This window comes from Balaenoptera physalus (assembly GCF_965194825.1).
Source record: "Balaenoptera physalus genome assembly, chromosome: 6".
Classification (NCBI taxonomy): domain Eukaryota; kingdom Metazoa; phylum Chordata; class Mammalia; order Artiodactyla; family Balaenopteridae; genus Balaenoptera; species Balaenoptera physalus.
The window spans coordinates 117,186,131-117,258,219 of record NC_138885.1 but is presented as its reverse complement, the minus strand read 5'-3'; the positions used below and the strand labels follow the sequence as shown (position 1 = coordinate 117,258,219).

Here is a 72,089-nt window from a genome sequence, read left to right as displayed (position 1 = left end):
CCCCCAACGCGCCGGCACTTTGGGGAGCAGCCAAAACGGGGTATTGTGCAGCCTGCAGGGAGCGCGCCGCACCCCAGCCCAAGCCCGAGAGACACTTGGGGACCTGCCCCTCCAAAGCCCCGGAGGCGGACGGAGCGTGCGGGCGCCCCAGGCCGCCGGCCTGACCCCGGAGGGAGGGAACCGCCGGCCCCCATGCGGGACAAGTTGGCGTTCCCCCCCGCCCCACCCCGCGCCCGGCCAGCCGGCCGGCCGAGCCCCGCGCACTCACCTCGCCGCGAGCAGCGCAACTTGCGGCGGCGCCGCCGCCCCGAACCTCCCTCCGGCCGGCCGTCGCCGAGCCCGGGCCGTGCCGCGGCCGAGGAGGGCCCGGCACCCGGAGCAGCCGCGCGCCGCCCCCGGGCCGCCCCCGCCCCGCCGCAGCCGAGTCCCCGAGAGGCGCGGGCGCTGGAAAGTTTCGGATGCCGAATGGCGGCCGAATGGCGGCCGAATGGCGGCCGAATGGCGGCCGAATGGCGGCCGAATGGCGGCCGAATGGCGGCCGAATGGCGGCGGCGGGGCGGCGGCGGCGGCGGCGGCGGCGGCGGGGCGGCGGCGGCGGCGGCGGCGGCGGCGGGGCGGCGGCGGCGGCGGCGGCGGCGGCGGGGCGGCGGCGGCGGCGGCGGGGCGGCGGCGGCGGCGGCGGCGGCGGCGGCGGCGGGGCGGCGGCGCTGGCGCCACCTCGCTCCCGAGCGCAGAGAGTGCGGGGGGATGGGGGGGGCTGGGGCGAGAGCGGTGGCGGCGGCAGAGGGCGGGACGGCAGGAGGGACCCGCACGGGCAGTGACCTCCGGGGGGAGCGGCCGCCAGCGCGCCGACCCCGGCCGGGAGGACTGCCAGGGAGGCCGCCTCCGCCGCCGGGCCGGCCCCTCCCCCCACGGCCCCCAGCCCGCACCCTCCCCCACCGCCGGGGAACGGGAGCCCGGGTCCTCCCCCCCCCGACACACCCCCCACCCACACGCCCGGGGGGGAGGGGCGCGTCCCAAGCCGGTCCCTCCCCCACGGAGGGTGAGGCCACCAGGCCTGCCCTCCCCCACAACCAAGAGGGGGAGAGTCCGCCCCCAACACAGCCCCTCCCCCAGGGCTCCAGGGAAGACTCGCGTCCTGAGCCGCCCCGTCCCCACGGCGGGGGAACCTGCAACCCTCCCCCGTCCCTCACCCCTGACTCTGCTCTCCCCGCCGCGCCCGGGGTGGCTGAAGGGAACCCGGGTCTCCCTAGTGTATCCGAACCCCGTCCCTTCCTCGTGGCCTCCATGCGGGCGGAAGGAGACGCAGGCCTGTGCCCACCCCGTCCCAGGCCCGGACCCAGCCAGGAGGGGACAGGAGCCCGGTCACCAGCACCGCGGTTTCCAGGGGAGGGGGGAACCGGGCCACCGCTCTGTTACCCTCCCCCACCTCCAAGAAGCAGCCGCCCAGCTGCCCTAGCAGAACCCCTGCAACCTGCCTGAGGACGCCGCTCCCTCAAAATCGGCGGCCGGCAGGGCACCCCAATGGTCTCCTCCCCTCCCCGGAAAAGTGGGGGCCCAGGGGGGAGCCTCGACCTTTGCAAAATGCCTCCAGTGAAGAGCCGGCAGTGCGTGGGGAGAAAGAAACTCGGGCCCAGCGGGGTGGAGGCTCCCGGCGGGGGCAGGGGGAAGAAGCCGGGCGCTCGGGCCTTCTCACCCCCGCCCCCGCCCGGAGGCGTCGGGCCTCGGGCCCCAGCCAAGTGCTAAGGTTGCCGCAGCTCGCTCGGCCCAGCTCTGGTGAACCCGAGGCCCCAGCGCTCCTGCCTCCCCTCCTGCTTGGCGACAACTGCCCCCCACTCGAGGCCTGAGTTCACTTAAACAAACATCTGCACCCACCCGCCGGCACCTTGGGTGTCTGCTTTGCCGAATATTTTAGAATAAGTTTGCCCCTCCCTTTGGCGTATAAGGAGCTTCGCCCCAAGAGCCCAGTACACACTCAGCGTTTTACACTGGCACCTCACTTGCTCCTTGCTGGGACACCGGGCCATTTGCTGTACTGGTTGTGCAGAGAGGGGGCCCGAAGTGAGTGTTTAAGGGGCTGGTCCTCCATCAAAAAGGCAGACTAAAAATTATGCTGCCAAATATTGCTGTGAAACGTCAGTGATGTAAAACGACGGTTGCTGCACATTATTATTAGAGCACATCAATAAAAGATACACTTACACAGTCTCCATAATTGTGAATCAGCAGAATAGATTTTGCCTTATTTTGTATCAGTTGCCATTCAAGGCCCCCCAAAAGGACGTGGTGGGACCTTCCCTTGAGCTTGCCCGTCGTTGCTCCCGGGCTCCCTGGGCTTGTGAGGACTGATGCTGAGGTATTAACAGGCAATCGAAAAACCAGGGGGGCAACAGAAAACCCGAGCGAGCTCCTGATGCAACCCTGCCCGGGTTACACGTGCTTCCCTTCCCCCACCGCCTGCTGATGGGAGCGCTGCGTTTTTTCCGCCTGTAGGGTCACATTGTGGTTGATTGATTCTCCTTTCGCCTTGCTCAGTCATTCAGATTTGGAAAGTAAATAACAAGTTGACAGCATTACAGCTCTCGCCTTTACTGGGACACGGCCCCCGGCTACCGCACACTCTCGAGTAGCCGCGCAGCCAAACTGGCCCTCTGGCTTGCCAGCCGTGCTTGTCCTTAGCCGCTTGGAAATTCCGAACTGAACACCATGAAAAGGTTCCTTGGTATGTTTTGATTACTTGGCAGACGCCAATCATTTAAAGTATGAGAAAGTGGTGGAAATCCTCGCTTCCAAACTAGGACCCGGTGTGACCACTTTTTTTACAGCTGGTCTTCCGTAGCTAACAATGCGAGGGAGCTTGGAATCCATCTTGCCTGTTTGATCGTGTCCCAATAATCCCAACGATCTTCTTGCAAGTAAGCAGTCGAGCACTTTTACCACAGACTCCTAGGAGCCCCCAGGGACTCTGTAAGACCTCAGACAGGAAACGCGACCCCCTACATTTATCCTAATAACACCGAGAAATTCCACCTTCTGAATGCTAGACGGGTGGTAGGAACGTGTTAAATTAGACTATTTTATTTCATCTGTTTTGCAGATTTTTCGAATGGTGTAAGAAAAGAGGAGAAAAAGCACATTAAAGTAGAGCAGGAAAGGAGCTAGTGCGTTCTGACAAAAGTATAAAGGTTAATTTGGAGGCCGTGAGCAGCAACGATCTACACAGGTATCCACTGCACAATATCTATATTCCAAACAAGTATTTTTGGTTGCTGACTGCAGGGGGCTGGAATACAAGAATCCGCTCGCAACAAATGCTATCAGTATTCCCCCTAAACAGTAGCCAAATGTTTAATAAAAAGGCAGCAGGAACCCACACAAATATAGTCAACTAATTTTTGACAAAAGAGCAAAGGTATTTCAATGGAGAAAGAATATCCTTTTTAACAAATGGTGCTGGAACAACAGACATCCATAGACAAAACAAACAAAAAAATTAATCTAGCCCAGACCTCAAGGCTTTTCACGGAAACTAACTTAAAATTGATCATGGGCCTAAAAGTCAAAAGCAAAAACATAAAACTCCTAGAAGATAATGTAGGAGAAAATCTAGACGACCTTGGGTTTAGCAGTGAGTTTTTAGATACAACACCAAAAACATGATCCGTGAACAAAAAAAAACTGATGAATTGGACTTACTGAAATTAAAAACTTCTGCTCTGCAAAAGACACTGTTAATGAAAAGACAAACCACAGACTGGGAGATATATTTGCAAAATCCATATCTGATAAAGGATTATATCCAAAATATGCAAAGAACTCTCAAAACTCAACAATAAGAAAACAATACAGAATAAAAATGGGCAAAAGATCTGGGAAAAAAAAACTCACCAAAGAGATATACAGATGGCAAACAAGCATATGAAAAGATGCAGAATATCACATATCACAATGAAAACGCACATTAAGACAAAATATGGGGAATTCCCTGGCAATTCAGGGGTTAGGACTTGGCGCTTTCATTGCCAGGGCTGTGTTCTGTCCCTGGTCTTGGGACTAAGATCCCACAAGCCACGCAGCTCGGCAAAAAATCAAATGCTAACAGGGTGCTGAGCAACAGGAACTCTTCCGCGTTGCTGGTGGGAATGCGAAACGTAAGACCACTTTGGAAGACAGTTTGGCAGTCTCTTACAAAGCAAAACATACGATCCAGCAACCATGCTCCTAGGTGTTTACCCAACTAAGTTGAAAACTTATGTCTGCACAAAAACCCGCACAGGAATGTTCAACAGTTTTACTCACCAAACACCGAAAGCAACCAAGATGGTCCTCAGTAGGTGAATGGATAAACAAACTGTGGCACATCCACACAATAGAATATCATTCTGCAATAAAAAGAAATGAGCTATCAAGGCATGGGAAGACAAGGAGGAACTTTAAATGCCTATCACTAAGTGAAAGAGGCCAATCTGAAAAGTCTACATACTGTATGAGTCCAACTCTACGGCATTCTAGAAAAGGCAAAACTGAAAAGATCAGTGGTTGCCAGGGGTTCTGGGGATGGGAAAGAAGGGACGCATATGGGGAACACAAGGGATTTTCAGGGCAGTCAATGGATTCTGCATGATACTGTAGTGGCAGATACATGACATTTTGCATTTGTCCAAACAGGTAGACCTGTACAGAAACGGAAGTGAACTCCAATGTCAGCTGTGGATTTTATCAATATTGATTCATTCATTGTAACAAATGTACTACTGTTACACAAAAGATGTTAACACTGGAAATGGTGTGTGGGAGGAGGAAAATTGGGAACTCTCTGTACTATATGCTAAACCGTTCTGTACATCTAAAACTGCTCTTTAAAAAAAAGTCTATTATTTAAAAAAAAAAAAAAAAAGACAGTAGGAAGAGGTGTTAAACTTCTCGTGAGAATTACTGCCCAGTTTTCATGGAATCCAATATGTAATTTCATCGAGGCCCATCTAACGGCTCCTAACACATAGGCCAATATTTGTTTGCATGACTGGCCTACTCAGAAAGGCCTGCGAGTCCAGGAGTCGTGTGCTCCATGCCGCAGTGGCCTCTCGGTGATGTTTGCAGAGCATGTCTCAGCTGTGAGGAAGCATCTGCCACAAGCTTCTCGTATGAAACAAAGAAGAGGGGTATGCTCGCCAACTTCACTTACAACCCTCTGGCCGAGGTTTGCTTTGGGGCTTGCTTCTACTTTTCCTCAGGGAGACTGGAACCGAAACTACAAAGGGAGATGGTTGTATCAGGTGGTAGCACGTGGTGAACGCACTTGGAGAAGTAAAGAGGAGTGAGGACAGAGATTTCCATCACCTGCCTGCCGTGGATGTGAGATGAGGTGGGTGGTCGCCCCTTCTGCTCCCCTTGACCTGGGTAGGCATCCAGTCTTTTTTTCAAGATAGGATGAATTGTGTCTCCCGCCTCAAATTCATATGTTGAAGTCCTAACCCCCAGCACCTTAGCATGCGACTATTTTTGGAAAGACGGCCTTTAAAGTAGTAAATAAATCAAATGCAGTCATTAGGGTGACCCTTCCTTATCCAATCTGACTGGTGTCCTTATAAGAAGAGGAGACTGGGACACAGACATGCACAGAGGGAAGACCGTGTGAAGACACAGCAAGGAGGGAGGACTCGGGAGAAACCCACCCTGCCGACACCTTGACTTGAACTTCCAGCCTCCAAGACTGTGAGAAAATAAGTTCTGTTTGTTTCTCATTCTTTTTGGCTACGCCGAGTGCAGGATCTTAGCTCCCCGATCAGGGATCGACCCCGTGCCACCTGCATTGGGAGTGCAGAGTCTTAACCGCTGGACCGCCAGGGAAGTCCTAATAAATTTCTGTTATTTAAACCACCCAATCTTCGGTGCTTTGTTATGGCAGCACGAGCAGCAAATGCATGTGAGTTATTGCTGTTTCTTTTCTATTTGGAATGTCACATTCACTTCACATCCTTTGAATACTGAAAACACCTCACATTGGGCATGGGGATGTTCGTGCACAGTGTCGAATTTGATCCTCCCAGTAATACTGGAGGGCAGGGATTTTTATCTCCAATGCTCAGAGTAAAAGACTTGGCCCAAGAGGTTAAAGGATTGAGAGGAGGGGGTTTGTAAGCACTTCTACGCCCCAGACCTTCTTTGGCAAGTTACTGACTATATTGATTACCACTGCATAAATACATAAAATAATATACATAAGATTACAAGGAAACTCGATTCTGTAAAAATATAGTTAAATTAAAAAAAGAAATTCCAATGTCATAATACATGTGCTTCTTTCTCAGTACTTCCAATCATAAGCTCTAGAGGTGGTACTAATAACTTCTGTCATTTCAAAGTAGTGGTGGGTACAAATAAAATCTGCTTCGACTCTAACCTGCTCTGAAAATACATCAGACTTCTCTTGGTGACAAATTGGTAACAAATCAAAGATACAGTTAATGCTACTGTCATCTCCTCTATAGTCATAGTTGTCAGAAATGCTCCATTTGGGTTAACTGCAGAGGTTTTCCCCATCCATGTTCATGGACCCCCTGCAATCTCTCCCTGGGACCTTCCTGCCAAGGGAGGAAGTGCAAGCTGCATCCCATGACTCTCTATGGCCCTTCTGCCTACCTAGACTCATCCATGCCACCACCATGGACCCCCTCCCATGGCTCATGGGCCGGGACCCTAGAGTGAGATGACTTTAAGGGGATGCCAAAAACTTACTCATCCAGATAAGTAATACGTGCTTCCCTGGTGGCGCAGTGGTTGAGAATCTGCCTGCCAATGCAGGGGACACGGGTTCGAGCCCTGGTCTGGGAAGATCCCACATGCCGCGGAGCGACTAGGCCCGTGAGCCACAATTGCTGAGCCTGCGCGTCTGCAGCCTGTGCTCCACAACAAGAGAGGCCGCGATAGTGAGAGGCCCACGCACCGCGATGAAGAGTGTTTATTTTGACAAAATTCAACACCCATTTATGATAAAAACTCTCCAGAAAGTGGGCATAGAGGGAACCTACCTCAACATAATAAAGGCCATATATGACAAACCCACAGCAAACATCATTCTCAATGGTGAAAAACTGAAAGCATTTCCTCTAAGATCAGGAATGAGACAAGGATGTCCACTCTCACCACTATTATTCAACATAGTTCTGGAAGTCCTAGCCACGGCAATCAGAGAAGAAAAAGAAATAAAAGGAATACAAATTGGAAAAGAAGAAGTAAAACTGTCACTGTTTGCGGAAGACATGATGCTATACATAGAGAATCCTAAAACTGCCACCAGAAAACTGCTAGAGCTAATTAATGAATATGGTAACGCTGCAGGATACAAAATGAATGCACAGAAATCTCTTGCATTCCTATACACTAATGATGAAAAATCTGAAAGAGAAATTATGGAAACACTCCCATTTACCATTGCAACAAAAAGAATAAAATACCTAGGAATAAACCAAAAAAGAAAAACAAACAAAAAAAAAAACTGGTAAATGAAAACAACATTTAAAATTGTGTTGTCATTAGAGTATACACAAAGTAATTGAAGCTGTAGGTATAGAAGTGATTGCCTTGAGAAGACATGTATAATAAGGAAAGGAAGAAAGGAAGGAAGGAAAGAAGGAAGGAAGGAGGGGAAGAAGGAAAGCAAGAAGGAAGGAAGAGAAGGAAGGGAAGGAAAGAAGAGGTCTTCAAAAATAGGGAGATTTAAGTGGCATTTAAGTAAACCTGCCAAAGGGAGCAGTGGCAATCAAGGGACCTGAGTATTAATTAGGAATGACTGATCACGTGAGTCCCATGAGGGTAGGGATCACATCTGCTTCTCATTTCTGGAGCAGAGCACCTAGCACAGTACCTGGCCAGTAGATGCTCCATTCACAATTGTCCAGTGTTGTCCGTGGGGCAGGAAAGCTACAAATACCATTGGCTGCGGCAACTGGGTGACTGGGGATGTGTGCAAGCTGGATGGCAGGCAGTGAGTAAAGAAATGAATAGGGAACAGAAGTGCCCTTGACCGGTGGGGAGGGCCGCGTTGTGCACCCCTCTGCTCTCGCTGCAGGGAGATGGCTTAGCGACTTCTCCTGGGGAGGTTCCTGGCCTCCATAATCTGCAGGAAGCCCTCTCAGAGTCAGTGGGCGCCCCTTGCCTCCAGGGCCCTGCAGACCCCACAGCGCAGTCCTAATAACCTAACAGTAACACCCAGCCAAGCCCAGTCAATATACACCACCAGAGTCTGTACAATGACCTTTAACATCCAGGATGGACCAGACTTTCAAGACTGAGTTGTCAACAGTGAGACACCAGTGGTTGTGGATTTCCATGCACAGTGATGTGGTCCCTGCAAGATCCTGGGGCCAAGGTTAGAGAAGGTGGTGGCCAAGCAGCATGGAAAGGTGGTGATGGCCAAGGCGGATATTGATGACCACACAGACCTCGCCATAGAGTATGAGGTATCAGCTGTGCCCACCGTGCTGGCCATCAAGAATGGGGATGTGGTGGACAAGTTTGTGGGCATCAAGGATGAGGACCAGCTGGAGGCCTTCCTGAAGAAGCTGATTGTCTGACAAGCAGGGAAGCGTCCTGACTGCCCCTGCCCACCTGGGCCCCGTGGTCCCGGGGGACCCAGATAGAACTCATAGCCCTTCTGTGCCGGCCCTTCCTACCTCCTTCCTCTGCCTGGCCCCTGTGGGTCCGTGCTTTGGAGACCAGGCCTCCAAACACAGGAGCCTCAAGTGCTCCCAACCTGGCTGACCGCCAGGGTGGCCGCCCAAGGAGCGGTGCCGCCACCGAGCTGGGACAGCCGTCTCCTCACCCACTCTCTGCTCCTTCTAGGGCTTGTTGCCGTGCTCCCAGGATGCTGGGACAGAGTTCCGGGGCCAGCCTGCAGTAACAGCTTGGTCTCCCTGCTCCCTTCTGATCTGAACCCCGGTGCCTGGCTCATCTGCCTCCTGCATTTTTCTTTCCTGCTGCTGTTTTGTAAAAAAAAAAAACAAAAAAAAAAAACAGAAGAAGCAAAAAAGAAACCCAGGGCTTCCCTGGTGGCGCAGTGGTTGAGAATCTGCCTGCTAATGCAGGGGACACGGGTTTGAGCCCTGGTCTGGGAAGATCCCACATGCCGCGGAGCAACTGGGCCCGTGAGCCACAATTACTGAGCCTGCGCGTCTGGAGCCTGTGCTCCGCAACAAGAGAGGCCGCGATAGTGAGAGGCCCGCGCACCGCGATGAAGAGTGGCCCCCGCTCGCCGCAACTAGACAAAGCCCTCGCACAGAAACGAAGACCCAACACAGCCATAAATAAATTAATTAATTAATTACAAAACAAAAACAACCCATAGAATACAGTACCAACAGCAGACCCTAATACAATCCACGGTCGTTGGTGATAACGATGTGTCAATGTAGGTCCATTTATTGTAACAAATGTACCACTCTGGTGTGGGATGTTGATGATGGGGAAGGCTGTGCATGTGTGAGGGCAGGGGGAGTATATGAGAAGTCGCTGTACTTTCTACTCATTTTGCTAATGTTTTGTTATTTGTAATTTCTTCTTCTAAAAAAAAGAGGATATTAAAAAAAAAAAAATGAAATGAGTTATCAAGCCATGAAAAGACACGAAGGAACCTTAAGTGCATATTGCTAAATAAAAGAAGCCAATCTGAAAAGGCTGCATACTGAATGACTCCAACGATATGACATTCTGGGAAAGAAAGTAAAGAGATGTGATAGTCAGGGGTCAAGGGTCAAGGCGGGGTGAGGAAGTGATGATTAGGTGAAACACAGGAGATATTTAAGGCAGTGAAACTATTCTGTAGGATACCGTATTGATGGACACATGACATTATTTGTCAAAACCTACGGAACTGTATAACACAAAGAGCGAATCCTAATGCAAACTATGGACTTTAGTTAGTAATGGTATATGAATATTGGTTCATCAATTGTACTAAATTGTAACTGCACTAAGGCAAGAGAACTAAGAGAGAACTAAGAACCGCACTAAGGAGAAACTGTGAGTGGGAAAAGGAGAGGATATATGGAAACTCTCTGTACTATCTGCTCAATTTTCTTTTTTTAAATTTTATTTTACTTTATTTCTTTATTTCTTTATTTTTGGCTGTGTTGGGTCTTCGTTGCTGCACGCGGGCTTTCTCTAGTTGTGGTGAGCGGGGCCACTCTTTGTTATGGTGCACAGGCTTCTCATTGTGGTGGCTTCTCTTGTTGTGGAGCACAGGCTCTAGGCGCACAGGCTTCAGTAGTTGTGGCACGCGGGCTCAGTAGTTGTGGCTCACGGGCTCTAGAGCGCAAGCTCAGTAGTTGTGGCACATGGGCTTAGTTGCTCTGTGGCATGTGGGATCTTCCCAGACCAGGGATCAAACCCGTGTCCCCTGCATTGGCAGGAGGATTGTTAACCACTGCACCACCAGGGAAGCCCTATCTGCTCAATTTTCTGTAAACCTAAAACTGCTTTAAAAAATTGTTTATTAATTTTGTAAAAAGTGCAACCCATGGCTTGACCAGTTCTGTATATACCACTTTCTTAGGCAGTAAATTATCTTTGCAGAGCGCCTTTGGGCAACAAGCAATGATGCAGCATAGCCCACATAGACAGAAGGGTTTTGAAGACAACAAGCCTTCAAACTCATCCCCCCACTAGAGTGTGAGCAGGAATGACAGAAGGGGGAACAGAATGTGGTGTGTGGAACCCTGGGTCCCCCTTTTAGCTACAATCAAGGAGTCACTGAGCACATGAAGGCAGCCTCGCAGGGGTAGCACCGCTCTAAGAAACAAGCGACACTTCTGACTTGTTTTACCCAAATAACTTAAACAAGCAAATAATAACCAAGTGATTCATCCTACATGATCTTCAGTTTTCCCATTGATACAACTGACAGTATTATGCATTATAGATGCTGCTGTGTTGTTTTCAAGCCTTCCTTGAAAGCCTTCACAAAAACGTCAAAACATCCTCGCATATGATACTGATGATAAGGAAGTGGATATGAGTGATCACATATGAGATATCTTATTAAGGGAAGTGTGGGAGGGTTCTTCTTTAGAATATTTTCAAAAAGCTCTTCTAAACACTAGATATATTTTTTATTACTTTTACTGCTGTTATTCTCCTACTTGTTACCTGAAGTTTTGTCTAAGGACCGCAGGGGTTTTCTTAACCTTACAAGTAAGTTTCTGTTGAGTAGAACCTCGTCATGCTACTTGTTGCTATTGATAGAGTTTGTTAAGCCAACAGTGAAAGCAATCTGTCCTCTCAATGCATGGTAGCACTTCAATAGTGGAGATTCTGGAATGAATTTTAAAATCAGAGATGAGAAGCATTTCCCCCACCCACCTGGGATTGGAAAGAGAAAATTCAGTAAGACAAAACAGGATGCAGAGCTTAAGAAGTGGGTTAGAGCCCACGAAGTTCTAAGAATCACAACTGTTGAAGAAATATTAAGCAGACCAGAAAATTAGTGAAATGAGTCCAGGTTGAGTGAGACTGAATGCTTTCCCCAAGTCCCACATGGTAACTGCCTTTTTTCTTCTGTAGGGGGAGAAAGAATTGGGAAGAGATTTCAGATTTCTAGAGATTCCCTTGAATAGTTCCTACTGGACTGCTCACTGGGACAATATTCTTTTTCCTCCCCAAGGTGGCCATATGCAGCAGCAGTTCACCCCATCCATTCACTCTCATCACTTAGAATGGAGTTGTCCCCATGCAAACATCGAGCAATGGCACCGTGAGAATTGATAGGCTCATGAAAGCAAGGCTGATGGGAGCCCTGGGGTGCACCCCCAAACTAAAAGGACTCAGGTTGCAAGACCTGTCACTTAACAGTCACAGCAGGATATATTTTTTGGTAATTGAAGCCTAATTTGGATTGTGTTTTTGGAAAACGATAACATTAGTTTTCTAAAAACTAGAAAATTTGTTAGGGGGGAGTGGTGGCTCTCTCCAACTCCACTTTGAAGCTAAAATGGCAAACTGTTTGGAATACAAACTTTTCCTTCCCGTGGATTTATGTAGTAGATGTTTCAAAATGACTGGCAAATACATAGAATTCATACAAAGTTAGAGGCAAAAGGGTGCTCCAGAACCCTCTGGTTGAATCTCTTCACTCTATAGTTGAGGAGAATGAGGTCCAGAGAGGCTAAGTGTTATGCCCAAGGGCACACAGCTGGCTCACAAGACGAGACTTGAATCCGGATTGCCTATGTACTGGCCAATGCTCTTCCCTCTCTACTGTGCTCTACTTCCCAGCACCACAAGAGGACACCTACTGTGTCTTGCAGAATCTAGACTATTTTTTGAAAGCTTGGAACTAAACTTGTGACTAATTAGAATACAGTGTTCCACCACCTTTAAGTCACCAGCTAAAATCCACTGCTCCCCGTCGCAGCACGCCCGAGGCCTTCTGGGTAACCAAAGAAAGATTATTGTCTCAACTCAGTTCTCTGTGTCTAGGTACCCACAAAATGGAAATCACTTTACTTGGGGAAGAGCAAGAGGACAAGATGAGATGAAAAGGAAGCATGTTTAAAATGGATAAAAGGAGGCACTTTTTCCCCACTACACACAATTGAACTGGGGAACTCACTGCAGCAGGATATTAAGATCAATGGTGAAGATTTGTGTTTTAAAAGATTAGACATTTCACATGCATATCATCAACAGCGACACTCAATGGGATGAAAGTAAGATGGATGAAAGTTCTCAAGCTTCAGTGCATAAGTTGATCACCAACTGGGTCAGGTGAAAAGAAAAAAAGTTGTCTACTGGATTAAAATTTCACAGAAAGGCAGATCTGGGGGGTTCCAGTCATTGCTGCTGTGTAACAAACCACTCCAAAGTAGTGGTGTGAACCAACAGGCATTTTATTATGCACATGGATACGGTGGATCAGGAATTTGGAGAGGGCACAGCAGGGATGGCTTGTCTCTGATTCATGATATCTGGGGCCTCAGTTGGGAAGACTTGAACAACTAGGAATGACTTGAGGTTGGGGGCTGGAATCATCTGGAAGCTTCTTTACCTAACCTGGGATGACTTGAAGGCTCACTCAGCTGGGACTGTCAAGTGGAGCATCTATATGTAGGTGTCAAGAGGGAGTGTCCCAAGAAAAAGCACTTCCAAAAAACAAGTGTCCCAAGAGACCCAGGTAGAAACTACACGGCCTTTTATGACCTATCCATGGAAGTTTTAGAGCATCACTTCCAACACAGTCCATGGGTCAAAACCGTCACAAGCCCACTGAGATTCAAGAGGAGGAGACTTAGGACCGCCTACATCCCTCCCCTATGGGGAATGGCAAGATCACATTGCAGAAAAACCTGTGGGATGGGAGAGGTTTTCGCAGCCATCTTTGGAAAATGCAATCCCCCAGGGAAGTGGTGGGTGATGTGAGGTTACAAGAACACACAATCTAGTGGAAAAAACTGACATATGAACAGAGAATCACAGTACAATAAAATAAATTTCAAGGTAGTTATTTCCCCCTCTTTTACAAGAATTCTTTTTTTTTCCCTTTGATAAGAGTCATCACATTAAAATTTTTTCATTCATTGTCTGTCTTCTACTAGATTGGAATCTCCATGCATTTAGTTTCCTACTGTAACCCCTGTGCCTAAAACACTACCAAGCCCCAAATAGGCACTCAATAAATATTTGCTGAAAGAGTACATGAGTAAAGTGCTGTAATAGAGAAGTAGTGGGAGGGCTGTGGGAGTACAGGCAATAACAAAGCACTCAGCTTGACAGAAATGACATTTGAGTGGGTCTTGAATGCTCTTGAAGGATAAACAACAATTTTTCTGGTGGAAAAAAAAGGGCATAAATTTTTCTCCTTAAATCTCCTCCAGAGACTTCATTAGCCAAGTTTAAGTGGGCAGATCTCATCCTAAGTGTACAGACTGCAAGTAGTAGTTACAATGTTCTTGGTTGCAAGTGAAAGAAAACAGGGACTCAAATGTATTAAAAAATAAGCAGCGTATCGTATCACATAACAACAAGTCTGGAGGCCAACAGTTCAGGCAGCCTCAATGCCATCCTTCTTCACTGGGTCAACTTAGCTCCTTTGTGGTTGCAAGATGGTGCCCACAGTGGTAGGCATCACAGGCAGACAAAACAATACCCAGCAGGGGAGAGGACTGCTTCTCCTTTGGAGTAAGAGCTTTCCCATAAGCCCCTGACAGACTTACCTCACACTGGCCCCCACACCACGCCTTATTGGCTAGAACTGTGTCCCATGCATGTATGTAACCTAAACGCTGATAAGAAGAAGGGGAGAAACACGAGCAGTTAGACTAATCACGTGTTACTCCTTGGGGCTTGACCTGAAGCTCCTGCCTCTCCTGAAGCACAGGGCTATGCAGAAAAGGGTGGATTCCCCCACAAAACAGAACAAAACAAATAACGGGGGTTTTGTTAGGAAGGAAAAAGGGGAGATGACTCCTCGGCACATAATCAACAGTGTTTGCAACATTAGGCTTGGGGAAGGTTAATGTTCTGTTTTCTTTGTGGATGACTATTACCTAACAATTTTATTTATTCTTTTTCATGCTTTTTGCTCCTTTCCTTTCTCCTCTGCACTAGTAGTCAGTTGAATACATCAAGCGCTGTATCAATAGGAAAGAGTGTCATGTGTACAGTGTACATACGAATCTAATTAATCAAAAATATGTTGATTAGACGTGAGTGCACTTTCAGGTAAAAACCTTGATTCACATGCTTCTGATAGCATAGCCATGCCCAGCTGTTCACCACTTGAATCGTGCTCTTTCATGGCCTTGTGCCCGTTACTTGTGCTGATTCCTCTGTCTAGGAAGTCCTTCTCAGTTTCCTTACCTATAGTGGATACTAGTGATTGCCTCTCCAGCGTCCATTCTATCCTTCTAGTAATTTGCTTGAAGAGATGGCAAACTGCCAAACTACTTTTTTCAGACTCCCTTGCAGCTAGGGTCTTGATCTGAAATAAGTTCAGTCAATCAGGTGCACTTGTGTAAGATTTGGAGGCAGATGCAAGGAGAAGGCATCATTCTGTTGCTGTTGCTGTTGGCCAGCAAGGTTTGAGCAATAATGTTAAGAGGCATTTAATGCTGTTGGACTCCATGTCCTGTTTCAGTGTCTAGTCACCAGTTTCATGGGTGTGAAGCGCCCTTGCTGCAGCACCATCCCAACTTCTGGAACATAGCTACTGTGGTAGGCCCATGAACTCAATAGCCCAGGGGTACCCCCCTGACTTCTGCCCCTCCAGCTCATCAATTTTGTAAGCCTCTGTTTGATTCTCAGTATTAAATATTTCTCTGTTTGAAACACCTAGAGTGGTTTCTTCCTGTACTAAACCCTGACTCATAGATCACCTAATTCATATTCAGCCTTCCAGGCACAGCCTGGGTCTTCCCTGAGCCACCAGGTTGGGCCAGGTGCTTCCTCTGTGCTCCCACCACGTCCTGCCTGGTAAGCCCATGCCTCTTTATCTTTGCACCCCTGGCACCAGTGTTTGGCTCACAGCATGTGCAGCATCAATATTTACCGAACTGAAGCTCCCTCTGCCAAGATACCAGACAGGTCCTGAAATCTAGTCTAAAGGGTGCCCCACCTCATGCCTGGTCGGCAAAGCCCAAAGAACAAGTGGCTCTAGACTTATACTGGATTCTAGATGAATCCAGAGCCCTCAGCTTTTCCGTACTTTAGTCCCCCACACAAGAGGCCACACCAGAATTGAAAATTTGACCTGATCCCCAGGAAAAGGATGATAAGGAACAAGGGAAGTTGCTTATCTCAAGAGTTACCATCTGGTGGTTTTCAGGACCCTCTACTGCTGGGCCTACAACGAGGCCTGCAATCAATGGCAGCATAGCCTTTGGAGCGAGGAAAACCCAAGTTGGAAGGTGTGTGCCGTTGTGTAGCAAGTTACTTTCTGAACCTCAGATTCTTAATCTATAAAATGGGGTTGATAATATCAACCTCACAGGATTCTTGGGAGTAAAAGAGATTATATATGTAAAATGCTTAGCACAGTGCATGCACATTGGAAATGCCCAATACCCATCAGTTACTGTTACGGCCACCATTGTTGTTGACTGTGCCATCACTGTACCACAATTCTGTTACATATTTTTTACTTCATATACATGTACTTTCCTTCAGCCCAAACAGACGCACATGCAGTTAGACTAGAACGTACTTCTCTATACTTTCTCCCGAGGTGTTCCATTTTACATCATGATGTGATTAACCCTTTTCTGCAGAAGATCCAGCTAGGCCCAAGTTTGGGGCTGTGCTGAGGAAATAACAAAACCATCTATGTCAGTGGCTCTCGACCCTAGCTGAAAATCAGGATCACCTGGAGAGCTAAAAACAAAACGGCAACAAAAAGAAACAAATAAAACGAAACCAAGAAACAATGTCTGGGTCCGTCAGCCAGAGATTCTGATTCAGTAGGGCCCAAGCATCAGTAGATCTTAAGGCTCCCCAGGTGATTGTAATGTGCAGCTGAGAGCCATTGCTGAGGGTGGGAAAGATTAGCGCTTCCATCGCCTCTGGGAAAGAAGAAAGAAGCTCTTACTTTTCTATAATCGCCACCACAGTGGAGGAGGGGAGAGGACTAAAGATTACAGTTGAATGATTCCACTTATAATGTGAACAAGGCATTCTTATTATGAACCTGGATAAATGACTCATCATGTTAATCCTCTGATTAGTGTCTGGGTTTCTCATCTAGAGGTGTCTGATCTGACGAGAAGAGGAGTTATCAGAAATGCTCTAGGACATGGAAAAAGCTAGTCTGGAAATACCTGTGAGGGATTTCAAGTTGGCTTGTGGGTGTCTGTCCTGTGCCAGCCCTGTGCACGCTCGCACACTTGCGGGCTGGTTGCTGATGTCAGGTGTACGCACTTTGATCCAGGGCAAGTGAAATGATCCCTGCTTTGGCATAAAATCTAGCTAATATCTAAATGCTAGAGATAGCTGGTGACAGCTGGGAGTGTGCTCAGACATAAAGTACAGGCATACCTCATTTGATTGCGCTTTGCAGACTTTGCTTTTTCACAAATTGAAGGTTTGTGACAACCCTGAGTTGTCAGATGATGGTTAGCATTTTTGAGAAATAAAGTATTTTTAAATTAAAATATGTACTTTTTTTAAAGACAGAATGCTCTTGCACACTTAATAGACTGAAGAATAGTGTAAACATAAGTTTTATAGACATTACTGGAAAACCAAAAAATCCATGTGACTCACTTTATTGTGATATTTCCTTTATTGCAGTGGTCTGGAAGCAAACCCACAATATCTCTGAGGTATGCCTGTACATCTAAAAAATGTAACTTCTTCCCCATTATTAAAGTGATACACAAAAGAAAATAGAGTGGGAAAACAGAAAAATAGCATGAACCCAGTAGAAACTAATAACAGACTTAAATAGAGTTATGAGGTGCTAGACATGGTTTTAAGCTCTTCACCATATAAATTCATTTACCCCTCACTACAACTCTATGAGGGGTAACTCCACTTTACAGATGAGGAAAGAGGACCTGGAGCTGTCGTGTGACTTGTCCAAAGTGGCAGCTAGTAAAGGAAGAGCCAAGGTTTGGACTCATGCTGCATTTAACAGGGTAGGGTCAACCTCAGAGATATATATAGCTCATAAGGTAAGCTTTATCCAAGGATTCAGTGCCACTTGCTAAAGTTTAAAAAGTTAATCTCAGTTGCCATTTATTCATCCATTTATTTCACAAATATTTACCAAAGGCATCTATGGGCAGCACACTGTTCCAGGCTTGATTATCAAGATACTGAAGAGTATACAGAGGCTACCTGTCCAGTCATTCCTATAGCATTGAACTCTCAAGTGTCTCAATATGTATAATCAATACAAGTATAGTAAGATTAGAAATGCAATAACTATTCTCTGATTACAAAATCCAAAACCAATACTTCAAAACTTTCAAAATGTCACAGTCTTACTGGATGGAATGTTTGGCATGATCCTCCGTATTTTCATCAATTAATAAGTACACCTTGGACAATAATTTAAGTTGAACCTCATGAATTCCACTTTATAGCAACACGTTTAATATAACAGTAGTGTCTTCAAGTCAGAAATTTGGTGTTTTTGGATGGATGGATGGATGGCTGGCTAGATGGAAGGATAGATGAGTGAATTAATAGCTAAGAATGCCTGGCAATGTTCTAGTTGCTTAAAAATTGCATCTTTAAAAATAATTCAGTGTTTTCCAGTTTGTTAAACAATAACTATGACTCAGAAGAAAATTGTGATTTCTGTCCTTTCCATGGACTAAACATGCAACTTCAAGGAAGCCATTATGATGCCAGTTCCATCTGATTGTTGTGAGGATCAAATGAGCTAACTGAAATGAATTATGTAGCACCCTGCCTAATACATGTTAAACAGCATATTTTAAACTGCCTTTAAAGTGAAATACTATGTGCAGAAAAGCAAAAATTCAAATGATACAAAAAGCTATACAATGCAAAATACGTTTCTTTTGGCCAAGTTTTCCCGCTATTATTACTACTATTATTAGAGATCTCCAAGCAAAAATAACATCTCCCTGTTGATTAAGAAGGGAGAGGTTTACAGACTAGGAGATAACATCCTTTGAGTCAGAACCAAGTGAAATAACACATGTATTCTGGTTCAATTCCAGCATGAGTGATTAACATTCTCCAACTTCAAATAATTTTTATTATTAGCCAACACTTGTCCATCCCCAATAATACACATGTTGCATACAGGCCACAGAATGAGGCAGCCTCTCTTGGCATGTTCACAATCTGTGCATACTTTCCACTGAGGGTTTCCCTTTCTTTTTGATTGCTATTCCATAGCTTTTCAACTCCCACTACTTTCAACCCTGGGATGTTTGCCGACACTGAGTGCCAAGTAGTTCCCAAAAAACCAAAAAAATATAAGCACCTGTAGACTCCCAGGGAAGGAAAGAGGTAAAGTACATTTTAAACATATTTATTAACGGTTTTAATGTTTGTGAAGAGATTTATATTTATTTCTTTTAACTTTGAGGCTGCGATTAATACACGTATTCCTCATTATTTCTCACAAAGTCTTGTTGATAAGCAGGAGGAAGAGGGCTATTCTGCAATTTTGTCTCCCAGTCTGTGTAAGTGGGATCCAGGACACAAGAACGACTCAGCCCTAAAGTGCAGTCCTGAGTCCCTCAAGAACTCAGGCCCTCCTGCCTTTTTGCCGCCTTCTTCCAGTAGAAGGAAGGGGTGGGGGGAGCGGGAAACAATTCAAACCCTCTGTAAGGGGCGGGGCCGGGGCGGAGCCTCCCGGCGGGCATTAGAAGCAGGTGACCCAGGCTGGGCGGGAGAGGCCAGTCAGCCCGAGGCCGTGACTCCACTACAGCCAGCGCCGCCGCCGCCGCCGCGCGCAGTTCAATACCCGCCGGAGGTGGGCCAAAGGGTGCTAGGGCGCGGGGGAGGAGCGGAGCCCGGCGCGTCCCGGGAGAACCGCCACCGCCCCCAGGAGTCCGCTGGAGCGCGGATACCCCTGCAGGGGAGGAGAAGAGCGGCGGGCGGGACGCGGCGGCGGGCGCGCACCATGCAGTCCTGTGAATACACACTGGCAGCGATGGGGGAAAATAAGTGTCCCTGGACTTTGGACTAGATTACAGCCAGATATTCCAAAAGCATCGAGACACTGCCCTCTGCGGCCTCTGAAAACAAATGAGACCCATAACACCCTTGCATAAGCTTTTAAAACATGGATCAGTGTAGCAAAAGGAAAGCTGTTTCCCCCCCGCCTCACCTCAATATATTTTTCTCTTCCTCCTCTTCTGAGAAAGCCTATATAGTGATGAGCACACACTTTACTGTTAGAGAATTCTGTTTGCTTTTCTAATCTGTTGAACCATTCCCTCATTTATATATTAAAGTCTATGTATTGATGAATACACACGTACACACACCACGCATACATACTTTACTGTTAAAAATTCTGTTTGCTTTCCTAATCTATTTAACCATTCATTCAAGAAGAGTGTGAGGCCATTACTGGGGAAGGGGGTGACAGTGCATTGGCCAGCAGAATACCAGTGACCAGGACTGAGTGGGGACTAAATTTAAGAAGCTAAAATGGCAAAAACAATTAAAATTTGAGGATGTCTCCCTAGAAAAACAGCAAGTGTAGGGATTTGCGCTTCATTTATACCAAAGTTGGAAAAGTCAGATTTAAGCCCAGGTCAGTTTTTACATTATGGATATTAAGTAAACAAGTGTATAGTTTCCATAGTGTATTTAAGCACTTTGCTGGTGGAAAGAAGCCTGGTGTTATAGTTTTCATGGACTTTCAGAAGCTATTCACGTTTATAAAAATGCACTGCTCTTACACACTCATCCTCTGAATCAAAATTTCAGTATATTCGACAAAACCTTGTACACAGAGCTACAGAACTTTTTGCACATCTAATTCCTCTACTTGTTCAGAAGCTTCTTAGAACCTTGAAATAGATCCCCTGCCTGAGGGCCAGTTCCTCTCTTGTTTTTCAAATGAGGAACTTTTCTGATCACCTTGACCTCTTCCCTCAGTTAACATTTCTTCCCAGAAAGTACAAAGATTATTCTGCTGCCTTAGGTCATTGTGCCTAATTTGGGGTTTTCCTCTTCCTTTTTTTTTTTTTTTTTGTGGAGGAGTGTAAAGATGATGCAGAATGTATCTAAAAGTTGTGGGATGATGTGGTTGAAGTGATTTAATTCTTCCTGTTAAAACAACTATTTTTCATTTTGGCAACATACCAAACCTAAAAAGAACAACCAATTTACTTTAAAAAAAAAAAAAAAAGACAGTTAAGACAAAGGATACTAAGCCAAGGAAAGGCAATACAGGTAATGCATTTGGAGGTCTAGGTCCAGGCCAACTCTCAGAGCTGCCTCTGTTTTCAGCCTCTGTTCTCACCGCTGCTCTCCCCCTCCCTTCCCTCAAAGATGAAGCCCACCTGCTTCCCTCAAGTCTTACCTCAGCCACCCCTCCCGCTACCCAGGGCAGAGAAGCCCATCTATTTATGGTCGCCCCCTATTTCCATCTCATATGCTGTTTTCTTCTGATTTTTATTTTTATTAGGCAAACAATCCACACTCATGAAAACAATTATAAACTGGAAGGTTGTGGGGTGATTTAGCAGCTTCTTCACAGCCAGCTCTGTGATTTTAGTGAGGATTTAAGGCCCAGTTTAGTTTCACATGTACAGCTTTTGGGCTGTCCCTTTCATGGTTCAATTGTAAGCAACGTCTCCCATCACAGATTAGGGGGTAAAGATTTAGAAGGAACTAATATGTGACCTCTCAGTAAATCAGTTGATAAGACTTAGGAAGTCATTTTAATTTATATTATTAACCTCACACTTTGAAGTTGTCTAAATTGGCTGAAAATAAGTATTCTTGGTGCCTTATTGGTTTATCCTTGCAAACCTTTGTCATGTTTTCTCGTAGTCATTTCCAGTGATAAGCCTGTGTGTGTATTGTGTGTAATTGTGAGCAATGTACAAGCTTAAATAACGTGCTGACACCACTGTTTCCAAGTTGGTATTCATTAGGCCGTTTCCTCCTGGGCTAGGACTGCACTAATCCCGACACCGGCTGCCAGGAGAAAACCTCATGGAGCCCACACCGCACCTTAATAACAGCATCCGCGACCTGCAGTCTCAAGTACAGAATGGGAACCCCAGAGCTAGGAAATGTAGTTGTATATTTTAATGAACTGCTACCCCTGCTAAAGAGGCTTCTTTCACTTTTGTGCTCTACAGAAAGACCAAGGGGGGTAGGAGGGACAAAGCCTTGAATAACTGCTTTCTAACACCGAATGTGGCCAACAGGACAGAGAACATCACAAATCTAGGCAGGTGTGAGGTACAGTGGCTGAGGATTTCCTGCTCCCCCTGCATGCCCTCTCTTGCCTCCAAAGTCCGATCAAGGGATCCTGGGAAAGAAATACGCCTGGGTCGAGGAGGGTGGTTTTGAAAGAAAAAGCTACCAAGACATTAAAGCAGGGTGAATGAAGGGTAGGCAGGATGAAAGTAACTAAGTAACCTGGCTCAGAACTCTCAAAAGCTTCTAGCAGCTTGATGACAATTACAGGATTTATTTCAGTCTGTGGTACATCATTTGAAGACAATATTACTTCATGTTGTTACAAACTGTATGTATAGTGTGTATGTGTTGTGGGTGTGTATATAAATAATATATATTATATATATGAGAGATTTAGTGACTTTTGATACGGGTTTGGTGCAGGTGAATTTATTACTGAGCCAAGTGAGGCACATACTGAGTCAGTAGTTCGAGTCCAGGGCATTCAGTACTTTTCCTGATTTCCATGTGTGTATAGTGCCTGTCCCATGCGGTATTGTCAGTGTCCTGTCAAATCCAGAACTCACAAAGCAGAGCCAGCGATATTTTATTTGTAGACAATCAACTAGAATCTATAAAATTATTACTGGCAGATGATTATAATTCCGGATCCCTAACACTAGCAAAAGGAAACCCAGAGCATCTTGATAAGAAGTTTTCTGTTTTTGTTTTGTTCCTGGAAGTCAGTAGAATAGCAGTTGTATGTGGTTATATTAGTGCCAAGATACTTAATTTGCTGACCTTATTATTTCAGAAAAAAAAAATTGTATGTATTATACTTGTGGGAAGTTAAAATAATGCTTTGAGATTTTTATCAAATATGGAGAGTAGTTATTTATGAAAAACAAAGAAATGTCTATTTTTGTTTCTTTGTTCCCAATTAATGTAGCTAAATTTTAAAGTGCATTAAAGCAATGGTAAAGCAAATAAGATGCTGTACAAGTAGTTTTCTCATGCTTTCATGGAGAGACACTGTTTTCTAAGAGTATCTGAAGGAGGTATGTGCATTCTAACTTCATGATCAGATTTCTCGGATGTACTTTGAATATAAGTGGCAACGTTTTTATTGATAATAAAATCAAAGAAATTCCAATCACCAGAAGGAGAACTAATGAAAACATGTTTTACCTGAATGAATATACTTCATAGGTTTCTCCTGCTGATCCTGTGATTGTTTCATGATTCACTTGAAGAAATGAAGGAAAATACACATAAGAACAGAGACATTACCTGAGATTGTGTTCTATTTTATCAACCCTCCATCTATACTCTGTACTGAAGCAATTTGGATAGAAGTGCTGCTGTTGTTGTGTGTGTCTGGTTTGCAGTCAGAAACTCCCAAAACTTCATCATTCAGCAGTTAGATCCACAACTTTGTATTAAGGTCTAAATACAAGTCAGGGAACCCAGCTAAGATAAGAGGATATATGGTTCTCCCTCTGTATTTGTGGGTCATTGGTTCCAGTAGTCTCCCTCCCCCCCGTGCCACCCCATACCAAAATCCATGGATGCTCAAGTCCCTTATAGAAAACGGTGCAGTATTTACATATAACCTACGCACAATCCTCCCATCTTCCCCCGCACCCTCCTTTATACTTTAAGTCATGTCTAGATTACTTATAACACCAAATACAAATCCTAAGTAAGTAGTTGTAAATATAATGCAAATGGTTGGTGGTGTGCAGCAAATTCAAGTTTTGCTTTCTGTAACTTTCTGAAATTTTTTTCCCTAAGTATTTTCAGTCCATGGTTGGTTGAATCCACTGATGCAGAACCTGTGGATACGGAGGGCCAACTGTCAATTGATTTAGAGTTGGCACTTCCCTGACAATCTGGACAGATGCTTAGTAAACCTGAGATAATTAATTTAGCATCAAAGTGAGTACTATGAGCATTATTAGATTGGTACATGTTAGGGCATTTGGGAGAACAGAGAATACAGCAGTTGAGCTGGATCCTGGTGCAAGAGCCACTGTGCCTTACCCGTCCAGGTCTCTAGTTGGCACATCTTCCCAATGCTTTCTCATTGTTCATTCCCCCCAGTGGAAAAGGGGGGCACTGTTGGACTTAGGAAGTTGGAGAAATAGGTAATAATGCTTCTTTTAGTGATTTAGTTACAGAGCTCTTACGTGCAACAGAATGAGAGGAAGTAGAATGGTTCTGTGCATAGATTTGGGAGCTAGACTGATTAGGGATTCAACTCCCAGCTCCATCATTCATGGGCTGTTGATCCTGAACAAATTACTTAAGCTCTTAGTACTTCGTTTGTGTACTGCATCTTATACTTTCTCATCTGTGAAAGGGGGATAATGATAGTACTTATATTTTAGGGTTGAGAGGATCTAAAAGATGAAATCAGGTTAAGGTAAGTAAAACAAGGAGGAAGCAGCCATTCAGGCATGGAATGGAAAGGGAATTGAAAGACTAGTTTTCAAATTTGTGTCTGCATAAGAATCATTTGGGCTTCCTATTAGAAATGTAGATTCCCAGGCTTCAGCTCCAGGAATTGAGATGAATTTGGGATCCAAGAATTAGGTCTTTTTGTTCTGTTTTAGTAAACTTTTAGAATGATTTTAGGTTTACAGACAAGTTGCAAAGATATATCCGTTTTGCCCTAATATTAACATATTATCATAGCACATTTGTTAAACTAAGAAGTCAACATTAACGCACTACTGTTAACTCCAGACTTCATTTGGATTTCACCAGATTTTCCACTGATGTTCTTTATCTGTTCTAGGATTCCGCGTTGCATTTAGAGAAGCTTCATTTCTTACAGGGACTTTCAGCCCATGAGAGGCAGGTGGTCTGGAGACCACATCTTGAGAAACACTAGGACATGTCAAGGGCTGAGGAAGGTCAAATTGCCCCATCCTCACCACCATCCTGGTGGTGGGGGTGTTGGATATAGAAATTTGATTTGAAGAGTTGGGATGGAATCCTCTCCCTTAGATGAGAGGGGTTACCTTAAGAAGTGAGGCATCTATTCCTAATGCCAGATGAAATGAGTTTTGGAGTTTGGAAGGTGGGGTTGCTGCCTAGCCTGAGGAGATACATCTAGGGATGTGGGCAGATCAGGGGAGTGAGTGCAGCAAATTGGGAACAACTACTTTGTGGGAACACAGGAGGGCTCAAGTAGTTGATTAAAGGGGATTACAAGGGGCCAGTTAGCCCGTGAGCCATAGAAATCCTGTATTTCCTGGAACCTGGTGATAGTGTTTTAGAAATGGCTCATAGTAGTAACCAACATCAAGCACTGCCACATTGGACACGAGCAGAGAGTCAAAGGGTGAAGCTGAGATGACCTTGTTGAGAGAGGGCAGTGGGAGGTGGACAAAACACTGATGCCCTGCGTTTGGAAGAGTCGGTTCCCACAGTGAGGAGATAAAGGGCCACCATCTGGGGAGCTAGAAGTAAAGGTCAGTAGAATTGAGAACGGTAAGATGAAGGAATAGATGTTGTAAGAAAAAGCTAGCAGAGTAATTTGAGGTCTTGAAGTAGAGATCGACATATTCTTGAGGACCTTAGGTTCTGAGGCTGTCACTGACTTTCTCTAATCACATTCAAATTATTTAGCTGCCCTCACAGCAGTTAAGTAATCACCTAACCTGTTCCTTTTTTTTTTTTTTTTTTTTCTTTAAAGAACATTCACCTCTTTTCATTTGACTCTGGATTTCTCTTAATTTCTATACTACTTCACTTTCCTGGTTCTTTCTGCATGTTAGCGATCCTAAACCATAAACTGGTATTCATAACATTTCTTTCACATGAAGTACATGTTATCTCATCTGCCAAACCCATTTAAAACGGACTAGTGGAAATTGCCTCAGAAGCCAAACAGATTGCACCTGTGTACAAGGGACCAGGTGTCTCTGAAGGGCTCCTAGATCTTTTGTATTCTTGCTGGCACGGTGTCAGGCTGGCCAGGCTGGTGAGTGGCTAACAGTTAAGATTTTAGGTGATCTAATCCTTAACTTGATAGATGCTGGGTGTAATCTACAGATTCTGCATAGAAATTAGCACTTACCCCTGGGAGAGCCCCTACCAGCTGTCAAGTGCTTTACCAAATAGCTCTATACTCAAGAATGCGGCTTCTGGGTGAGGGAACAGTCGTAGTCATTTTACATGTGGTTAGAGAGAAGTCTTGGGTGATGAAAGATTTTAGCTAACCTACACGCTATAGGTAAACATTTCCAAAAACATTGCATAACCTGAATACAGAGTGAATTGTTTTCCAGTAAATACTGGCTTCAGCATTTTTCAAAAATCAAGGAATGGTATATTTTATAGAATGGGAAAACTAAGAAATGAAATTTGACCTGTTGTAAAACTAGGATTTAGTGCTGTTGAATTTCAAGAATGGGCATACAGGGTACATTAGGAGTAAATGTGAAAGCATAGGGTCATGATGGAATCTGATACAGGGTGGAAAAAATTTCTCTTAACCAGAAACACTGGGCCCTAAGAAGTTGTCTTAGGGTCAACCACATGAATTTAACATACAAAAATGGCAATTTAATTTGGTTCAAACATACATTTCAAACTTTTGTCTTTTCCTTGTAAAGAATAAAGTTCAGTTCACGGTATACCAGAGTTAAAATTGCACAGATGTCAGTATTCCAATAGAGAAAAATAATTTTTCTTAAAAAGCGAAAAAATAAAATTTGAGTTCAGGTAGTCAGATATTCTTTTATAGTCTTACTACTTTAGGGAACAAACCCTTCCTCGGTATAAAAATCTGGAAAAACATGCCATAGTTGCCACCCTATTAATAACTAGTTTCCAAGCCCCATATTTGTTGGAGAACCTACTTTGTGATGTTTAAATTTTTACCTTAAGTTGCCTCAATTTCCCATTTATTAAAATGGCTGTATTGCCTCTAGAATTAAAGCTGAAGGGGAAAAGCAATTTTTAGCGATTCCCCTTATTCTACCAACTTGTTCTTGAAGCTACAGTCATGCCCAATGTTCCTACCCCCAATTTTTTTTTTTTCAAACCTTCGACCACTCGAGATATGTCAGCATTTCTGCTTAGTAACTGGCATATTACTACGCGGTGCAAACTATTGATATAAACAGTGACTTGTGATCGATTTTTTTTCCCTTCTGTACTAAATCAGATCATTTCTCCTCATCAGCAACTTAACAAGAACAAAGTTAAAGATGTGACCTTAGGAAGGTAACTAAGGTGGAGGAAATACTACGGCAATACTATCAGGACTGATGGAATATTGCTCAAGTGCAGTGGCTAGGGTCTAAAAGAAACTTGAGAGATCTGGTATATTTCCAACTGAATGTTAAGTGAAATAGCATGTTAAAGTCAAATTACGTGGCTTGTTTAAAAGTCACCCTCTTAACAGCAACCACAATTCTACTGCTTCCTGTTCTTCCATTTTCTTTCCTGTTCAATTGCTTGAAACCCTCAAACAACAAGTTCTGATTCTACAGTATTCCTGTAATTCCTTTCTCTGTGGATTTACCTACTTTTATCTTTCAATGTGCATTTCCATCTTGGCACCATAACAAACAATTCAAAAATGCCATCTAATGCATTATGCCACTGAGCACTGTAGCCAGTGATTTTAAGTGGACTAGATTATCTTCAGGTTGAAAAGAGCGTAAGCTGAAGAAATAAATGTCTACATCTTAACTAAAGGCAGGGGTCAAAACAACTTATGAATGGTTAGTTGGAAAATGCTTTAAGGCCCGACTATCAGAGCTGACTGAAAACATTTGAGTTAGGCAGAGTTGTAATGTTATGTGAACAGTGAGAAGTGTTACAAACACAGTAGCCATATATTTTAATTAAAACAGAGTTTATTAGCTTTTCTTTTAATATAAACATGAGGAAGAAAAACCACATAAGTTGTAGCATTCTTTTCAAAATAAAACTGCAATCAGTACTTGAATTTCCAAGCTCCAAACTCCATAAACAATATTTTTTGAGGTGGTAGATTGTAGTATTTTATATACCATAATTTATCATTTATGTCTCTGTCCCTTAAAAATGATGGAACCTGCAGCACTCAGTATAATGTGAAGCCTTGCTATAAAGAGAGAAAGTACTTCTGGCCCAGAAATGCTTTGTTTACAGGCAAAATTCCTAGGATTACATTTGAGAAGGTAGGAGGAGAAAGATTTCACATAGTTGAGAACACTTTTTTTTTTTTTTTTTTTTTAATATTTCAAGTTTAGGTGACATCGTTACCAATCTCCAAAAAGACTGATTACTGGACCTCCCTGCCTTTTAAAGCCTGAGGTAAGGGTTCCTAAGGTTTATATGTTTCCTCTTACATAGAACTTGAAGTGAGACACCTACAGCCAGGTTAACACACAGGATAGAAAAGCTGTTTCGTATCACTTACTCTCCTGTCACTACTACTAGGGTCCAGTTCTTTTCAATTTATTACATGTGAATTAACACTGTTGTTCATAATTCCTTCACCAAATCTAGAAAAAAGAAACTTAGGTGATCAAGCAGGTAAGCAGCCCAGCCTTGCAAAGGACTATTTTAAAAAGAGGAGGGGAGGTATCCCCTCAAGTCTTAGTGCAATTTTAAGCTTTGATACTTGTAGAAGTATAAATGCCACAAACTTACGAAACATCATTTGAAAGTTTAATCGAATTTCTTCTAAACTCATTTAGTTTTGTAAATTTTAAACGTTAAGCGTTTATTGTTTTATTTTTTATTTTTTAAAATTTATGTATTTATTTATTTATGGCTGTGTTGGGTCTTCGTTTCTGTGCGAGGGCTTTCTCTAGTTGTGGCAAGTGGGGGCCACTCTTCATCGCGGTGCGCGGGCCTCTCATTATCGCGGCCTCTCTTGTTGCGGAGCACAGGCTCCAGACGCGCAGGCTCAGTAATTGTGGCTCACGGGCCTTCCCAAGCCAGGGCTCGAACCTGTGTCCCCAACAAGAGAGCCTGCGACAGTGAGAGGCCCGCGCACCGCGATGAAGAGTGGCCCCCGCTTGCCACAACTAGAGAAAGCCCTCACACAGAAACGACCCAACACGCCATTAAATAAATTAATTCATTTAAAAAAATAAAAAATAAAAAAATAAAAGCTTAATGTTTAAAATGTACAAAAGTAAATGAGTTTAGAAGAAATTCGATTAAAGTTTCAAGTGATGTTTTGCCAGTCTAGCATTTATACTTCTGCGACACTGTTCTGGAGTATCCAAGCACACTATATTAAAGCTTAAAATTGTTCTAAGACTTTTGGGACACCTTCTATTTCATCACCGGCTTGTTAATTACTGGACCACCATGTTGGCTGGAATTATGAAAATATCCTTTAACACAAGTACATAACAAAGAGGAAAATCATCACAAAATCAGAAGCACCATTATAGTTAACAAGAAATGCAGCACGGACCCAATAGAAGGAAATAACCTACTTTCTCTGTTTATGATCGCAAACATGCTAATATGCTAATAAGTACTGCCTGCAAAGAATTTGGATGACATGTGTTATTCAGCAGCTTTTTGGTTTAAATTGATTGCCAATAATGACTAGCAGCTTCAATGATATAGTAGGGAGGAAGAACCCTGCAAAACCTAACGATGCTACAACAGTCTGTTCCGAAGTTTGGCTTTATGAGTTGTTAGGAGTCCCATGTTTTTTTTTTGTTTTTTTTTTTGTGTTTTTTTTCTTTTTTGTTTTTTTTTGTTTTTTTTTCTTTTTTGTTTTTTTGTTTTTTTTTCTTTTTTTGTTTTTTTACTTTTTTTTTTTTTTGGAGTCCCATTTTTTGATGGTAATACTGCACTGATTCTAAAGGAATATGCAGCAGTATGGGACAGTGAGGTAAGAAAAACATAGAAGTTATATAGCTAGTGTCTTTAAAGTCTAAAAATTTAAACTATTAATTAAAAAACCTCACATAGCTCACAGCTATCAGATATCTGTGCGTGGATTGGGAGCAGATATCTGTGCGTGGATTGGGAGCTTTTAGCTTTGGAGTGGTTTTTGTAACTCTGTTTACAATAAAAAGGACAGAAGAGCGTGTTACATTGACGAGGTCCCGTTCTTTCCTATGAGCATAATCTTCGCTTGTCCATGAGTCTCTTGAATTCAATGTCTTTCTTTAAGGTGAAAATACTAACTTTGCTGGTTTCTGAGCAGGAGAGGTGATATTTCTCCAGTCTTTGTTTCGAGGGGTTTATGATGTTACAACCCCTCACTTCTCCCTTAAGAGAGGATGGCATTGGAGCGCCGAATACCAATGAAATGATCAGCGCTGAAAGACCTTCTCATAGCAGCTCTACACACGTCTTTGTATTTGTCGTCACACAATCTGGAAATGGCCTAGGAAAGTCAATCAGGTAGAACATAGGTATAATTAGGGGGGAAAAAAATGTTCGGACCTTAAAAAAACAAAAAAAGCATCATTGATAAGCCACACATCTCCATTCGTTTAGATAAGTTCATAGTTACTGCTACTTTGGATAGCTGATATCTACACTAACTGACAGTTCCCTAAGGTAATAACCTTTAAGGGCTATGATTAGATTGCTGGGGCAAGGGGTAACTTGCCCTAATAACTTAGAGTTACTTAAAAATTGGGTTCCTAATGATAGGCTCCTAATAGCAATATCATCTGTTACCTACACACGTGATCCTTAAACGTAATGGACATACACTTGGGCAAAATCAGTGTTTACTCAGCTATTCAACTTCTCTTCAGTTTTCATTAGTTATTACATACTCTAAGAAAATTTTAATCAGGTAGGTATGTGCTGAAGGTAGGAGAGGTCTAATGACAAGCGCTGAAAGGTGCTATTTCACTTGCACATAAATTATGGTAGAAAAACATCTTATTCTAAAGTACCACCAAGGTACCACAGAAAGTATCAATTTTAAATGTGTTCATTTCAGTTGTGAATTTTGCTGTATACCCACCAAAAATCATAAGCCATAAGTATTACGTTGTTCCATGTACGTTACCATTTATATTAAAAACTCATGTACTTTCTACATCCAGTATCTGAATCCACATTATACCTTCCAAGTATAGGTCTCTCAGGTTAGCCACGGATGCTTTGTCTAATAAACTCATGGGACTGAACTGTGATACACACACACACACACACACACACACATACACACACACACACACACACGAACTGCAAGCTGAGTAAAAAACAGTTAAGAGGGAATTCCCTGCTGGCGCAGTGGTTAAGAATCCGCCTGCCAATGCAGGGGACACGGATTTGGGCCCTGGTCCGGGAAGATCCCACATGCCGAGGAGCAACTAAGCCCGTGCGCCACAACTACTGACCCTGCGCTCTAGAGCCCGTGCTCTGCAACAAGGGCAGCCACTGCAATGAGAAGCCTGCGCACCGCAATGAAGAGCAGCCCCCGCCCGCCGCAGCTAGAGAAAGCCCGCGTGCAGCAGCGAAGACCCAATGCAGCCATAAATAAATAAATACATTTATTTATTTATTAAAAATATCAAGACAGTAGAAATAGTCCAAAACATCAATTATTAAAAAAAAAACAGACAGTTAAGAGTGGTAAGTAGATTCTGTAGGTACATCTGATTAGGGATACAATTTTAAGAAATTATTCATGTATGGTTATATGTAAGTGTAGAGGTTCAAATGGAAAACCATTAAGAACAGATTAAATATGATTGAAAGTATTCTGAATTATGGTTACAGAAGAGACAATTTTTTTTTTTATAATGTGGGATCCCTGTATAAACCATAAAAGACACAGGAAATATGATGCCAACGGGTCAATAAGCTCTTCAAACTGTTAACAGCTTTCCATTTTCCTAATCACTGCTTAATATAATTTAGCTACAGGTGTGGCTTCGGTGGCTGACAGAAAACCCCAGTTAGTGATTTCACAGCCTTACCTCTAAGTTCTGTGCTCTTTCTTTGCTAAGAGGAGTGAATAGAACATTCAGGTTGTTGTCATCTGCTAAGGAGCGAAGGTCAAAGTAGTATTTGGCATACACACTGAAAGGAACATTAATATTAAACTGAAGTAGCTCCACGAAGTGCCTTTCCATCTCATTCCTGGGGGAGGAGGAGAAGACAAAACCAACACAGGACAATTTTAGTCAACTGGGCTATCTTCAAAAATACCATTCTGAGCTACTAGGATGGCTCTAAATACTGTTTTGAAACCAATAATGGCTACCCAGCTGGATTAATACCCTAATGTGCAAACAAGGTACAGCTATTTGTGGTCCTTTCTGCGTCCCAGCACTTTGAGTCTGGGACAAGGGGGAAGAGGTCATGGCCCTCTTATGCACTCATGCTGCTGACTCAGGGGCTCATTCTTCAGAGTTCCATTAGTGCAGCTGTACGATTCATGCTCCACACTCACTCACGAGGCCCCGCTCTAGTGATCAGTTGAAAGGAATGATGTATGCTGTTTATTAGCTCTGAAGAACTTGCAGACATTTTCACCGGGCTGATGACAGGAAGGGGCTTACTGAAGTAGAGACGAGCCAACAAAAGGAGTGGGCACATCACCACGGCAACAAATGGATCCATCGAGAGCCACTGCTATTATCTCTGAGGGGGGAAAACTCTTGAGGCAACAAGGATTCATCTCAAGTAAATAAATAAATAAGCTACATTCGATGGGAAAGGGAATCCCCCCACCCCCACCCCCACCCCGTGCATGGGGCTGTGTCAAAGGGCATAATGCAAGTTTCTGTTCACCTTAAAACCTTACTAGGGTGAGTTGTCGTCACCATGACAGGACAGGATGCACTTTTTAAGCTTAGGAAGGCAGTAAGATTATGTCTCAGCTAGACTAAACCCACTTTACGATACGACCTCTGATAGAGCAGTTGTTGCCCCCGGTGTTAGGAGAGCAGCCCAGAATGTTCAGACCTACCGCCCCTTGCCAGGACAGACTGCACACGCCCACAGAGGGCGAATTCAATGAAGTGGGAAAGTAGAGTGCTGGGAGCAGGCTTCTGCTATATGACCATATCCAGCCATTTGCTTGCCAAATGTTTAAGTAAATAAATATAAAGTTAGAGTAAATCTTACCACTTTTCACAGCAATCACTTTAGAGAGTTGATTAGATAAAAATGATAAATACCCAAACAAACATGCAAGTGGCTTATTTTACAATACATTTGGTTTCTTGGTTTTCAAGTGTTAATATTTTATCCATTGGATAAATCAACAAATGCTCCATGTTCTCCTGTATGGAGAGCAGAGTATGAGCAGAAATGAGGTTTCTCATTTGTTGAACTTTAAACCTAACTGAACCTACTTCCAAAATTAATTTCCTGTTCATACGGCCAGAAGTCTATAGAAATGTAAATCAGATAATGTTTTGATAATCAGCTAATCAGGACTTAATTTACTACAGGAATAAATGCACTTCACTATCCCTTTTATATTTTCTCCACTAATACATTTTAATTGTGTGGAAATACAGTACTTCATAGGATTAACATGTCTATTAATAGAGCTTTAATCACTGAAGAAAAGCATTATGCCTACAGAATATGCATCTTCTGTGTTTTTTGCTGTTTGTAAATGGCTAGGTGGCTGAAGAGCCTACCACTTACAGGCGCAGCAAACTGTCTGAACAGCAGCTGCTCAGTTTAACTTACTCTTTTGAAGGGAAATATATATTTAACAAGACACAGAGATGTTAGAAAGTTTTAAGGAAAAGCTGATAGACAGCAATTTTTCAATTCAGACTCAAAATGAGACCATTACAAATAGTAGTCAACAGCAGAGGGATGAAACAAATGTGTATTAAACACTTTGTTGTAATGCTTTCCAACTCCCAAAGATCATAAACAAAAGCAGCCTATTATAAACATAACTCCTGGTGATTCTCCGTTCTACACAGAAAAGCGTTGTTTAGAATTAGTTTCTTCATAGCTGGACAGTGCCGCCAATGCTCCTGGGCTCAATGTCTATGAACACCCACACGTTTCCCTGCATGTTCTCGGATGTTGTACCTGGAACCAGAGCCCCAGTCAGCTCAGCTGCAGATTCTGAGAAAATTTCAGCTGCCATCATGGCAGGGATGGTGTTCACGATTACAAATTTTCCTTCCTTCAAGGGACCAGTTCAAAGACTGATGATAGTGTTGGTCAACGTCACTTTAGTTTCTGCAACTTCCAAAAGTACTTCTATTCATTTCAAATTCATTATCTGCTGTTCCACTGTTTGCTAAGATTGCTACCAGCAATATCACCACGACCACCTGGTTTACATGATCACCAAAGTGGGCATTTTCACCAAAAGCCACTTTGACAGCTACTGACAGTCACTGGTCCCTTCTCTTAGTCACAGCTTTCCTCGCTTCAGCTGTAAATATGCACTTTGGTAATTGTGAATTATCTAGGGTAAGGGGCAAAGGTAACAAAAACAAACTCTTGCCCCTGCCTGCCATCTTGATCGGCCGCTGCTGTCCAATATAATCAAGAGGTGTCCTTTCACATTTTCCTGAATGCCACCCACAAAGACAGGTTCACTGTCAAGCGGGCACTTCGAGAGTCTGCTGGAATTACCTCTCTGGCTCATCCTGCTTCCCACCCTTGGGGCCCTTCACCAGAGCCAGATTGGAAGCCTGGCGTTTCATGCCAATGTGAGCGTGCCATCTGTGAGGAGAACCTGCCTAGTTAACTCAAGGCCCCACAAAGTGCCGCTGTGTTTGCTGAGTGCCCTGGGTGAGGCCCCAGGGACGCTTCCCGGACGACCTGAGAGGTAGGTGTTTCCTAGCTCAGCAGACTTTAGGGGAGGAGACAGGAACACAGGGATCTGAAACCTTTATATGTGGCTACCTGTACATCATAGTTTCTGTAACAACAGAACCTCAGATAAAAAGGAGAAAAAGACCAGCAAAAGCAAATACACAATGTGTGACTCAGGTTGAAATTATAACCTGTCAGTAGTCTAGAGGCCCTAAGACCTTAACAGTGGCCACTTGCTTCAAAGACCAGGCATGTGCCCCTTAAAAATGGACTGGACCTGGTAGACAGCTTTAAGAAAGCTGTCAAGTTACTTACTGTACCATGTTGCTCTGGTAGTGAGCTTGTAAAATGTTTGGCAAAAACCACCAGAAAAATAATTTCAATTTCTCAAGCAGAATATTACAACAATAACACATCAAGACCTACCAATGAATGAGGGGAAATACAAATTGTTATACTACAGCTAGATAGAAAGAAGGCTGTAATTTTATGTCTATTTCAGCTCTCTGCACAAGGTAACCTTTCTTAAAATGTAACATTTCTTAAAAATGTAAACTTTATGAGAGCAAATGAGGTATTGGAAAATGGTTAGAAAGTTCACGGTAACCTTACAAACTCACATGTCCTCAACTGTAACGTCCTTGAGGATCTGGCAGTCGTCCACATTCCATACAGCCCGATCGTCCCAAAACTCGGAGGCAAGAAGAATGGCTCCCAAAACAATTCTTTTCCAGTTAGTGGGGCAAATGTCGATCTCAGCATAAGTTAAAAGCCTTTCTAAGTAAACCTGCAAAAGTAGAGCACTGATCTTTGATTTTCGTTCAGTTTAAGTGCTGTGATAAGAATTGTTAGGAATGACAGATTTCATCTCTTTTTGACACCCCTTTTATTCCTAGGTTCTACAAAGACTTTGCTCAGCCAAGCCAAGGCCAGAGGCCAGGTCACAGTTGTAAGTCAGATATTTCTGTGAGTCTGATATTTCTACTCTGCCCGTGTGAATTTCCAACCCAATTTTGGTCACAGGAATGAAAGGACATCTCAGCAAAGGGCATTCTAAAGACACGCATTGTATTATTACCTTCCCACTTGTCAAGGGCAGCACATACAGCCCAGTGTCGACTTCAACTGTTCAGTAAATGCTTGAGTGCCTATCACGTGCAATGTTAACTACAAGACTGGTGGTGGTTGCATGGCGATTTTACATAACGCTTGAGTGTGTAAAATTCTGGTAAGACTGAGCACATCTTTACCTTCTCTTCAGAGTCAGTCACCAGTCCTTTTGTGGCATGAACTTGAAGATAAAAACTGGTGGTCAAGAGAGCCTCCCAGTGGCTGCTGCGTGGCACAGCAGGACAGGCAGTACAAAGGGGCTTTACAACTGTCAAGTATTCCCATATTTTAGTGCCTTTTGAAGGAACACACATGCATACAAAGGGTAGTCCTTTTCATAGCCCCAATTTTTCACATCTCCATTATCATTTCATTATTCATTTCTGTCTTACATAATCTGCAGCTTAGTCAATTCTTTTGGTTTTAAGGTGGGAAGACCTGCCTGTGTCTGTATCCCTGGGGCTCCTCTAAACCTGCCGGTTTGTGAGATGATTTCACGGTTTCTTTTACATGTATCAAATGTCTACCCTACAAAGAACTGGATGGAGTTAACAGCTGAGCAAAGATTAGAGAGGTAAGCTGTGATTTGTTGTTACCTCTGTAGAAGAGTGTATATGCCATTTGACAAAAAGAAAAATGTCCAGTTTGAAAGAGTCTGTTTACTCTCTGAAGGGTTATCAGATTGACAGCTCAGATTCGCCCATGCCCTCCAAACTCTACTGTGTTTTCAAAGACGGGTATTGAGATTATATGTTCTTAGTGAAATTCGGCTCCCATTCCCCAAAGAACTCAGCACTCTCTAGTACCCTAAGAACGACTCTCCCCGCAAGGTTCAACTCTCTACTTTATGGGACTCATCAGAGGCACTGAAACGACACTGGCAATCTCTCAACTTCCTCTCACCTTTGTACTGGCAAACTTGGTACACGTGCTGATATTCATTTATCCCACTTGCCCTCCTGTCTCGGAGGAAGCGAGATTTCTTTCTTTTCACTGAAGCTAACTCTCCTATGAATGAAGTTGATCCCACCTCACTTCTGCAGAGCACTGTGCCCACAGTTAGTCTCCTTTTGAACAACTTCTCCCTGTCAGAGGCTTCCTCCAGTGTGAATGCTTCCATGTCCCCAGCCTGTCCCCCACTGCCCCTAGACGGCGTCCTCAGGCCTGAGGCCAGCTCCTCATCTCCCATCCTCTCCTTAACCCACTTCAGTCAGCCTCCTGCTGCTACCACTCTACAGAGACTACTCTTGCCGTGGTCACCGGTGCCTTCACACAAACAACCCAGAGCTCTTCGTCCCAGAGCTCCACTCCCCAGGCCTTCCCTCATAAATGAAAGAGCACTGCCACACGCCCAGTCGCTGAGACCAAAAACCTGCACTTGAGTGTATCCTGCTCCAATCTGTTAGGACTTCTTGTTATCTCTACCTTCACTGGTACCCTGACCGCTTTTCTGTCTGTCACTTCTGACTTGTATCGCTGCCACTGCCTAACTTCTCTGCCTCCCAACAGACTACAGTCTGTTCTCCCCAAAGCAGCCAGGAGAGCCTCTTCAATTAAGAGTACTTTATGCGCCTGCTCCAGATCTGCCAGAGGCTTCCCATCAAACAAATACCTTCTTCCCGTGGCCTGCAAGTTACGAGGCCCTGTGCGGTACGGCCTTGTCCTTCCGTGACCTCATCACCTATGCTCTTTCCCTCATTCCCCGCTCGGATCACAATGGCCACCTTGCTTTTCCTTGAACACACAGAACAAGTTCCTGTCTCAGAGCCTTGCACTTGTCCCCTCTGCCCGTAATGCCAGCGTACCTGATCTTCCTCAGTTCAGCCAGGTCCTGGGTTCAAACATTACCTCTTTAAAGAGGCTCTTCCTGAGCTTTCTAGTAAGCCCCTCTAATCACTTTATCCCTTTACCTTGCTTTCTCTTCATGGTTTTTACCACCACTTGAAATAGTCATCTTTTAAAAAACACTCATTAAAAAAAAACACTTATACTTTGCTATACACCTGAAACTAACACAACACTGTAAATCAACTGTACTGTGATAAAAAAAAAAAAAAAAAAAAAATTTACGTCTTCCACACTTGCTCCATAAAGGCGAGAACTTTATTTATCCAACTTGTTCTCTCCTCCACCCCCCACATGTAGAAAAGTGACACAGAGTAGGTATTCAGTGACATGGTATTTATGACATGAGCAACTTCTTGGTAGCATTTAGCGTTTGGACCATACTCTCCTTCTTGAACCTCTCCTGGTGTCTCTTAGGGTTCTCTGCTGGGTTTCCTACCACTGTAGCCACTCCTCTGGGGATCTGTCCCTTAAGTGCTGACAGTCCCTAGTAGGATCTATCTTCTACCCACTTTTTATTTTACATACTTTCTCTGCATTTTAACAGCTACACTTAATTCCCTCCCTCTAGCTCAGATTCATGCTCCAATCCCATATATTCAAATGATTACTAGACACTGCCATTCTGCTGTCTCGCAGGTACATCAAGCTTAACTTGGCTACAAAGAAATGCCCCTCTTCCAACCCAAATACTCTCCTTCCTGCATTTCCTAGCTCTCCATATGCAAGCACCATTCCTGCCTCTCTCAAGCATGTGCTAAGCACTCCAAGTGGCCTGTAGCGCCAAGAAAAGGCCTGTGTCTGATCCAGTACCCACTGAGGGGTCTCTTTTCAAAAGGACAAGCCTCCTGTCCTAAATTCTGCCTTGATAGGAGCAGGCAGTGAGTGGCCTAAGTATTCCTTCCCTGCAGACCACGCAGCTGACTTTCCCCCCTACAGGTTTGCTATAGGGAGGAGTAAAACAATCCCAACTACCTCTCACTTGAATATGATTTATTATTCAAATGATAAAATCTTACCATAGGAATTAGGAATGGATGACAAAAAGGTCCTTACACAGCTGTAGCTTAGCAGGCTAACTAGAGTAAAGCCTTCTGAAGTCCTACTGGCACCCTAGTCCTGGGCAACTTCACATGCAGGCAATAAGAGGACAGCAGGGATGGTTAACACCATTATCCATTATCCAAGGAACAGAGAACTGAGGGCAGTAGTTCTCAGTCAGGACACACATCAGAACTGCCTAGGCAGTGCAGTCTGGGACTCAGCTTCAAACTGCCCGGAACCTGTTTCTGCCTGTGGACCAGAGCGCTCAGTGATTGCCCCGCCCCACCACCACCACACGCGTCGTCTGTGTGTGCGTGTGTGCACTGTGCGTGCGTGTGTCCCCTCAGGTGTGGAAGGAGAAACCAGAAATCTCTCCTGCTGCCTTTAATAGCAATTGTTTTGTGATGAGAAAAACAATGGCAACGTTTTAAATCATAATGATGATTAAAGCTCAAATGTGTATACTTTACTTTCTTTTGATAGGTTTCTCTTAATAAAGTTCTAATGATCGTTTCAGGAACCTACTTTCATTTGGGAAAAACAGGACCATACCATGTGTACAAGACAGAAATTTCTACAGATGCTTTATGAAAGAAAAAATATCTTACCAAAGTTACTACTGCACCTTCAGCAGTTAGCTGTGCGGCACTAGAAAGAGTATGAACAAATCCGTAAATGAATTTGTGTTCAGGATCATGCTCGAAGTATTCCTCTGGAATCTTTTCTCGCTGAAGGGAGAAAAAATGCAATTTAAGTATCCACGGAAGAAAAATACTTAAAAGTACCCTTAAGATAGCAGTCTTCACACTTGGGCCCACGTGCCCCTTAAAATAATTCTGATTGGGTGACATGTCTTGTAGTCTTTTAAATCTAAACAATGGGATCCTAAAATACCACAGTGATCCAGTACTCACCACCATTCATTAAAGAAAAATACAGGCACAACCGCAGAAAATTTATGTATTTCCACGTTCCTCCCCACAGAATTCTAACCAAATGTAAACTATTGGGTTGGCCAAAAAGTTCATTTGGTTTTAAGTAAAAATAAAAGACACAGTTTTCATTTTCACCAAGCATTTTATTGAACAATATATTCACTAACCAAACAAACTTTTTGGCCAACCCAATACTTTTAGGCTCAAAAGTCTTGCTGATCACCATATGTCATACTTTTCTGTAGTCAACTTTGAAAACACATTTCCAGTGTCCTGTAACCATAAGGCTCTAAGAATGTGCTGTCCTGTACAGCAGTCGCCAGCCACGTGTGGCCACAGAGCACCCGGAGAAGTGAATTTTAAAACTTTGTCATTTTAATTCGTTTAAAATGTAAACAGTTTTCTAATTTTCTTCTTAGAGGCCTTATCATATTAGGTTTATTTACAAATATTTATATTGTTTGATGCTATGGAACATCATCCTTTAAAAAGATACATTTTCTGTTACTTGGGTATGTTTACTTACCTGCTCACTATTCACACAAAGTGCAACTCGGTTCATATCCATCAACCCCTTATACAACACGCCTTCGGGAAAATGACTAGACACAACATGGCGTGGGGAAGAAGACTTAAAGGAAGATGAATTTGACTTCGAGCTGGAGGAAGTAATTTTCTTCTAGTAATTAATTTCAAAGCAAATCAGCATGAAATAAACACAACTGTATAAGAGAAAAATACCACTTCAATAAAACTGACACTTACTGTGAGTGGATGTAATCTCTCATCAAAAATATCCAAGGATCTATCTGCAACTCTATAAAATAAGAATGTGCATTTAAAAAATTAATTCAGGACTTACTATCTTAGTAAAATATCGGCTAGGAGTAGAGAGAGGGGTAGAGGAAGCTTAACCGTCAACGAAGCAAACAGTTTTATAAATTCTTCTCCTGGATTCCACCCTTAGAAAGGTTTCCTGACCTATTTTTACTCAGCACATCAAGTTCTGTGAAACCTTTTCTACAACAACCAGCCAGAGTTGCCTCTATAAGCACTGACCCTCCCTAACAGGCAATGCTAGTAAACCAATATATTTTCACCCCTCTAACCTCACACTGGAATATGCAAGAACATTTTATGAAGCAGTGGTGGTGGGCAATAAATTCTTCTCACTTCAATCAATGTGAATATGAGATTCATGGTTTTTTCCCGTTTTTTTCTCTTTAGTTCTTTATATCCTTATTGTGTATTTCTTCTTGTCTCTTTTAAATAGTTTGAGTTAAAAATGTAATTGTCTTTTTATTTTAAAAGAAACCAGGCTTTTTAATTTAAAATTTCACCACACTAATACACTGCGCTCATTTGAACAGCGGTTCTCTAAATGTGGTCTGCAGGCCTCTGGGATTCTCCCCTATCCCCTCCTTCAGGAGGCCCAAGAGGTCAAAACTGCTTTTATAAGAATACTAAGACACTACCTGCCCTTCACATTGTGTGACATTTGCTATGGATGTATAAAAGCAAAAGTGGGTAAAACTGCTGGTTTCTGAGCATGAATCAAGGCAGTGGTACCAAACTGAATTAGAAGTCATTCAATTATTCACTGCCACTTGCAGTTAAAAAATCTGCTTGAAGAACATCCTTGATAAAAGAGTAAAAATTAATAGTGTTCTTAAACCTTGGTCCTTCTTTTTAATATTCTGAATAAGTGGAAAGTATGCATTAAGCACTTTTACATACTGAAATATGGCTGTGTTAAGGAAAAGCACTTGTGACTTGGCGGTAAGTCATTTTTTTCATAGAACACCATCTTTATTTGAAACACTTTTTTCATCGAACACCATCGTTATTTGAATGTACAACTGACACAGTCATTCTTTCAAAAATGAACAAAGTGAGCCTGTCACTTCAAGGAAAATAACTCTAAAGTTATTTGTTGCCAATGATAAAATTCAAGCCATCAAGCTAAAAATATCAGGAGTTTTGGAAAACTTCTACCTTCGATTGTGAACTTGACAACTTCTCAACACTTAAAAGACTTTTCTGGTAAGACTGGTGGTGATACTAACAAAAGTGAGTTTTTGACACTGTCTAAAGAAATGTGAACCAATACTTTCCAAATGACCAATGTATAATATTATAAAGTCAGGTACAGGTAAAAAGATCTACTCAGTATGCATGACAGATCAATGGGTATTAATTTAACATAGTATTTATTACAAGTTCATTGATATGATTTAGAATTCCATTTTAACTAATTTAAGAAACTAGCACATGCAGACTTTTGGTACAGTATCAAAGAATATACCAAATTATCTGAAGGCTTTAAAAATACACCTTTTTCCAACTATATATCTGCAAGCGGCTGGATCTTCTTCATATTGTTTCTTCAAAACAAATGACTGAAGACAGAATAGATATGAGAATCAGCTGTCTTCTATTGAGGAGATACTTTTCTCTCAATATTTTTTGTTGTGGAAAATAGTTATTTTTCATTAAAAAAAATGATTTATGTTGAACACTGGGGTTCCCAATCAGGGGTGATTTCGTCCCCCAGGGGACTTCTGGCCATGGCTGGAGACAGTTTTGGTTGTCGTAATGTGGAGGGAAGAAGGTGCTACTGGCATCTAGTGAGTAGAGGCCAAGGGTGCTGCTATATATCCTATAACACACAGGACGACACCCCACAACAAAGCATTATCTAGCTCAAAATTTCAGTAGTGCTAAGGCACACCCTGTTTTAATATACAATGAATTTAATTTTTTAAATTCTCAATTTCAATTTCTAATACAGTAAATTATCAATATAACCCATATAAACAAATACTCTTTGGGATGCTCAGTAACCTAAGAATTAAGGGTCCTAAGAGAAAAATAAATGATTCACTTCTATATTGTAATAAAAGCACTCTAATAATAAAAGCTTATGCCAGTAACATCTATAGTTATTACCTAACACTAAACTTGATACCTTGTAAATTAATTAGCTGGAATAACAAGATAGGTTTCAAAAGAGCTCACCTGTTCTTGATGTGGTAATATATTGCTAAGGTCATACTGTGGAGGAAAAAAAATACATTGTCATTACTGATTTTTATCATATCAGGCCTGAAGACATTTTTAAAAAGGGGTTAGCAAGGAGGGAAGACCTTCCAGAGGCCCAGTGGCCCCGAAATCCTCGAATTCAGAACAGTACCACATGGGTGCTTTCCCCCTTGTTTTAGGTTCTTCAGCTTTTAGCAAAATTAGGAGACCCAAAATGCTAGATATGCTGTTAGAAGGCATGTTTTGGTTGATTATTATAATATATAAATTATTACATATGTCCCCTGTCATTTGTCCTTCTACCCACAAAACCTTCTGTCCTGTACAAGTTATATCTATCTATACACATGCTTAAATTTAAGCCATATAGTAGTTTGTGTGTGGGGGTGTGTGTGGGGGTGTGGTTTTTTTGTTAGCCCCTGCATTTCAGTTGATTTAGTTTGCTATCCACCTACCCATCCGTTTTCCATTATTTCCCTAAAAGTAAATAATAAAAGTGCTCTATACCAAAATGATTTCAAATCACTTTTACATAATTATTAGAAAATTTAATAGCAAAATTTTATAGCCACAAAACTGATGATAGGTCTAGCTATCCTGAAATAAGCAGTGCTAATAAGACAGCATAATACTACACAGTATCCTATTAATGACAGGTATTTCCAAATTATTTTAAATAAAGTATTAACGAACAGATAGATACAAGTCCTTAGGTAGTCTTTTTTAAGTTACTATATTCCTAAGTTATTCACAGATGTTGTATATTAGGCAACAAAGGGGTTCTCTGGTTAAGTTATATGCTCCCCTTTGTTCTCAGTGTCTAAAATGAAACTCAAAATAATTGAGGGAAGGCAAATCTGAATTTTAGAATAGGTCTATAGAATCTTAGCACTTGTATAAAGGCCTGTAACACCGTTAGCATCAAAGATGGATACTTCTATAGTGCTTCCAAGTTTCATCTTCAAATTGATTTTAAAATCACAGCATTAGAAGTTTTATGATGGAAAGGACCACTGAACCGTAGATGACATTTAATTAAACCACCCATTTTACAGATAAGGGAACCAAGGCTTAAAACTGACTTACCTAAGGTCCCACTAATTATCAGAAGCAGTTCTCTTTCTCCTGCCCTCTAACCAAATAGTGGCTCCCAAGCTCAGCTGCACACTGGGATCATCTGAGAAGCTTTAAAAACTGCCTGGCTTCTGCTTCAAGATGTTCTGATTTAACCGGCACTGGGTATGACTTGGGCATCAGGACTGTTTTTAAAGATCCCCAGATGACTGCAGCGTGCAGCAAAGTTTAGGGATGAATGAGTTAGGGTTAAGATCGGAGAATCACTCGGGATGCTTTTGTCCATATAATCATGCTTCACATCATTCCCCATCTTGTCAACAGGTGTGTGTGCGTGGGTGAGAGAGAGAGAGACAGACAGACAGACACACAGACACTGTGTCTTGGAGGCGGGGGCAGGCGGGTGGACTTTGTGCATCCAGAAACATATATCTTGAAAAGTTGCATAAGTGATTCTAATAAGGCTCACCTACCCCACTGAGAACAGCTACCCCACTGAAAACTAACCCCATGATAAACATTTTCAAAATCATTCCTAAAAGCCAATTGGCCCTATTAATTTTCTCAGTAAACCTTTATTTCACCAATAATGAATGTGATGAATGATCATTTCTAAAACTTCATGAGAGCAAATTAAAATTTACTGTACTTCCAAAAATTAGACTAGGTCGGGAAAAAAAAGGATGAAACCTTCTTGTCTGAGCAAGGTAAATCTTTTTTTTTTTTTTTAATTTTATTTAATTTTACTTAATTTGGGATGCATGGGATCTTTGTTACTGCGCGCGGGCTTTCTCTAGTTGCCAAGAGCGGGGGCTGCTCTTTGTCGTGGTGCGCGGCCTTCTCACTGTGGTGGCTTCTCTTGTTGCACGGCACGGGCTCTAGGTGCGTGGGCTTCAGTAGTTGCACACGGGCTCAGTAGTTGTGGCTCGCGGGCTCTACGGCACAGGCTCAGTAGTTGTGGCGCACGGGTTTAATTGCTCTGCGGCATGTGGGATCTTCCCAGACCAGGGCTCGAACCTGTGTCACCTGCGTTGGCAGGCAGATTCTTAAACCACTACACCACCAGGGAAGTCCCTGAGCAAGGTTTACTTTCAAAGTACTTTTGAATTATATACTGGACATCAGACTCTTTTGAATTCAAAAGAAGCTGCGACTCTAGCCAAAGTAGAGTGGTTTTTGTACCCACAGATTCAGTGTCTTGGCTGAAGAAAAACATTGAGTGATTATGTGATAAGTGCCCAAACTCAGGACTTTAGAGATGGGGCTCAGTTTTTGCTGAAACATGACTTGACTGCAACTATTATTGTAAGCAAGAGAGGAAAGTTACATTATTATGACTGTGAACTTGCTGTCTTTAATTAAAGTAGAAGTTACTGAGAATTTAAATAGCTAAAAAAAAAGCTGGCACATTAAAAACCAATTAAAAATACAATTAGCTTATAAAATTAAGACAACAAATAAAATTAAGGATAAGGACATTAATATTTTCAAATAGCATTTCCCAAACTGTGTTCTGGAAAATCAACATTCATATCCTAAGGAGATGTTAATGTTTCGTGGACAACCGCGAGGGAGGAGGCAAGAAGCTCTGCATCCCGTTTGGTTTTTTTCTCTTAAATAAGCTTGAAAGGTTCATCATTAGGGTGTTTTGAAAGTGCATCTCCAATTGTGGACTATGAGGTGCTCCCAGAAATTAAAGAATAGTTTCCATCATCATGACACTGTTCGTGTCTCCTTAAGTATAAGCCTGACCACAGCCATGTTTCCGAAACCTCACCTCTTTTATTGTTCTCTGCTGTGAGTGATACAGTGTGTTGGAGATATATATATATAAACAAAACTTAAATGTGTCTATTAAGTTAAAACCTCAGTTGAACAAATTTCATCTACAAAGAAATTAAGCTTGAGTGTGTATTTCTTAAGACTGGTTTGATATATTCTCCCCCTCTTTGGGGGACAGGAAGGAGAAGTAAAATTTCATACAGAAAGAGTGCAGGAAAAAAAAAAAAGCACAGTGGGATAAATCTGACAAACTCCAATTAAATTTAAATGCAGATTCGCTTTGGTGCCAGTAGGGGACAAGCTGTTCCTTCTTCTAAGAGCAGCTTCCAAAGTAGTGCACGTTGTTTGAGGACTACAACTCATACAGTAATAATTGTCTCTAGAAACAGCCAATCAAAAGCACCTCTCTTTCTCACTGTGTTCAACAATGGCTTAGCAACAGAAACGCGTCAAATAAAGATTTATACTTTTTCTGGGATTTCTTATTTGCTAACTGACTTTCCCTTCTATCATGCGCTCTAAGATTAAAATGGAAACTGAAAATTCATATTTAGGTCCTTGAAATCAATCTATAGTTGACACCAGTTTTTTAACCTGATCACTGAAAAGGACAATTCAAATGAATGAACTTATGTATGGCTAGGATGCTTTTAGCGATAAGGGGGTCTGTCACTCAGCCCTTGGCAACCTACTTGTACTCACCATTTTACTGTGGTTCTAAGATTAGGCTGGCTGACCGTGCTGTCATCTAGAAATATTGTTGAGCATGAGCTATACTTTTTAGTAAGCTGCCCTGGAGATACCTGAAGGGGAAGGGAAATAGAAGAAAATGTCACAGTAAGTTAAACCTATCAAGTGTGTGTTTTTCCTCGGTTAAAATGTCAAACGATAAAGCATTAAGATTTTTCTTACACTCCATGAACTGCCTGAGTGTGATATCATGTGCAGCTCTATGGGAAACCTCTATACTCTGACTTCCACAGACGAGCTTTGAGAAATGGGTTATAAAATGCTGCCTTGATATAGTACCTATAATCAAACCTGGCAAGCACCTATTATAAATTACCTTTATAATAATGTAAAAAGTTTAGAATAAGATTTCAGGGTTTTTTCCTTAAGCAATGAAATGCAGCTGAGATTTCCTATTTCTATTCATTTACTACAATAAAACGTAATGCTTTATATAATACCGATGTAGGAGCATTTCACTGCAGTAAATGAACACCAATAATAAATGTTCAGGAGACAGTGTGACGAAACAAACGTTTTCCAATCAGAGGCTGGGCATGCCAGGGCTGCTCTATCACTAAAAAGCTGGGGGCCATAAGTCTCTCTGGGCCTCAATTTCCTTATCTGGAGGACAAAAAGGTACTGCTTAAAGATTCTCTCGCATCCAAAAAAAACGGATAAAACAACTCTGAGAATTTAACTTCTCACTTCATGTTTAAGTAAGACTGCCATTACATTACTCAAGTGAGAACCTCAGAGAATACTTGCCATTCATTTCAAAATTGTACTAATTCTGTTCTACGTGTTATTTGACACTCCTGCCTCACCCATGCTGCTCTCTGCCTGCAATGCCTTTTTCTTCCTCCTGTCCCAGCAAGCTTGACCCCATCTGCCTCTAGGATCCCTTTGCCAGCAGGCACACCACAAAACTTCTCACTTTCTGCACACTCACACATCTAATTTACCAACTGTTCCATGGTCTCAGCTGCTTGCATAGTACCACCCTCTTAAGTAAACAAGCTTCTCCAGGTTAGGAAGATTCTTCTCCTACCTCCAGCTACTGAGCACAGAATCTGGGACAAATTAGGATTCGACAAGTGTTTGAGAAATTATTTAAGATCAGTTACAACTGGAGGTAAATCTTACTAAAGGTACAAATTCGTGAGAATTTATCTACAGTGGTGTTGGATAGGTGACAAAGAACTTTTTGAGACCCTCTAGAGAATGAACTATCTTTAAAACACTTTAGAAGTATCCATTTATTTGTGAAGAGCCCATGAACACGGCAATAGTCAAATACTAAAATGGCCTAAACTATGTTAGGACAACTCTGTTCCTTAAAGTAAGGCCAATAACCAAATCCCAATCACTGAAAGCCACTGGAAGGAAGAGTAGCATTCTTTAATACCACAGAATACGAACAATTTTAAAGCTGGGTTTTGGTTTTGGTTTTTGTTTGTTTACTAATTCAGATGAGCCTTCCTTCCTCCTATTAATATAAAATAGTTTTCACCATGCTGTCACACTCTCCCATCAATGTCCTGCACAAATACATGAAAGGTGAGGCAGGGAGAAAATCTAGTTGATGCTTTTTAAAATACAGAGCATTTAAATAAAAATTGCCAGTATCCAATAATCAGAAATATCCAAATGGCATATATAAAACACCATTTTGCTTGTTTCAGATGCTTTATGCAAAGCCACTTATTCCTTATTAACAAAAAGTTCTAGATGTAACATATTTGAAACAGTATCACTATTTGGAAGACTAATTTCTCCTTCAAGCTAGAAATGTTTTAAACTAAAACTCTGATATGGTCCTTAAGCTATTTGGTTAATGTGTAATTTTAGAATCTCAAAAAACAGATACAGCATGAAAAATGAAAATTCACTCATTCAAATACTTTGATTCTAAACGAAGCAGGTTATCTTTTAAGGTCACTACTATTAGGGTATAATATGACATACACTACACGTAATAAAAGTCAATTCTGACCAAAAATCTATATATATGAGGGGAATAAAAATAGTAAGGAAATGTACCAAAATATAGACTAGTTGGTAGAGCTTTGGGTGCTATTTATCCTGTTTTCCTCTATTAAAAACTTTTTTTTCTATTATGAATGTATATTGATTTGTCTTTGGAAATATTACTGCTAAAACATTTAAAATTTTTAATTAGATGTGCTCTATAATCCTATGGGGGCTCATTTAAGTTGTATCAGCAACTTACAGTCTACTGGCTCGATCCTACAAAAGAAACACTTCCACAGGCCTACTCCTGAAACTATTCAAACTTTCCAGCATCTAGTGTTCACTAAAGGATGGCAGAATTGAAGCCTCTGAGCAAAGCCTAGATATGTTAGCTGCCAGCAGATTACTTTCCTCTCATCTTGCTTGAAAATTTAAGATAACTGTCCCTTATGATTAAAGCTTTACCATTGCTGGCTCACAACCTCAATAAACTGCACTGACACACATAAGGGTATAAAATGCAAATACAAAAAAAAAAAAAAAAACAAGTAGCAAAAAACACTACTGACAGTTTAATGTTCATAGGTATTATTTCAATTGGTCACTGAAGAAGAGTATTTATCTTCATTCAGCACTAAGGACAAAATACATGGACTTTTACAATCTTTATAAGGGGAAAGGTTGCTTAGTAGACTGCAGGTTTAATGGTGAAGACTAGAAAATAATCATACCTAGGAGGCTAGTAAGTAACAACCCTCAAAGCTTATCATTAAAGGTCAAGTACCTGTTGAAATCCTGCCCCCACCCAATGACTCTTCCCATTGTGCCTACTGCCTCTGATTTTAACCCATTAAAAGAATAAAGCTGGAGAGAGCGAGAGTACGAAGTGCGGCAACCCGAGTCATGGCAGGACAGGCATTTAGAAAGTTTCTTCCCCTCTTTGACCGAGTATTAGTTGAAAGAAGTGCACCCGAAGTTGTAACCAAAGGAGGCATTATGCTTCCAGAAAAATCGCAAGGAAAAGTATTGCAAGCAATGGTAGTAGCTGTTGGATCAGGCTCTAAAGGAAAGGGTGGAGAGATTCAACCAGTTAGTGTGAAAGTTGGAGATAAAGTTCTTCTCCCAGAATATGGAGGCACCAAAGTAGTTCTAGATGACAAGGATTATTTCTTATTTAGAGATGGTGACATTCTTGGAAAATATGTCGACTAAAATAAGTCACTATTGAAATGGCATCACGTGAAGCTGCCCGTTCCCCCAATGGCATCACGTGAAGCTGCCACTGAAGTTCTGAAATCTTTCATCCTGTAAATAATTTCCGTGTTTCTTTTATAATAAAGTAATGATATCCAAACTAATGATATTCATTGTCTCTGAAATTTCGTTTTCTCTGTATTGATTTAAACATTCCCAAATAAAAGTATATAAATGAAAAAAAAAAAAAAAGAGAGAGAATAAAGCTGAAGTTCACTTTTTTCTTCCCCCTTTTCACAAGTTTTGGATACGTTTATTAAGAATCAATGACTTTCACTGAAAAGTCTGTAATACTCCATCTATGTTGCACATTAATGGACAATATGGTAGGGTGAGTGGTTTGAATAGAATTCATACTCAAGGCCTTAGTAGAAAAGTATAATATTCTAATTATAGGTATAATCAAAAATATTGTCTGAATTAATATCGTTAATTATATTGCATTAAACTTCAAACTCAGAACCTATATTCGAAGAATAAATCTAAGTTTGAGTAGACTGACCACAAATCTATTTCCTCTCCCCCTTCTTTCAGATATCATCTCATTAGAATTAAAGGCATTTTTTAAAAAAGCTATACATAAGACAGGATAAACAGCAGATGATTTTTAATGTTTGAAAGGTGAAAAGACTAGATAAAGGAGTGGTAACTGACATGGCAGAACAGAGGAAGCACAACCTTGGTACCTACAGAGGCTGACTAGGACAGGAACAAGAAAACCAGTTTGTCTTACAGAACCCAAGGCAGGCTCAGAGTTCAGAGGCGTGGTCCCCAAATCCTTGCAGTGAGGCCCATCAGTTAACGAGTTGTCCAAGTGATGCTTCCAATTAGATCTTAACAGACAGCCAAGGACCATCACACGTTTGAGGGAAGCCCCCAACAAGTAAGAGATCAAAACAGGAAGAAGGAATGGGACTTCCCTGGTGGCGCAGTGGTTAAGAATCCGCCTGCCAATGCAGGGGACACGGGTTCGAGCCCTGGCCCAGAAAGATCCCACATACCACAGAGCAACTGAGCCCATGCGCCACAACTACTGAGCCTGCGCTCTAGAGCCCATGAGCCGCAACTACTGAAGCCCGCACGCCCTAGAGCCTGTGCTCCGCAACAAGAGAAGCCACTGCAATGAGAAGCCCACGCACCCAACAAAGAGTAGGCCCAGCTCACCGCAACCAGAGAAAGCCCACGTGCAGAAACCAAGACCCAATGCAGCCAAAAAATAAATAAATAAAATAAAATATAAGGACGCTTTAAAAAAAAACAAAACAAAACGGGAAGAAGGAATTGATGGGAGTGATAAAAACTCAGGAGCAAATGAAAACTTGAAATTGCATCAGTGAAAAAAAGAATGACAGGATATAAGAGAACTCTATAAATTGAAAATAAGGTAGACAAAACAATATATTCAATAGAAGGATTAGAGCACAGTCAAGGAAATCTCCAGGAAGCAGGACAAAAAGACAAAATGCAAAGCAGGAGGGGAAAAAAGTTAGCGATCTGGTAAGTCTAAGACTTCCAACATCTGAATAATAGGAACCTGGAAGAAAAAAACAGAATATCAAAGAAACACACCAAAAAGGTCTATACCAAACCAAATTATGAAATTTCAAAATCCCAGGGAGAGGGAAGGTACTAAAAGGTTCCCGAGAAGGAAGGGATGGGGGAAAATGACTAAAATCGGTCATGTACAATGTACCATACAATGTCAACAGGTTTAAGAGCAACAGTGTAAATGAGAAGATGAGAGGGAAATGTCTTTAGAACGGCAAAAATTAGTTTCAACTGAGAATTCTATACTTTATCAAATAGAAGGAGTTTCAGAGAGGCTAGATCTCTCTAAACTTTCTGCCCATGTGCCCTTTTCCCAGGAAAATGTGCTCCAGTAAAACAAGGAAGTATAACAAGACAAGAGGGAAACAGAATCTAGGACATAGGGGATCCAACATAAGAGAGCAGAGTTATGTGAGATCCCAGATGACTTCACACAGATATCCCAGGAAAAGAGGCATAGAGCAGGCCTAGGGGAACACTAGTCTATATGGGAGTAGGAAGACAAAAGATTGGGGCAAAGTGTCTCCAAGAAAAAAATGGAACAGATGTGGCTTAGTAGACGGAAAATAGTTTTCATAGGCATGTGACAAATGTTAAAACATTTGGGGAAAAAAATAGCTGTTAGAAAACAGGCAAGTGAATATAGTCAGGAAATTAATTCCACAGAAAAAATGAAGAATGTGAAAGCAGGGAGACCGGGCAGGGAGCTACTTACTGCATTTGGCTGTGTGAGATCACGTTGGCTAGGAAAAGGGGGATTGGGTTATCCTAGAGAAGTGCAGAAGTGCTCCAATTTCATTAATATTTAAGAAAAAGAATGAAGGGTGTACAAGGAGGAGGCACAGTCAGAGAACTATATGGCTCAGCAATGCACAATATTTGCAGAGTCGTAGTAATGTAAACATTGATTCTGATTTAATAAAAACTGATACATGTTGAGGGAACACAGGGAGGGAAATAACGTCATGGTGGAGCGAAGAAGCTCAGCTTTCACCTGCTATGACAAGAAGTCAATGGACAGTGCTAAAAATTAACTTACCTGTTATACTTTTATTACTTTGGTTAAAAAATAAGATCAAAAAAATAAGGCAAAAGAATTTAAGGCAGATCTTTATACTACAACCGTATTAGTGAAATTTAACGTAAATGTCAGAACCCTTAAAAAATGGGCACTACTAAGTCAAAGACTTTCCTGAATACATTTGATAATTAGGAAAATAGAGATTTAGAAAATCTACAAAAAAGAGGTCCATGCTAACAGTATTGGATCCATCATATTTTTAGGAATCATGGCAGACATATTTTTAATTCAAACTATTAATTTCTTAACTTTTCAACTGTTTACTTACATGGTTGAAATGGTTGCTCCTCCTCTTTTCCCGCACTAAGAATAAAAAAAATTAACTGATGAATTCTGATACAAATGCCATAGAAAAATAAAAGTAGTCACTAATTATCTGATGGATTACCAATAACACAATGAGATAGAATTCCATTCTATTTTTTAAAATAATTTCCAACAAAATATATAATTTAAATCACCCAGCAAGATGAGTCCTATAAATAAAATCTAAAAACTTAGTTTCACTTTTTTGACCTAATAGATATTCTGTATTAGGCACAAATGAAAGACTCCCCATTTACAAAAGAAAAGGACAAAGCAAATCAGGCCAGGTGAGAAACTTAGCTAATAAAAAAATGTACCTGCTGCATAGCTGAACTACTAGCCAGGAGTATTTTCTCAGTCTTCATTTACACACAGCTTACTTTAATTACCACAATCCACAGATGACGACTCTAAGAACCAGTTTCTGGCCAGGCACTCGTCTCCGAACGCACCAGGATCTCTGGAAGCATCCTGAACCACTTAATGGTAACCTACTCAAATACCTTACTGAAAAAATACACAACTGGAAAGTAACCTATGTTAAACGTAAATTTTAAAATGAGTGTGCTGACCTAAATGAACATATCTACAGCACACAAAACGGTTTTGCTCCAACAAAGGCCAGAAGAATAAAAGCCTGAAGAGGGTCTTAGGCCACACTCTTGCTCACATTGCCTCCTTTAACTCCAGACAGGCATCACAGGCACGGATTCCTTAAGGCTGAAGAGAGAGACAGGCATGGGACAGCTTTTCTTTTACTGTCTCCAGAGCCCCTCTACATGTGAGCAGCTCATGGCTCTGGAAGAAACTGAGAAATAGAGCAATCCTAACCAGAAATGAGTGGCTCAAGTACACACACTAGAAAAATGCAAGTTAGAAACCCCAGGAGCTTCCAGGTTGGTGAGCATGTAGTACCCTTGCAGAGGGCATCAAAGCTCTGTGCCCTGTCCCCATGCCTGGCCCTATGCATCTCTTCCATCTGGCTGTTCCTGAGTTATATCCTTTTATAAAAACCAGTGATCTAACGGAAAAAAACCAAAAGCAAAACAACAACAACAAAAAACCAAACCTCCGTTTTTTATTGTGCTGCATCACTTTAAATATTATGGAATGTTCACTTCTTGTATTCCTGCTCTCGTAATCAACTGAAAAACTTGGTCACGTATGGCTTTTTAGCAAATAAACTAGGATTTAACATAACATTCAGGAAGACAAGCAGGCAAGCAGGAGTGCAAAAAATTCTACGGTTCTGATTCTCATCTTAAAACAAGGAGGACACAGGAAATGTATATGAGTTTCACATGCTGAGGATAATCTTCTGGAAAACCCCATATGGCATGTTGCTCTTATTACCCTGGCACAGCACTACATTAGGATGAGAAAGTTTTGAATAGCTTAAAAGTTCTGAGTAGCATAAATCTGGATGTGAGATAGGCTCGTCTGGTTGAACACTGTGTAAAACAGGGCCAAAATCACAAGGCTCAATTCCCACATATAACAACTGATTTTTCTGATTTGACCAAATGAAAACCTAACTGTGACCTAAACCCTATCATTTGTCTTTAACATATGTGCTCTTCGGAGCAAGGGGAAAAGGACAAAGTAGCATGGAGAAATAGACCACATCTAAATCATGTGGCCAGTTGACTATGTTGATAAAGAGGTGGCAAAATGTATAAACAGATAGTCTAAGTGTTCTCCTCCCTAAAACACTGACAACTAAAGGAAACTGTATCATCAACATATTAAAATAAGACAAGTGAATACATAAAAAAGTGAAACATTTAAACCACTGTAAGAGTTTTTCTAAATACCTCCTATAATACACAAAACAAAAACAGTTTTCACTCTTTTTCTCAGGGAAAAAAAAGCATTGCCTTACCATCTGTTTGAGATTTGCTCGGAAAAATGGTGCTTGCCCTTGGGTGGTCAGAAGGGTTTGGTTCCAAAGCTAAGTCTGTATAGGAAGAAGAGAAAAAGGTGTGGTGATTTAGTTGAGTAGAAAAATACATGATTTTAAAGATAGCTACACATTGATTGAAACCACTTATTAATAGTCTTGAGAAGAGCTTTTAGTAATGACAAAAAGGCAATTTTAGTAAAGGCACAATATAAAAATTCTATTGGGAAACAGCAAAATTGTAGAAACTCTCCATACATGTGGAGTAAAACCATGGCTATGTCTTAGACTTCTTTAACTTGCACCTAAATAATCTATGCCATTTTTAGATGAATCATATATGTGACTCCCCTCCTATTTATCAATTAAAAATTCAGTCACCCTCTTTTAAAGCTGATATTACTAGCACATTCCAGGAACAGTCTCAAGAAGCAAGTTATGCTGTGGCCAACTACTGTCAGATACCAGCTCAATATATCAAATATGCCAAAACGAAGTGAGTTGCTTTTGGCAAATGTTCTTCAGACAATCAAATGGCTAATTCTAACTCCATTCAACAAATGAACTCATTTCATTGGCTGTGGTTTATCTGGGGGCTATTCATCATGGCAGATTTAAGAGGACTACATAAAAGTTCAATGTTCTAATCTAGAGGAACACTTCCATGAGAGTGATTTTTAACTTTGCCCTCTATTTCCAAAGCTAAACTCACTTCTTCATTCCACGCTGCATGATTAATTTGGGGCTTCAATAAGAGTACTTTCTGGAGCAGATCATAGGGCTACTAGAAAAAAATTTTGGCCATACCTACACGAAAAGGTGGGTCTGCCTGTAGCCCACCTTGCACCAAGGTGGGATAGCGTCTTCTATTTAGGCAGAAATACAAAACAAGCACAAGCTACCACACAGGATAGTAAGGTTGTTGTTTCAAACAAACAAACAAACATAAAAGCCCTATGATACTTCCTCAGCAAAGTCCATCTCAAACCATTTAACCAATCTTTTAAGAAACTGGACCAAGATTCAGATAAAGAGTAATGGTTAAGGCAATTATTTCCCAAACCACATAATAACTGATCTGTTTTTGAAAGATGGCTTTGATGGTCAAAGTGAAATACAAATATATCCCTGCCTCTTAGAGAATCCAAAGAATACACACATTGATATATTAAAAACTAATTAGTCTAGTAGTGAATTCTGTCTAACCCAGCATTTCACAAATGTATCTACCTAGAATCCCCTTTTCCTACCCAGAAAGAATGTGGCACGAACAGTAATTTTGGACTTCCCGTTTTAACAGGAATCTGAGCCATCCATTTTAATGTCATTGCCAGCACTAGTAATTTACAGAGCTAAACCAACTGCTTTGTTCTTCATGAAAATTCCTTCACTGAATTTGAAGTTTATCAAGCTGCTTTTGGAGAAAATATTCTATTCAACATTTTTATGTAAAAGACCCATACAATTATTTTAAAGTTTTTTTCTCCTACATATTTGAAAAATTAAGACAATGGGAAAATAAATTATTTCAGCTGTACACAAAATGGCAGGCAGAGACTTTCACAGCTGCCTCTAACCTATAGCTTCCGAAAGAATTCATGACTACTTACCTATACCAAAAAGAAAGTAAATAGACTACATTTGAATCTAAAAAATAAGCAGAAATGTTTGCAAAGTAGCTGTCTTATTTATCAGTGTCTATGGCATGGTAAAACTTAACAATTTTCAATGGAAGTCCAGGAAAATTAAGTGCCAGAATCAAAGAGAAGCAAGCTTTAACACACACACACACACACACACACACACACACACACACAGCCGCCAAACCAAGATGTGCTACTACAGATCTAAATACAAAAGTCAAGAAGGCTGGGATAAAAGAAATGACAACATGCAAAAAAAAAAAAAGTAAACTTAGCCCAAGTGACCAGAAAAAAGCTGGCACTCTCCCTACTCTATCCTAGGGGGTTCAAAGGTAGGCACAGGATCCAGGAACGGCCAATCAATCACAGCTGTCCTGGGGCTTGCCAAGAAAAGAGAACGGCAGAACTGTACTCTAGGATCCTTAGCTAGTCTTGAGCTGCTGGACACTCCCCTTGCTATCATGAGGGGAAAGGCTTTTCAGGAGACATCAACAGAGGAGAGCAGAACTGAGGAGATCATTTAACTCCTGGGTCAAGTAGTGCTTAACTCTGTGATGTTCTTTTAACTTGCAACTGAAGGAGACCTGGTTAATCAGCAGTACTGATGATCACACTAAAGGTGGGGAAAGGTAAAAGTCACTTGCTCATTCCTTTATCAAATATCATGAACAAAAATCTGCATGAGACAAAACGATGCTCTGTTTAAAAGTTACACACAACCATTCACAATCATTAACACACAATGATTCACAACTGTTACTTTTAGTTGCTTTTCTTATACGTTAAAAAAAGCTCTAATTAGTGTACAATTTATGTCTTCTTGTTACTAACAAGCGCTCTCCACCCCACTGTTGCATATTTATTGTTTAATGAATACACACTGGCCCATCAAGTGTTATTCCTATACTGGACTTAGCCAATCCCCTATTGCTGGGGATTGGTGCTTACAAAGTTCTATTCTTAAAATATTATGAGGAAAATCTTTATGTACATAGTTTTTTAAAATAATGGTTTTATCTCCTTAGCAAAGATCTTCGGAAGTGGAATGACTAAGCCAAAAGGTTAGATCACTTTCACGGCTCCATGTACAATGCTAAATTGCTTCCTAAAGAAGGTGGGGGGCACATTAGGGTATAATGCTACCAATCATGACATTTTGAGTTCCTACCCTTGCTTTGGATACTTGAAAAAAAAAAAAAAAATTCCTACTGATATGAATGAGGAACCTCACTGTAGATCTAATTTGTATTTCTTCTGATTACACAGTTTGACCATTTTCCCACAGTTATCAGTGTTATTTCCACTTTGGTGAGTTGGCCTATCATTTGAATGTACTGTAAACACCAGGGCCCTACTGCTGTCAGTTTGCATGAGGTTTTCAGAAAATATTAATCTTTTGTTTATAGCCTATATAACTAACAATTTTCTATATAACTTGCACTTTTTGCTAATGAAAAATACCACATCACTATCTTATAGAATGGACATGTGAGCCATTAGACAGTAAACTCATACATACACACAATATTTCTGCACTTCCCATGAACTATCTTCCCAAGAGCCTAAGGAGACTATGATAAAACCTACCACACTCTTCACTATCACAAAGGTAAGACTGCCAACTATTAAGCAAAGCTTTACCACCCACCATCCCTCTCATCCCTCTCCCCACCACATGCACACACAGTAATTTAGAGACTTCAGGAAATTACTGTGCATTCAGGAAATTACATGGATTCTTCCGAAAGTTATTTCTTTAGAAACCTCTAAGAATGTTTTACCCAGGAGAAATATTCTTGAGCTCATGATTAGGGGTTATGATTAAAACTGTATTTTAAGACCCATCATTTTTGTATTATCAATTTAAATTGCAACTTATTTGACAGCATGATAGGTCGATGTAGAAAAAGTATGATTAAAAAAAAATTAAACTCGGTCTTCATGTAAACATTCCTCAGAGGAAACCTGTAAAACACCACCGACACTGAGTACTGTTTTTCCTCCAATCTAAGATTCTACCAGTTGTTAAGATCCATCTCAATTGCAGTTGTTAAAAGTGTGAAAACATAGGCAACTTAGAACAAATGAAATGCATTACTGAAGGCTAAAAGTGTTAAAACTATGCTATCAAACTGTCGATAAATGATTTGTCCTTGTTAAAATATTAGAGGGAGAGGGAAGTGACCAAGAAAGCATCTGACAGAAGCAGCATATTTCAGAAAGCGATTAATATCGACATATTGATTTCAATATATTCCAAATAAACAGGAGATGTCAGCAGTTTCTGGGCCAACTGCTGAGCACCAGTTTACTTAACGGTAACCACTGCATTTACTGAACTGCCCTAGCATCCCTATACTGTGCAGTGTATTAGTTTTATGGCTCATAATACAAACATTACAATCTTTACAATTACCATGTAAACTGATGATTTCATCTCTTTGCGTCCACACTTTCCACCGCAGTCAGGGAGTTCCTGCCAGCCAGCCCTGAGCTGGGCTGCCTCACCAGCGGGTACACAGCAGGCTCCTGCACCTGCCAGGCTACTGCTCACCCAAGCCTTGATCCTGCTTTCCTAGCTTCTGACAATCCTGGCTTCCAAACTTCCCAGCTCTGGTTTCCAACTGCTTCTGTACCTGCCTCTACCCTGGTTCTCAGTTTTGCCTTATTTTAATCCTCAATCAGTGTTACAGTGATCATGACTGAGAGGTGACACATAGGTAAGTACACCTGGCTTTATATATTTCTAAAGAGCACTTTACTCAGTTTCTTGGACTTTTAAGAACCTTTCTGGGTTGCAAGTTACCTTCATTTCATTTCACATTACGCAGTGTTACTGTTTTAACTCTTAAGTTTTATTACTTTAATACACTAAAACAACAACAACAAAAAAGGCTGAGAAAAAAGGTAGTATTCCAAAGAAGCTCACATAATGTCAACAATAAATTCTGTTCCTATATGCCATGCATTTGGAATTTACAGTCCTACTCTCTATCAATACTCATTTTTAAAACCTTGGACAACTCAATTTATACCTAAGAGAAGAATTCCTACACTACCTAACTCAGAACATGGTGAGAATCAAATGAAATGCAAGAGCAATCTATATACTACAGCCTATTTTAGACCCTTATTAATATCGCTTTTTTGTTCAAGCCACTGTTGGCTCTCACCTGAGCTACCGCACCAGCCTCCTAACTGGTCTCCCTCTCTGCTTCCTTCCACCCTTACAGTCTATTCTCACACAGTAGCTGGTCTGATCTCCCTCCGCCCTCTCTACCCCCCTTCCCTTTTTCTAAGAATTAACATCATTCCCCTGCATATAATCCTTCAATGGTTTCCCATTACAATTAGACTAAAATTCATATTTTTTGGTCAAGGCCCACTAGGCATACAAGGTCTTAATCCCCCATATTCCTCCTGGCATTCATTCACTCAGCTGCAGCCACCCATCTTTCTGTCCTTGGCACGCATCAAGCATATTCCCTTCTTAGGAACTGCACAGAAGCCTCTTCTCCCACAGCCTCACACGGCTCTCTTAGGACTGCTCATGGGTCGCTTAAGGAGAGAAGCTGTCTTTAACCACCCCTTGTAAAACTGTCCTCCTCCCCAGCCCATTACCTTCATTTTCTTTCTTAGTGTTCTCACTACCTGATGTTATTCTTGTGTCGTCAGCCCCCAGGCACCTCTAGAAAGTAAGGACCTGAGTTAGGATACGGGTTTTGTCTTGTCTAACCACTGTTTGTCCTGCCTCTGGAATGGTGCCTAATAATCATGTTTCAGTGTACCCAAAACCAGTTAAGGTTTTCCCAATTTTCCCACATCATCTAAGATTTCTTCTAATGCTGTCTTTTGATGTGTCTGTCACCTAGGACCAGAGTTAATTTCAGATCTCTTAGAGTAGTAGTTTAGTTACTCAGAATCAAAGACACAAGACAGGTTACCAAGAACCACGAAAACCTAAAAGAGGAAATCTAATGTTCAGTGAAAAATCAATGGTAACTTTAATTTGGAAAAAGAACATTTAATGTTAAAATACCTTTACTACAAAATGACTCACCCTATGAATTTAATTAAGTCGTAAGACAAAGTGTACAATCAGAATGCTATAGAGAAGTATCAATACAATGCATCAGTTTTTATCTGTGTCCCCTGAATAAAGCATTATAATGGGATTATAAAAGATGCTCAACCATAAAGGCTGGGTAAATGAATTATGCTCCAAGGTTATTCGATGGCCCAGTAAACAGTTGGTAAAAGGCAGGCTGTAGAGCTATGCGCAGTTGCATGGAAATACATCACCCTGGAGCACTCTCTAGGTGTCAGCACAGTTCCAGGAGCTTCATGTCGTTACTTTTCTTTATAACAAAAAGTTACAAAGTGGCACATAAAGAACAATCCCATCTTTGTAAAATAAACACAATGTTATGTTTATATGCATACAAAAGGTTCAGGAAGAATCAACACCAAAATATTAATAAAAATTCTGGATATTCTGAGTGTGAGTGAAGGACTTTTCTGTGTTTTCTCAATCTTTCACATCAAATGTTCATTAATACTGTCACCAAAAAAAGGAAAGATCTGTTGCTCAGAGGTTTTTCCACATCATATTGCCAATTCCTTCCCTACCCACTCTTCAGGGGGATGGGAGGTAGGGGTCACTTGAGAGAGCACCTTTCACCAGAAAATTAGCAAAGCTCCTAAGGTCAGAACATAAAGGCTGTATGAAAAGTTGATGAATAAAAATAAAATCAGATAATAGGACCGTAGCATCTTCTTTTCTATTATGACACTACCATCAGTTATATTAGATATACTGTTAAAGACAAAGTAGTAAAAAATTCTTTTGAGTCTATCTGAAATCTATACTACGTTCTTAGGAGTTACTTTTTTGAGATGGCTTGAAGAAATCATGTTCTTCTCCAATGTTTCTGAAGAACAAGACAGAGCATCATTTATGTACGATTTTCTCTAAGTAACCAAATAATTCTTCACTGTAGAAAAGCCAAAATGTTTTATATCTGAGTAGGTATTTCTCAGTTTCCAGGGAAACTGATACAAAATTGTCTGAAATAAAGACATGAAGAGCAAACTTCCAATGTGCCTGTACTTTATATTTGGTGTTCTGACCTTGTTTCTATGGAAACTTAATTAATAGGCAAATGCTGAAATTGAGGTTTCTCTTATCACTTTATCGAATGCCCCCCCAAAAAAGACAAATTGAAATGAAATTTTAACAATCATGTTAAACATAAAAAGGTAAATTCTGTACTCATGAACTCTATTTTTCCAGTTCCTGATTTAGCACTCCTTCCTTATCATACATAGTCGTATGCTAAATGCTTAGTACCTTACCTGCCCGCTTACCAGCTTCCCCTAATGTCCCTCTGTCCAGGGCATTCTCGGCTTCAATTGGATTTCACCAGAACAAACTCTTTAAATTATATCAACGTGTTTACCTGACTGATAAATTTAGGCTATTTCATGACTTCTACTTTTATTCATATCCATTGCAATGTATGTACAGACAGAGAATGGAGAGGTAAATGTTGCTTCTGAGTTGTGTACAATAAACTGGAATGGCAATAATCAAAACTGGAGTATGCTGAGATAGGCCTAACTTATGGATAAATTATAAAATATAAGGTGCACTCTAAACAGTTTCTTAAGCATCCCAAGAACTGAATTTGGCATATCTACCACCTCCCAAGTCTGTCTCTTTTGTTCAGTAGCTGTGTTACACAGTCATTTCAGATCTCTAAGTCTTGGCTTCTTCATCGGCAACAGAGGGAGAATATATACGGGCCTTATTTGTAGATGGAAGGGCCGAGTGAAATACACAAGAAAATGCATTGTAAATCTTAAAAGAATTCTATAAAGGTCCAATTTTCGTCTCTCATCCTACACTAGCCAACTACTAACTGTTTTTAAAAATCATTTAGAGGCTTACCTTATAGCAACAAGCAGAGCAGTTTTCACAAGTACTTACATGCTTTGTGTTTAAAGCTACAATTAATTCACATAATTTGTTCATTCTTTCACAATATCTAACGATTCTGAAAAGGGAGTACTTTCCACTTACAAAGCCACGTCCATCATAAGGGTGAATCCACAGGCTTCATTATTCTAACTTTTAAAGAAATTAAATAAACCCAACTAAAATTTAAATAGAAGAGCTGTAAGACATTTCGTCTATGAAATAATGAAATAATCTCTGGCATTTAAATGAAACAAATGGGCCAGTGGGGCTTTAACATCTTTATGATACAATGTTTTATACTTCAAAGAACAGTCTTTATTAAAGTGCCACTATGCTACCCAGAATTTTTTTTTTTTTTAACCTAGAGCCATCCCTTTCCAAAATTCTAGAGGCAAAAATCAAACATTTCCTCTCTTCTCTCTCTCCTCTCCTCCCCGACAACACCCACCCCCAGCCACTTAGTCTACAGAACTTTTACCTGAACATTCCTAAAGTTAAATAGTATTCTACTGGGGGGGGGGGGCGGAGGAGGAGGGAGCCATGGAGACATTTTTCTGCAGGATGGATGTGGTATGTTAACTCCCAAACCTTTATATTACAAATTACAATCTGAATTTGTTTTTTCTCCTTTGAAACTTCTGTCCAGCAGTCTCAGGAACCACCTCACCCCTCCCTTAGAACAGGCAACGTGCAAAAGAAGTCGGTTAAGGCTGTGCAACTGAAGACATACTTGTGTCAAAGTGGGAATTTAAAAGTAATCAGAACTCCATGGGGTCTCCTTTGGTAAAGAAAAAAAACCCAACAACTATTCTCTGCAGCCGTGGCAGTAACGTTTCACACCGTTCACAGTTATTTTAAGCCCCTCTCCCACCATTTTCTTTCCTATCGTGTTCAAATTATAGTTAGAAGGGATAAAGTAGCTTCTATCAGGGCGACTGAAAACATTAAAATCCAAAGAATTTTAGTTAAGAACACCACACTGACTCTGTCCATCTCTATTTTGAATTTAAATGACAAATCCTCTAATGTTTGTCTTAATTGTCTCGAGTATCAACTACCTTAAGGAATAGAAATCTGTCATCAGGCCCTTACCTAGTTCCTTCGCTTAGGTACCATCTGGATAGGGAGACGGGATGGATACGCCGAAGTTAGAGTATTTAAGTTTGCATTAAGAAAAGAGAGACTACACCAGAAAGTCTCTGCTAAGTCCCACGAGATGTTAAATAGAACCACGAACAGGAAGGGCCGCGGATTGGAGGGTCTCAGGCCGGGCTGGGAAATGGGAACGGGGGAAAGAATTGGGCATTCGGGTAGGGAAGAGGGAAGGAGACTGGCCGGACGCGACTGGTAAAGAATAAGGGGTGGGGACGCCAAGCAGAGCCAGCCTTCGTCCCCGGTGCCCAGCCCTGGGAGAGCCAACTCCGGGCAAGAAGGAGCCCTAGGCGGCGTCTCCCTCCCGGGGGACCCTGGGGGCGGCGGAGGCCAGAGGTAAGCCCGAGAGCAGACGGCGCCGACCCCGCGAGGGGCGAGGCGCGCCCGCCGCTTCTTACCTTCGGGCATCTCCCGGTCGCTGATGTGCTGCAGGTGGTGGCCTTCGCCACCTGCGAAATCCAACTTGGCGGGTTCCACGGTAGCCGCCGCCGGAGCTACTGCCACCGCATTCCCGGCCGCCGCCTTGTAGACCTCAGACTCGCAGTCCGGCTCCGCTGACCCCCTGCGCCGGCCCGACTTGGGGCTGGCATTGGGGGACAGGCAACAACACAGCGAGTTCCCCATGGGGCGCCTTCACTCCTCGCCGCCGCCGCCTCCGCTCGTCCCCCGACTCTGCCGAGCACAGAAGCCGCCCCCTCCCCCAACAATGGCGCGGCGGGCACTGGCAGCCCCGGGCTATGCCGGGGCTGTGCCGCACATGCAGACGCGACTTCGCCCGCCGCTCTCCTGTCCGCCCAGCCGCCGGGGCCCCGGGCAGGGGTACGGCCCCGGCCGCACCCCTGCCCAGCCGCTGGGCCCCGGGCAGGGGTCCGGCCCCGGCCGCACCCCCGCCGCTGCCTCCCCGGAACCAACTAGTCTGTGAGGGCGGTGACCAGACCCGCTTATTTAAAAGGGCTGGGAACCAGACAAGCGCTGAGACGCGCAGCCACTGAGGGAGAGAGCGCAGCCGGAGCTCCTCCTCCTTCCGCTGCCACCTCCCGACTGAAAGTAGCTAGCCCGGCCGGCCCTTGCCTACCGGAATGTGTCCTTCGGTTACCTGGTTACGACGGACCAATCACGACCAGAGTTCCCTCCACGCGCCCTCCTCAGAGCGCAGGCATGTGACTCACAATGCCCCGCCCCCGCCCGCGGCTGCCCCGCCCCCCGAGCGGCGCACCCCAGACTCTGGTTTCCATTCATCTCTCGCGCTCCGAGCTTTCCGGTCCTGCGGGAAGCGCCGCGGGAGTTTGTTAATCGAAGCCGTCCTGAGTCAGTGGGCTCTGTAGAAAGCCCCTGTTCGTAAAATGCCAGTTCAGTTAGCAACTCGCTTTCACTGGGTCCACAGTTGACTCATTTGATGTATTGCTCAACGAACTTAGTTTCACCCCAATTTTTGACCGTTTTTTATAACTGAATGCTCCTCCTGTCTTGCCTTCCAAAGAGTGTTAGTTTCCGCCTACAGTTTAACCATAGCAACCCCCGGGGCCCTGGTCCTACTCTCAATAAAGAGCTGTGGCTGTGTCTTGAATGAGACTCGAGGACACGTCACCCCTCCACTTCCTCATCAGCAAATTAGGGACCAAACTCCCCCCTCCCACCTCTGAGGCGCTGGGATTCAGCAACTCGCTTTTCTCGCCTGTTGCTCTCTTCCACGGCAGGAGTTTCCAGGTTTCCCTACTTTAGCCAACAACAACGCATAAAGCACGATTTTCTCATACAAACTTGAGAGTCACAAAGTGAAGTACCACGGTCCTGATTTGATGAAGATGATAACGATAGTTAACATTTGGCAAACACTATGCGCCCGCCCCCGTTCCAAGTGAGGTACTCATTTAACCCTCGGGAACAAAATCCTCAGAAACCTTCATTTTACAGATTTTACAGACGCTAAGTCACGTTCCCAAGGTCACATGATTGCTCAGGGGTGTGGCCAGGATTTGATCCCTGATTGTGTGGATCCCCAAAGGCACCTTATTGTGATCATCAGAAAATAAAGGTCGAAGTCAAATTTGGTTGGAAGTGGCATAGTGTATCAGGATTTTCTTTTTTTAAGGAGGAACAATTTTTTGATGTGGATTTTAAAATACTTTCCCTTCATTCAACATTGATTAGTCCCTCCTACATGCCAGGCACCCGTGTGTGAAAAATAGTCCTGCCCTCAGTGACCTCAGGCACGGTGAGAAAACAAAGGCTTAGAAAGCCCAACAGTCTGAGGTCACACTGCTGCAAAGTACTTAAACCTGAAATTCAAACCTAGATCTATTAACCCCAAGTAGATGCTGGGGTAAAGAGCTTGGTTTTCTTCCCAGAAACATGAGAGCCATTGAATGTTGTGAAGTTAAGGAGTCACTATCAGGTGGTTTGTAGTGAGGTCACGCTTGAGAATAAGTAGGACTGATGGAAGCAACAAAACCCATTAAGAGACTTTATATTCATCTAAGAGAGGAGTGAGGGCTCAAACTAAAGGCAGTGGCAGAGATTGGAGTGGAGGGAAAGGATCTGAGGTCATCTGGGAGGTAGAATAGAAGTGCTCAGTGACTAGATATGGAGCGGGAAGGGGAAAAGAGAAGCAAAAATGGCTGCTAGGGTTCTGGCTTAGGGAACTATGTAGAGTGTGGTTACTTTTTCTTAGATAGTGCAGGAAAAGGAAGAGGTTTGGGAAGGAAGATCATTTTGGGTTCTGTTAAGCGGAACATGGAAATGGAGCTCTCTGGTTGAAAGTAAGCCTCTGCAGGCTAAGTCCATTTTGTGATATCCCAACTTATGTTTTCAAAAATAACACATTAGATTAACCAAGATGGCGGAGTAGAAGGACGTGCTCTCACTCCCTCTTGCGAGAGCACCAGAATCACAACTTGCTGCTGGACAATCATTGACAGGAAGACCCTGGACTTCACCAAGGAGGATACCCCACGTCCAAGGACAGAGGAGAAGCCACAGTGAGACGGTAGGAGGGGTGCAATCAGAGTAAAATCAAATCCCATAACTGCTGGGTGGGTGACTCACAGGCTGGTGAACACTTATACCACAGAAGTCCACCCACTGGAGTGAAGGTTCTGAGCCCCACGTCAGGCTTCCCAACCTGGGGGTCCGGCTACGGGAGGAGGAATTCCTAGAGAATCAGACTTTGAAGCCTAGTGGGAATTGATTGCAGGACTTTGACAGGACTGGGGGAAACAGAGACCCCACTCTTGGAGGGCACATACAAAGTAATGTGTGCATCGGGACCCAGGGGAAGGAGCAGTGACCCTGGGGGAGACTGAACCAGACCTACCTGCTGGTGTTGGGGGGTCTCCTGCAGAGGCGAGTGGTGGCTCTGTTTCACCGTGGGGATAAGGACACTGGCAGCCGAGGTTCTGGGAAGTTCTCCTTGGTGTGAGCCCTCCCAGAGTCTGCCATTAACCCCACCAAACAGCACGGGTAGGCTCCAGTGTTGGGTTGCCTCAGGCAAAACAACCAACAGGGAGGGAACCCAGCCCCACCCATCAACAGTCAAGTGGATTAAGGTTTTACTGAGCTCTGACCGCCACAGCAACAGTCAGCTCTACCCACCACCAGAGCCTCCCATCAAGCCTCTTAGATAGCCTCAACCACCAGAGGGCAGACAACAGAAGCAAGAAAAACTACAATCCTGCAGCCTGTGGACCAAAAACCACAGTTACAGAAAGATAGAGAAGATGAAAAGGCAGAGGGCTATGTACCAGATGAAGGAACAAGAAAAAAACCCAGAAAAACAACTAAATGAAGTGGAGATAGGCAACCTTCCAGAAAAAGAATTCAGAATAATGATAGTGAAGATGATCCAGGACCTCGGAATAAGAATGGAGGCAAAGATTGAGAAGATGCAAGAAATGATTCACAAAGACCTAGAAGAATTAAAGAACAAACAAACAGAGATGACCAATACAATAACTGAAATGAAAACTACACTAGAAGGAATCAATAGCAGAATAACTGAGGCAGAAGAAAGGATAAGTGACCTGGAAGACAGAATGGTGGAATTCACTGCTGCGGAACAGACTAAAGAAAAAAGAATGAAAAGAAATGAAGACAGCCTAAGAGACCTCTGGGACAACATTAAACGCAACAACATTCGCATTATAAGGGTCCCAGAAGGAGAAGAGAGAGAGAAAGGACCAGAGAAAATATTTGAAGAGATTATAGTCGAAAACTTCCCTAACATGAGAAAGGAAATAGCCACCCAAGTCCAGGAAGCGCAGAGAGTCCCATACAGAATAAACCCAAGGAGAAACACGCCGAGACACATAGTAATCAAAGTGGCAAAAATTAAAGACAAAGAAAAATTATTGAAAGCAGCAAGGGAAAAACGACAAATAACATACAAGGGAACTCCCATAAGGTTAACAGCTGATTTCTCAGCAGAAACTCTGCAAGCCAGAAGGGAGTGGCATGATATACTTAATGTGATGAAAGGGAAGAACCTACAACCAAGATTACTCTACCCGGCAAGGATCACATTTAGATTTGATGGAGAAATCAAAAGCTTTACAGACAAGCAAAAGCTAAGAGAATTCAGCACCACCAAACCAGCTCTACAACAAATGCTAAAGGAACTTCTCTAAGTGGGAAACACAAGAGAAGAAAAGGACCTACAAAAACAAACCCAAAACAATTAAGAAAATGGTCATAGGAACATACATATCGATAATTACCTTAAACGTGAATGGATTAAACGCCCCAACCAAAAGACATAGACTGGCTGAATGGATACAAAAACAAGACCCATATATATGCTGTCTACAAGAGACCCACTTTAGACCTAGGGACACATACAGACTGAAAGTGAGGGGATGGAAAAAGATATTCCATGCAAATGGAAATCAAAAGAAAGCTGGAGTAGCTATACTCATATCAGATAAAATAGACTTTAAAATAAAGAATGTTACAAGAGACAAGGAAGGACACTACATAATGATCCAGGGATCAATCCAAGAAGAAGATATAACAATTATAAATATATATGCACCCAACATAGGAGCACCTCAATACATAAGGCAACTACTAACAGCTCTAAAAGAGGAAATCGACAGTAACACAATAATAGTGGGGGACTTTAACACTTCACTTACACCAATGGACAGATCATCCAAAATGAAAATAAATAAGGAAACAGAAGCTTTAAATGACACAATAGACCAGATAGATTTAATTGATATATATAGGACATTCCATCCAAAAACAGCAGATTACACGTTCTTCTCAAGTGCGCACGGAACATTCTCCAGGATAGATCACATCTTGGGTCACAAATCAAGCCTCAGTAAATTTAAGAAAATTGAAATCATACCAAGCATCTTTTCTGACCACAACGCTATGAGATTAGAAATGAATTACAGGGAAAAAAACGTAAAAAAGACAAACACATGGAGGCTAAACAATACGTTACTAAATAACCAAGAGATCACTGAAGAAATCAAAGAGGAAATAAAAAAATACCTAGAGACAAATGACAATGAAAACACGACGACCCAAAACCTATGGGATGCAGCAAAAGCGGTTCTAAGAGGGAAGTTTATAGCTATACAAGCCTACCTAAAGAAACAAGAAAAATCTCAAGTAAACAATCTAACCTTACACCTAAAGAAACTAGAGAAAGAAGAACAAACAAAACCCAAAGTTAGCAGAAGGAAAGAAATCATAAAGATCAGAGCAGAAATAAATGAAATAGAAACAAAGAAAACAATAGCAAAGATCAATAAAACTAAAAGCTGGTTCTTTGAGAAGATAAACAAAATTGATAAGCCATTAGCCAGACTCATCAAGAAAAAGAGGGAGAGGACTCAAATCAATAAAATCAGAAATGAAAAAGGAGAAGTTACAACAGACACCGCAGAAATACAAAACATCCTAAGAGACTACTATAAGCAACTTTATGCCAATAAAATGGACAACCTGGAGGAAATGGACAAATTCTTAGAAAGGTATAACCTTCCAAGACTGAATCAGGAAGAAACAGAAAATATGAACAGACCAATCACAAGTAATGAAATTGAAACTGTGATTAAAAATCTTCCAACAAACAAAAGTCCAGGACCAGATGGCTTCACAGGTGAATTCTATCAAACATTTAGAGAAGAGCTAACACCCATCCTTCTCAAACTCTTCCAAAAAATTGCAGAGGAAGGAACACTCCCAAACTCATTCTATGAGGCCACCATCACCCTGATACCAAAACCAGACAAAGACACTACAAAAAAAGAAAATTACAGACCAATATCACTGATGAATATAGATGCAAAAATCCTCAACAAAATACTAGCAAACAGAATCCAACAACACATTAAAAGGATCATACACCACGATCAAGTGGGATTTATCCCGGGGATGCAAGGATTCTTCAATATACGCAAATCAATCAATGTGATACACCATATTAACAAATTGAAGAATAAAAACCATATGATCATCTCAATAGATGCAGAAAAAGCTTTTGACAAAATTCAACACCCATTTCTGATAAAAACTCTCCAGAAAGTGGGCATAGAGGGAACCTACCTCAACATAATAAAGGCCATATATGACAAACCCACAGCAAACATCATTCTCAATGGTGAAAAACTGAAAGCATTTCCTCTAAGATCAGGAACGAGACAAGGATGTCCACTCTCACCACTATTATTCAACATAGTTCTGGAAGTCCTAGCCACGGCAATCAGAGAAGAAAAAGAAATAAAAGGAATACAAATTGGAAAAGAGGAAGTAAAACTGTCACTGTTTGCGGATGACATGATACTATACATAGAGAATCCTAAAACTGCCACCAGAAAACTGCTAGAACTAATTAATGAATATGGTAAAGTTGCAGGATACAAAATTAATGCACAGAAATCTCTTGCATTCCTATACACTAATGATGAAAAATCTGAAAGAGAAATTATGGAAGCACTCCCATTTACCATTGCAACAAAAAGAATAAAATACCTAGGAATAAACCTACCTAGGGAGACAAAAGACCTGTATGCAGAAAACTATAAGACACTGATGAAAGAAATTAAAGATGATACCAACAGATGGAGAGATATACCATGTTCTTGGATTGGAAGAATCAACATTGTGAAAATGAGTATACTACCCAAAGCAATCTACAGATTCAATGCAATCCCTATCAAATTACCAATGGCCTCTTTTACGGAGCTAGAACAAATCATCTTAAAATTTGTATGGAGACACAAAAGACCCCGAATAGCCAAAGCAGTCTTGAGGGGAAAAAAATGGAGCTGGAGGAATCAGACTCCCTGACTTCAGACTATACTACAAAGCTACAGTAATCAAGACAATATGGTACTGGCACAAAAACAGAAACATAGATCAATGGAACAAGATAGAAAGCCCAGAGATTAACCCACGCACCTATGGTCAACTAATCTATGACAAAGGAGGCAAAGATATACAATGGAGAAAAGACAGTCTCTTCAATAAGTGGTGTTGGGAAAACTGGACAGCTACATGTAAAAGAATGAAATTAGAATACTCCCTAACACCATACACAAAAATAAACTCAAAATGGATTAGAGACCTAAATATAAGACTGGACACTATAAAACTCTTAGAGGAAAACATAGGAAGAACACTCTTTGACATAAATCACAGCAAGATCTTTTTTGATCCACCTCCTAGAGTAATGGAATTAAAAACAAAAATAAACAAGTGGGACCTAATGAAACTTCAAAGCTTTTGCACAGCAAAGGAAACCATAAACAAGACGAAAAGACAACCCTCAGAATGGGAGAAAATATTTGCAAATGAATCAACGGACAAAGGATTAATCTCCAAAATATATAAACAGCTCATTCAGCTCAATATCAAAGAAACAATCACCCCAATCCAAAAATGGGCAGAAGACCTAAATAGACATTTCTCCAAAGAAGACATACAGACGGCCACGAAGCACATGAAAAGATGCTCAACATCACTAATTATTAGAGAAATGCAAATCAAAACTACAATGAGGTATCACCTCACTCCTGTTAGAATGGGCATCATCAGAAAATCTACAAACAACAAATGCTGGAGAGGGTGTGGAGAAAAGGGAACCCTCTTGCACTGTTGGTGGGAATGTAAATTGATACAGCCACTATGGAGAACAATATGGAGGTTCCTTAAAGAACTAAAAATAGAATTACCATATGACCCAGCAATCCCACTACTGGGCATATACCCAGAGAAAACCATAATTCAAAAAGACACATGCACCCGAATGTTCATTGCAGCACTATTTACAATAGCCAGGTCATGGAAGCAACCTAAATGCCCATCAACAGACGAATGGATAAAGTTGTGGTACATATATACAATGGAATATTACTCAGCCATAAAAAGGAACGAAATTGAGTCATTTGTTGAGACGTGGATGGAGCTAGAGACTGTCATACAGAGTGAAGTAAGTCAGAAAGAGAAAAACAAATATCATATATTAATGCATGTATGTGGAACCTAGAAAAATGGTACAGATGAGCCAGTTTGCAGGGCAGAAGTTGAGACACAGATGTAGAGAATGGACATATGGACACCAAGGGGGGAAAACTGTGGTGAGGTGGGGATGGTGGTGTGCTGAATTGGGCGATTGGGATTGACATGTATACACTGATGTGTATAAAATTGATGCCTAATAAGAACCTGCAGTATAAAAAAGCAAACAAAACAACTAATACTAAACTTTCATTGGGTTATTTGTATGGAAATATGTTAATATAAATGTTTCAGACATTACATGAAATTTCTAAAAATCTTATATTTGTATTTGTATGGAAATATGTATGGAAATATGTTAATATAAATGTTTCAGACATTACATGAAATTTCTAAAAATCTTATATTTGTATGGAAATATGTATGGAAATATGTTAATATAAATGTTTCAGACATTACATGAAATTTCTAAAAATCTTATATGTTCTGGTATAATGTTATATGTAATAATCCTAGTTATTACTTTAAAATGTATATCTCAGAAATAACTAATTTTCTTGTCAACTGCATTATTATGAACTTTCATCAAATCTTTTACCGTGGTCATTTTTAAGGCTTTTGTCATTTACAGACAGTTCTG

At 41.8% G+C, this 72,089-nt stretch overlaps 1 protein-coding gene and 1 pseudogene across 2 annotated transcripts; one reads left to right on the top strand and one right to left on the bottom strand.

The window, feature by feature from the left end:
* Positions 1 to 476: 476 nt before the first annotated feature.
* LOC309662931 (thioredoxin, mitochondrial pseudogene) lies at positions 477 to 8,754 on the top strand (annotated as a pseudogene). Its single transcript has 2 exons — positions 477 to 482; positions 8,085 to 8,754. The product of its transcript is annotated as a thioredoxin, mitochondrial pseudogene (transcript).
* Positions 8,755 to 29,293: 20,539 nt separating this feature from the next.
* On the bottom strand, positions 29,294 to 63,604 carry LOC309662495 (cyclin-Y-like protein 1; the record flags this gene model as incomplete). Its single annotated transcript, XM_082465254.1, has 10 exons — positions 29,294 to 30,202; positions 31,758 to 31,920; positions 35,202 to 35,368; positions 39,189 to 39,308; positions 40,281 to 40,332; positions 42,534 to 42,569; positions 46,116 to 46,216; positions 52,268 to 52,302; positions 54,188 to 54,262; positions 63,379 to 63,604. 10 exons carry the CDS (start codon positions 63,602 to 63,604, stop codon positions 30,086 to 30,088), a joined length of 1,092 nt encoding a protein of 363 aa, XP_082321380.1. The 3' UTR covers positions 29,294 to 30,085.
* Between the last annotated feature and the right edge of the window lie 8,485 nt (positions 63,605 to 72,089).